The 72,089-nt window shown below is 36.1% G+C and overlaps 2 protein-coding genes and 2 long non-coding RNA genes across 8 annotated transcripts; 2 read left to right on the top strand and 2 right to left on the bottom strand.

Moving 5' to 3' along the window:
• Window positions 1-26,833: 26,833 nt before the first annotated feature.
• Window positions 26,834-29,672, bottom strand: LOC149926270 (uncharacterized). The gene is made up of 6 exons (XM_090161938.1): window positions 29,655-29,672; window positions 29,462-29,598; window positions 28,828-29,062; window positions 28,394-28,735; window positions 27,220-27,324; window positions 26,834-26,845 (listed from the first exon to the last, which is right to left on the bottom strand). The coding sequence occupies exons 1-6, from the start codon at window positions 29,670-29,672 to the stop codon at window positions 26,834-26,836; spliced, it is 849 nt and encodes a 282-aa protein (XP_090018064.1).
• A 6,473-nt stretch (window positions 29,673-36,145) lies between these two features.
• LOC149926269 (uncharacterized) lies at window positions 36,146-39,517 on the bottom strand. Its single transcript, XM_090161937.1, has 3 exons — window positions 39,477-39,517; window positions 36,664-37,586; window positions 36,146-36,603 (listed from the first exon to the last, which is right to left on the bottom strand). The coding sequence occupies exons 1-3, from the start codon at window positions 39,515-39,517 to the stop codon at window positions 36,146-36,148; spliced, it is 1,422 nt and encodes a 473-aa protein (XP_090018063.1).
• A 12,828-nt stretch (window positions 39,518-52,345) lies between these two features.
• Window positions 52,346-59,601, top strand: LOC149926268 (uncharacterized). The gene is made up of 5 exons (XR_016477086.1): window positions 52,346-52,368; window positions 56,622-56,710; window positions 57,248-57,284; window positions 59,127-59,166; window positions 59,540-59,601. It is a non-coding gene; the product is annotated as an uncharacterized LOC149926268 (long non-coding RNA).
• A 329-nt stretch (window positions 59,602-59,930) lies between these two features.
• Window positions 59,931-69,481, top strand: LOC149926267 (uncharacterized). 5 transcript variants are annotated; one of them, XR_016476917.1, is made up of 7 exons: window positions 59,931-59,976; window positions 62,051-62,149; window positions 62,299-62,388; window positions 62,890-63,137; window positions 63,533-63,616; window positions 67,170-67,264; window positions 69,050-69,481. It is a non-coding gene; the product is annotated as an uncharacterized LOC149926267 (long non-coding RNA). The 5 variants fall into 5 exon arrangements; XR_016476916.1 differs by lacking the exon at window positions 69,050-69,481 and having other exon boundaries at window positions 67,170-68,020; XR_016476919.1 differs by lacking the exon at window positions 69,050-69,481 and having other exon boundaries at window positions 62,698-63,137; window positions 67,170-68,020.
• The last annotated feature ends 2,608 nt before the right edge of the window (window positions 69,482-72,089 follow it).

Genomic DNA, 72,089 nt, shown 5'->3' with positions numbered 1-72,089 from the left:
CCAAATAGTTGAGTCAACTCACGTTTATGCATCTATTTGAGTCAAATAGCGGAATCGTCTAGGGTCATCCTAATTTCCTGGACCAATTGACCAGTAAATTTAAAATTTCTAATTCTTTACCTCTCACTTCGTCCCCTAGGAGGGATATTACATTCACCGTGTTTATCGGTGTGTCTGTCTGCGCACGCGTTCGCATTTACGGAGCAAAGTGTAATCGCTGCGTACGCAGTTTCTTAGAATTAGGGAAAAGGTTTTTCCAAAAGCGCCCTATTTTTAATAATAATAATAATAATAATAATAAATAGTTAGGCTTATATACCCAAGGCAACAGCTTAGGCCTAAGTCATTATGCGACTTTTAAAGCCTTTAATTCAGATGGCCGGTTTACATAATGCGTAGGAGTTTTTATTACCGTTAACATCGACAGGGTCAAATCGAAGAGCTCGTGGTAAAACCCCCTAAAACAGTGGGGACAGAACTTGCAAACTCAACGCAATAGGAATTGTTCCGAGTTTCCACCCAATACCACAAGCTAGGTTCGTGCCCGGTTCCTCTTGCTGCGAGGCGAAAGTGCTAACCACTCCTTCACCCCACCTAGCATGTTTTTAAATTTCCTTTTAATTTACGTTAGTTTCGGGCGGGATTCAAACATGAGCCAAGGATACATATAACGATTCACTGAAAATTTAAAACTTCCGAGGAGGTATATTTTGGCTTGGCAGATTGTTATTTTTCTGAAACGATATATAAGGTGTTAAAAGTATTTACGAATAAGACGAAAGTGAAAACACAAGGAACTTTTTAATATCACGTATTTTTACAATTAATACGCTTATTGTTACCTTACAGATTTCTAAGAATGGTAAACTATTACAAATCAAATTTTGAAAAGGACAATTCGAAATTTTGTAAATGAAAAATAATCAAAATCAATTTTAAAGGGTTTTTAATAGTAAAAAAATTTATATTTAACACTTTAAATTTTATTAAAATACTAAACAAAAGTTCTATTTATATTTAACAAAACAATATATTTTACACTTTAAAATATTTTACGCTTTATATGTTTAACACTTTAAAATAGTTTGTTTTTTTAAATACGTTCTACTTAACATAAAATTTCAAAGGAATTAATTAGGTATCCCATTTACGTTTTTTATTTTTCTTTTGGGGAAAGGCTTGGGACATAAATTAAAAATAAATATTTACAGCGATTCTCGTGCAATTCCTGAATAGCCACTTCCAGGATATTTGGATAATGCGCGGTTGATACGAATGATGTTAAAGTAGAGATGGACTAAAACTTAACACTTTTTTCCAAGATGGCCGCCAAAACAACCCCAGTTTTGGACCTTGAAAAGTCAACAAAATATTTTTGTTTTCAATCTCAAATTTGACCTTGAAGATAATCCTTGACCTCGACGCCTGACACCTGACCACCACCCCTAAGCCTCGGTCTATCACCCCAACAAGTTTGGACACGATCGGACAAGGTCGGCCCGAGATATGGGCGGTAATATGTGACCCCACCAAATACTTACGCTTATTCACTTTTGATATCGTTTTTTATTTTTTTCGTTTTTTCGCCGTTTAAAATACTAATTAGTTATTTGCGAGATGGGGAAACGAATTCGCGACCTTCGCTTTGTAGCCTTGGCAACTTTTGGCCCCACCCAAAATACTTTAAACAACTAATAAACGAATCTAAAATGTCGATAAAAACTATTTCTATAAATGATAATTCTTTTCACATTTAAAAACCAAAGGATATGTGTAAGCGTAAGACGTCTCAAAAATCGAGCTCTTTAAAGGTTAAAAAAATTAAGTTATTTATGGGGAAACCAGAAATTAAATGCAAATCGCCTACCGAGAACCCTTGTTATTACGAGGAGCCATGTCGCAAACACGCTTTTAATTTCTTTGATAATTTCAACTTTAGTGTCAAATGCTGGATTTGTCAAGAACAATTTCTTGACAAGACAATTTTTAAACAACACTTAATGCATCACTTATCGAGTAGTTATAAAAATCAAATTAGTATTGTTGTTTGCGATTGTCTTCATGCAAAGAAAAAAGAATATACATCCAAAGAAGAAATATCAGACGATCAAATTATTGATTATTTAAACGAGTTTAACGTAAAACATCGAGAATGGTTAAACGAGTTGGTTAATGATAATAATAATAATAATCAGCTAGGCTAATACCCAGGTCACGTAAAAAAGACAATTGCTATTAAGAGTGAAGAAAGTTTAAATTCAACAATGAAACCAAATCTTGTTTCAAGAATATTGTAAAAATAATCAAATTTTAAGTCTTAATCAAGTTGTAACGCCCATTGAGGTTTTGGAAAATCTTGAAAAAACTTGTCAAATGATTGAAAATATGTGAATAAATCTGTTTTTCTAATAAACATATTGTTCTTATTTTTCCTACGTAAAAATAGATATTTTAACTCATTCGTGTTAAGGTTTAGCGTGGTAGATCGTTAGCGTTGCAGGATGTTAATCAAATAGTTAAAAGTTCAACTCCCAAGCTTTTCGATCTATCACGCTAAATCTTTTATTAATATAAAACGAGATGTCGCCCAACTAAACTGTCATTATAAAGATGTCAAGTTTCGTAGTATTTCTACCTTCGAACGCATCACCCGATATATATCCAGAAAATACCCCTTCTACCTTTAAAGTACAGTTATCAAAACCTTTAAATTTTAACAATGAAAAATGGGCTTGCGCATTAGCAGAGATAATTCTTCCTGAAACTTATTCAAATATAACAAAGGAGTATTCGCATTTCCAAGTAGGGCACGTGTCAGATGTTATTTCACCCGAAGAAAATCAATGGGATTATATTAAAATTGAAATTCCACCCAAACGTTACGAGGGTGATTTAGACCGAAATAAGAATACTATTCCAACATCTCTTCAAAATAATATACTTAACGAGTTTGCTAAAACTATTGAGGCCAATCAAACACTTAAAGGAAAAATACAAATAAATACGGTAAAAGCAGATGAAAACGAAGACAGTTCAAAATTAAAAATACAGTTACAAAAAGATGTACAAGTAAGAATACCTCAAGCATCGCCCCTAGCGTATGTTCTGGAATTTCGAGAAAATGATTTTGTCGACAGTGATTATCTTTCTAATCCACTCTCAAATCACGCCAAAACTATTTCTTTAACTTACGCAACAAATTTTATCGAAGTACGTATAAAAAAAGCGTTATTTGTGAATAAATATCAACAAAAATATTTACCACGACAAAATCCCGTGGAAGAAATCCAATCAAAACCCAGGAGGAAAAACAGAAAATTAACAAGAAACCGAAACTAAATCTAGAAGTGAAACAAGAAACAAAACCAAAACTTGAAGTAAAGCCAAAACTGAAACCAGAAGAAAATCTGAACAACATTTTACCAACAGATCCTTTAATTCCAAATGTTAATGGAGACGTCAACCAACCAGAAGTTTTAAATCCTTCCGAAGAAAATAATTCACCAAGTTCTCTTCGAATAGCAATTAATCTACAGTCTCAACCTGTTATTAAAACAATACAATGGAATAATTACGCGATTGTGTTTGAGGCGAGCAGATATGAGGGAGAAAGACAATATAATAATGAAATTCAACCGTTCACATTACACTTAATTATAAGCGATTTATTAGAACGATGTAAACCGAGACAGTTTGATGGATTAAAAACCGCGATATCGTCCGATGAAGAGAATTTATATTTTAATTTAGAAATTCCGGTAGGGATGGAAATTAAATTTCAAAATCCAATAGCAGATCTTTTTAAAATTCCACCAGACATTTATTTTACGGTTATTCAAAAATTTGGCCCGTTAAATAATTTAAATAATATTACTTTTAGTTCGCACAACAATTTTATCGACATACGTATTGAATCTACAAAAATACAGCAATTTGAGCAAGAAGATTGGGCCTTCTACTCCGTATCAATTATCCAACCTTTTTTATTTGAAGGTCAGAGAGATGATTTTGGAAATATGATTCCATTATCTTTGCATAGTTAATTAAAAAACGAAATTCAACAAGCGACGAACTTCCCCCCTTTAAACCGGTTCGAAATTCATTACGTAATCGAAGAAATAAATCGAGGTCATTACTTAAGAATTTCATTCCCTCGAGACCTACAGGCGGCCTTCACCGGGGCCTTAGCAAATATTTTTAATATAAACGCGCCAGAATTTCAAGATGGGGTGATTAGTAGTCAAAATCCTCTAAAAGTGTTTGAGGAAAAATTTATGTCAGACGAGGACTCGGTTATAGATTTTAGATATAATAAAAATATTCCAATTAAACCGCCTAATTGGGAAAATGACAGTTATACGTTTGAACGTAATTATTACGAGGCTGATAAGGATTCAAGCGGGAATTTTGAACCGTTATCCCTTCATTTTAAATTTTTAAATGAAATTCAAAGATATTTTGATTCGCATGTCTCGCTTAAGGCTAGATTTTTTATTTTCAAAGAAAATGGAAAATATTGTTTTCAAATCGAGTTAATGAGTGGGTTGGAAATTAAAATATTCGGTCCTCTAGCAGACCTCTTGCAAATTGAGTACAAAATAGATTATATCTCCTCAGTTTATAAAAGCAAAGCATTAGACCCTCTTGAAATTAGATTAGAATTAGATAATACGGTTAATTTTATAATTTTTCGAAACGATTTAAACAGAGTTGAGAATAGTCGACGACAAAAACGTGATATTGATTTCCGCAATTACGAACATGGTAAAAATAATAAACTAAATGTTGTAGACAAATTCCATTGTCGAATTCCAAGTGGCGTTTATCACACTATTGAAGATGTTTTAATTGCGATGAAACACTCATTACCTCAACAGAGCTGGGCTAAATTCGAGTTTAATTTTAATTCAGATTCGACAGTTGCAGTTAAAGGATTGGGCGGAAACAGTTTTTTAACCTTTCCAATAGATAACCCCAAACTCGGACAAATGTTAGGATTTGCCCCCAATCAAATTAAAAGACTTCTTTTTAACGAAATCAGTATGTACCCTGCATATCTCAACCACGGAATATCCGGAATTTATGTTTATACAAATATTATACAACCTGTAATTACAGGTCACACCAACACACCCCTGCTGAGAATTATCAAATTAAACGAAAATTAAAATAGCGCCAAGGTTGAAAGATTTCATTTCTTAGACTATTTTCCAGTACTCTACGATCAAATACAAACCATAGAAATCTCTTTAAGGTCGGATTACGGTGATCTTCTCCCATATAAGACAGGAAAGACTATTGTTAAATTAATATTCAAAAGACTGGATTCTTAGTCTAAAGTACACTTAAAACAAGCTAATCATGGAAAGATATTATACCCATTACCTACAAAGAGGCCGCGGCTATAACGTCTTTCGAGGAAGCCAATATCAAGCTGGTCGTGGATTTGGGTCAATTTTTAAAAGTTTAGCAAGATTCGTAACGCCTCTTTTTCGACCCGTAGCTAAATCACTCGGTATCCAAGGGTTGGTTATGGGGGAAAGAATAATGGACGATGTTGTTGCGGGTCAAAATTTTAAGGAGTCGTTAAAAAAATTAGTAAACTTGCTGGAACAAATCTTTTAAATAGTCTCGGTGATACCATATTAAACACAAAGGATCTGGAATTCGGAGAGTAAAGCAGCGCAAAGCAAAATTACGCAATAATCAAAGAAAACGCAAGAGAACAAAAACCGATTTTCTTGACCAAAAATTATGCCTCAATTTGAATCTATGTGTTCGGAGTTGGAGCTTTTTAATGAACCCTTGGTTAATGGAATTATTAAAGGAAATAAATTTGTAGATTATTTTCCTATAGCTCCCTTGTCGAATGCTACACAGATTGATTTTTCTATCCCCGGGGGAGATTATTATATTGACATGTCGAACTTGATGCTTAAAATTCGAATTCGCGTTAAAAAAGAACAGAACGGAACTTTAATCGATATTCCAGCAGCCGAAAAAAAGGTTTCCCTATGTAAACTTAAACTTCATTCTATTTTTAGTCAAATATATGTTTTTATGAATGAAACTTTAGTACAGTCTAGCACCAACTGCTACCCATACTTAGCATATTTAACAACACTTTTAAATTTTGATTAAGGAGCCAAACAATCTTACAAAACAGCCGAAGGCTATTACGAAGACGGGTTTTGTGACCCCGCTCAAGCTTTAGATGGTAATAATAAAACTAAACAAAACAATGGAATTTTAAAAAGAAGTAAAGATATTGCAGGATCGAAAGTTTGTGAATTTATGGGTAGGCTTCATGTAGATTCTTGTAAAATAGAAAAATTTCTTTTAAACAAAGTAAATTTAAGAATTCGGCTCTTGAAAAATTACGATGAATTTACAATTATTTCCCAAGAACATATTAATAATAAATATAAATTGATTATCGAAGATGCGATTCTTATTGGTAAACATATTCTTGTTAATCCCGATCTCCAGCTAGCTCATAATGCGATACTGCAGAAAGAAAGAGCTTTGTATGACCTAACACAAACTGTGGTGGAAACTTTAACAATTTCCGCAGGCTCAAGCGATTTCGTGAAGTCGAATAATTTTTTAGGTAAAATTCCAAATCGCGTAATAATCGGAATGGTAAACAATTCTGCTTACAATGGCTCCAACCAAGAAAACCCCTTTCAATTTAACCATAATAATCTCTCGTTCTTACAACTTTCTTTGGATGACCAGAATATCCCAGAAACTGCTCTAACTCCAAATTTTGGTAAAAACCTTTACACTAGGTCGTATTATTCACTATTCTCGGCAATGGATTTAATTGGAAATAACTCTGGCAATTGTATTGATTACTAAAATTATAAAAACGGAAATACATTATTCGCGTTTGATTTAACGTACGATTCTTCGGCCAATTCTAATAATCTTTCAATTCAACGAAATGGTAGTTTACGAATGGTAATGAAATTTTCTTCACCCTTAACTAATATTAAAACATAATTATTATTGGAGAATACGAAAATCGATTTGTCATTAACCAAGAGCGTCAGGTTACGTATATTACGGAATAAAAAATAATCAACGAGGGAAAAGATTGTTTAGTTGCTTCGTGAAATTGTAGTGTTAAAGATGTCTTGAACTCACAGTCTCTCACCTAAACAAGAAGTATCGGTGATAGGCTATGTCAACCCATCCATCAAAATTTACCGACTAGACACTTGCGCTGAATTTGAACTGAATTTGGAAGCCTGGCAATCCCTTTTTACGTTCGAAAAGGAAATAACGGATTTTTTTGAAGATCAAGTTGCTAGTTTTCATACCTGGCTTCCTCTTGAAGGTTCAAAGATAAAAATTGACTGTTTGAAGGGACAAGAGGAAAAACTCGTGGCTGTACGAGCTTGCGCAAGAGGAAAAAAACATTTGTATCATCTTTTTTATTCAACAAATTATGGTTTTACTCTCAACCAAGCAGCGTGGAAAAGATTGAAACTTTGCAAACATACAATTGATCAGGAGATTAATATAATTTTGTCGGCAAAAATATTATGCGTAACATAATTGTATACGAGCTCACGGATAAATTGTTTGAAATTACCGAAAATTGTGAGAATCCACATTGTAAATCTTCGATTACTCACGATGTTTCTTGTAAACTAGGATTTAGCACAAATTTTGAAGATAGAGTGGAAAATATGATATTATTAGCCATTCCACAATTAAACTACGATCATATCGTTGTAAGATTCCAAAAGAAATTTGGCCTTGACCCCTTAATAGTAGAAAGTCAGTTATATTTTGATATTGTACAAAATGTTTCAAACTTAAAATGTGATTTCATTTATTAAAATAAAAACTTTTACTATAATCTGTTTTTATTATTGCTACACATACATTTAAAGATGGTGGTGTGAAAAAAAATGTCAATCTATGGTTTGTAAAAATTGGTTGTAATACTATAGTGGTACACCTCGAAAATTTCTAACAGCTGGTATTTACACTCTTTTATTGAGTAGCAGATTTCCACCGAAGGTAAAACCACCGTTATAGCTCGTTCGTCAATACTATGGGTCATTTTTCATCATTATTTATCACACAACTTCCGCATAAAGGATAATAAAGTTTCTTATTAAAACGGTAGGGAAGAACGGGTAAGTAGAGGTCTGTGGGGGGGGGAGGATTCGACAACTAATTATTCCAAAATAGGCGTCAGGTGCATAATCAAAGCTGTGTGTGATATTTTTAACACTTTTACAACCATATTCTTTTTTGTAAGCAAAACGCATACAGACTACAGAAGTCAAAATATCGGATTTGTTCTCCAATTGAGGGGTCTATTTCATGGTACAGCTTAATTGTTTCTACACGTCCTCCAACTAAAGAATCTCTAGGGTTAATTTTAGGAATAATTTTAATTGTATTAAAAAAGCTTTAGCTTCAGTATTTTTTCTCAACAAGTCTAATATCGCACATTCAAAAATTTGAATATAGGTGTGGTTTGGCAAATTTTGTTCTATAAATTATTTTCGGTCTAATTCCCGTTCTCGAATTTCTTTGAATGTTTTTCCTATAATTTGATTAAAGCTCGAGCCAGAAAAATGTTTTGGACAACCGTGCCAGGAATCACCCATTACATCAATTACTATGGGTGGATTTTCACAGTAACTATCTACGAAATACGGACCTACGGCCTGTTCCCCCTTGAACTTCTGACCGTTTGCAAAATTAAATTATTTTCCTTCTCGTACCAAGATAAATATTTTAATGCAATCTCACTTTGGTACTGTCTACTTGCCAAACCGATAGCCGGAATAGTACATAGCGTATATGGTTCTAAAAACTTGTCGATAAAAACATTGTTAAGTGCCCCAGAAAGAGAAATACCCCCATAATTACTAATATCAATTTCAATTAGTTCTTTATATAAGATGCATAGCTAAGCAGTGGCGTAGATAAGGCCCCCGCAGACCCCGCAGTGCAGGGGGGCCCTGGAGCTTTAGGGGCCCCCTAATTTCATATCAAAGTATATACTAGATACCGGATAAAATTCCGAATATTGTTTTGCGGGGGGGCCTCGCGGGTCTTAGCTAAGCGTAATAAATTACAATCTAAAAGACAATACGCTCTGGATTCTGATTTAATACAATATACCGGTTCGAGCTGTTTGTGTGAATACCAATTTTTAAATTCTCGGTATTCCAACTCTTTCATTTTATTGGGTTCAAAAAATGTTTCTTCCGGAATTGGTCCTGAATAGTTTAAAGTCTCTTTTGTCCAAAAATATAGGGAAAATGTCCTTTAGGTTTAGGTAAAGAAAACATTTTAGGAAATGCCTTAGTGGTGCACTGATATAATTTAAAGAATCTACCCAACGAATGTCTACCCCTTTAATATAAATAGTAAGAATTTTGGCTCCATCGTAAATAACCTTGGGAATGACATGTTTAATTAATTTAGAAATAATAAACATTCCATCAAAACACCTTAAATTATGAGCCATTACGATGAGGTTGGTAAATTTCGGTCTATTTGTCTTTCTTTTACGTTTCCCATCCGTAAGTAAAATAGTTTCATGTTGAGACAAAAATTTGATAAAATTATTTACACAATATTGTCCTTCAAAAACCGTGGTTTCAACAGGGTGAATTAAGATTTCACTTTGTGCCACTAACAAAATAGGCTTATGAATGTCCTGCTCGATTACACTCTCAATATCGAAATACACATAGGATCGCGGTTTCTTTTTAAAGGTCGACTGTTTAACATAATGTTGATTAGGAGGATGTTCAATTTTACAAGAGTTTCAAGCTGTTTCACATTTGTGAGTTTTTAAAGTTTCAAATTGAACACGGCATTTTTCGCAACTGTGGAAAAGCTTGCAAGTTGCATTTTTAAAATGAAAACTGTAGCATTCACCTTGTTTTAAATATCTATTACAAAGTTTACAAAGAATTAAAGGAATTTCTAAAATTTCGTGAAAATTTTGACTTAAACACCTTTTACATTTAATATTTGTAGTGGCAAAGTAATGGTGTTTGTTCCTACGCTCGGTGGAATAAAAAAAATTTCACAGTCTAAGCACGAAGCTACGCCACCCCAAATAGCATGTAGATTTTTAGCTAAATGAACGTGCGTGCCAATTTTTACAAGTAGAATTTTGTTTTCGGAAGGTGGAATACCTTTGAAATAAATTTGAAAATTTTCCGATGCGTTAAATATTATTATCTGATGTTTTGGGCCAAAACATTTTTGAAATTTAGCTATATCACGAATTCCTACAGCATCTTGCGCAATTCCCACATCATCATGCAATTGTTTAGCGGCTTTAGTTTGTAATTTACTACGAAAGAGTGTTAAGGAGCGATATTCTTTAAGAACAGTTGTTAATGGAAATTTCACCTTTTTGTATTCAGCGATTTGACAAAGTTTTGGTCCAACTACAATGGCTCTCGCTACGCATAAATTATCTTTGTTGTTTATATAGTAGAAGTTGGCTTTAGATTTCAAAAAAGCATCAAGATCGATAATATCTCTGTTTTTTAAGGCTAAAAAGTTTCTTCCCATTTTCTGTGGGGATTTTAAAAGAATTATACTGAATTTAATTTCTCCATCTAGTAAGAAATCTTTTTTCGATTGACCAACGCGTGATATATGGTTAAATATTCGAGAAACAGTTAACTGATCAATTTTAATAAATTTAATATTAATTGGGTGTTCTAAATTTTCCGACTGAATTGCAAATCTGAGGAAATCGAAACCTGGTGCCTCTTTTTTTACGCATTTGATAATTTTGGACAGAATCTTTTCAAATACTGTAAAAAATAAATGTGTGGGGATTTCGTTTAAATCTATTAGTTCTAATTCAATATCAAGTTGTTTACATTTCCACTTTTTTTAATTTCTAGGGCTTAATTTTTTAATTTTATAAAACTTTTTATAATTAAAACTGTTTAAAGATGAAAAGTCTAATTCACTGTCCGAACCGTAATCACTGGAGTCTTCCATATTCTAATTTCTTTTCCAGGTCTAAAATGTTATTCTAATTACTATTACGAATAATTAATCAATGAGTTTAACTCACCTTCGAGGGTGGGCAAACAATTTTTCCTTCTGTCTGGTTAATTATTTTTTCAGCCTGTTTGTTGAGTTTATGATTCGAACAACGTCCAGGGATAGGGTGTTGGCTAAAAATTTCACTCTTTTGTAATCTCCTTTCCAGATCTCATCTTGAGGTGGATGTTTAATGTTTTTTTAAGAATATATCTGAATATCTAGATATATGCCCTTTTCGCTCGCCTTCTTTCTCGGAGTTTTAGTTTCGTAAGAAACTCCACTTTTCTTCACTTTCACTGATTGTTCAATACCGACTTCTTCGATATTTGACATGCGACGTACCTCTTGAATAAAATCTACATCCGATTCGTCCGAATCTAATAGCATCTCCTCTTCAGGCCTATCAAAAACTGAAACTGCTTGACTCGCGGAGATTTGACTATCGCTTGTGGAAGCAATTTTAGGCTGTTATGTTTAATAGTAAAATTTTGCCCTTTTATGCCATAAGTAATTTATTTTTTCATTAATTTTTTTCAAAATATAAAACCTTGAATATTCAAATGTTTAATACTACAAGGATAGAACCTAGTTATAATTTATCGGTATGTAAATGGTATTTAAAATTGCTTGTGAATGCCAATTTAAATATAGACACGGATAAAAATATAAAATTATTAATTATTTTTGAAGGACTTTATATTTAATCAGTTTTATCATTGAATCAAATATTTTCCATGTTAAAAAAGAAAACGCCCTAAGATTATTAAGATTTTTGCTTTAAAAATCGATTATAGATGTAAGAATTTTGTTAATTACAGGGTTAGATGTTTTAAAATTCTATGGGAAGAAATATATTTCTGCGGGTATAAAATTAAAAAAAACGGATAAATTATATTTCTGCAGGGTGTATTTGATAAAAAAATTGTCTTTTGACTTGATTTTAAAGAGGTTAAAACAGGATGTAAAAAAATTAAATATTTCAAAATTTTTCTTATAAAAGAGTGTCTTTACCGTATACGTTTTATAAACCATGGGCTCTCGCGCAATTTTGGGTTTTTCTGGTAAGATTTCTCATCCGCTAGCTGTGAACCCTTTTACTGTTAAATACTTAGCTTTACGCAAATTTAGGAATTAAAATCTTTTTAAAATTAGTGATGTTTCGATTAGACTTGAAAATTACTTTCTTGAGTGTCAAGCATTAGTAGAACCTTTTAAAAAAATTGTTTTTGCGTGCCCCTTAATAAAAAAATCTTTTAAATTATCACCATCTGTGTTTGTTTCAGTTTTTTCTAGAAGAATTAATAACAATTCTTGTCTATTTGACGTTCATTCTATTAATTTTACCTGTCGTCACGCGGGTTTTGAGTTTGACTGTTTGCTTTTCCCCACTAAAGCCACTCTTGAGGGCTGGTTTTCTTACGAAATTTTACGTTTAATTGGAAAACATATGCGATTATATCAAAATTTAAATAAGATCCCATGGTTTCGACAGCATAGAAATCGTAGGAACCTTCAACACGACCTTTTAATTATCTATCAATTACAGCAACTTTCTTTCTTTCGAAAAAAAAAATTTAACTATAAGTTATGACTTTCGCCTAACAAGATATACTATCCGTTTAGAATTAGGAATGATAGTTATCTTTTTTATTAATGATTTGGATCGACAAGAAGTTAAAATAGTTACAACTTTAGAGTAAGGAATACTAATTTTAAAAAATAATTACAATAATTAAGATAAATATTTTTATTTAGTTGCAAATTATCTCCTCCAAATCCCAATTTAAACGATCGTCGGCGAATTTTACAACTACGACTCAAGGTATTTACAATATTTTTTATTTATTTATTTTTTTAAAAATTAAATTTATTTTTTTAAAATAGGACTCAAATCTCATAAAGTTTTAATTTTGTGAATTAGTGCTTAGACATTTTTTATTTAAAAACTTTATTTGTGTTTTTTTATTTTTTTATTGTTTATTTTGTGAAGGTTAAACAATTTAAAAAAATGTTTTATATTTTTTATTTAAAATGTTTTTTTAAAGAGTTTAAGTGTTTATTAAACATGTTTTCTAAAATAACTAGCTTTATTAATTTAATTCAGGCGCTGGAGGTTCTTTTTAATACTTCATATCTTTTTGACATGCATCTAATTTTTTGGTTAAATTAATTGGTTGATATAAATTTCTTTTTTGTTTTTATTAGTATTAGATTTTTTATATTTTCTTTTATTATTATTATTATTTAAAAACTTATTATTTAAAACTGATATAAACGAAGTTCCTCTAGCATACAATCTATTGCTCATTTCAAACTACCCATTGGTCATTAAATATTCTTTTTTTTTTATTTTTTTCCTTTCTTCTATATACTTTTTTCTATACTAATATCGTGTTTAAACTATAGTGTTTGATTTTCTTATATATGGTTATTTTAGTAATTGTTGAGTATATTAACTGAAATTTTATAAGTACATTTTGTACTTGGTCGTTTAAAAGTAAATATAATTGTTTTTTATTAATTTGTTTAAAAAAACTTGTTTGAGAAGGATAGGGATAATTAGTTAACCTTAGTTGTATTACAAAATTAATAATAATTCCCAAAGGCAATATTTTAAAATTTTAAAACATAGGTCAGGCTTAAACTATAAAATCTCAATGTAAAGGATTTTTACCAGGAGAATCTAGAATCAAGATGACTGGTGATTTCTATCTAAAGCCTGTAGTTTCTTTGCCGCGATCGTTAAAATTTCTCTCTCTTCGAGTAGTAAAAATGTATAATCTTTTAAAAAACAAACTATTTGTTTAGCTACGAAATTCTTCAATTATCTAGCAAATATATGCAGATATTTTGTAATGGAATCACAAGAATTTCAAACAGTTTGAGTCTGAATTCACGTGTTAGATCTAATTCAACATGTTGGCACTGTACAACATAACGTTCGATCTGTTTTAATTAATTCGGATATTCTCGAACTAAATACTTCCGAAGCGATTAAGACCAAAAACAGTTTTTTTATTCGTGCGATGGTAGAACAGCAAGGAAAAGTTAAAGAATTCTTGTGGTAAATATTTTTTAGATATAATCGTTTTTTAATAGATTAATTTATTTATATCTATAAATTCTAGCCCAAATTTCCAACCCGACATGTCGTTTTGTACCGAAGAGGAAAAATATCTTCTACGAATTGATGTAATTATAATTATTTTTAATTATATATTTAAAATATTTTTAACATTGTGTTTTTTATATTTTTAAGCCTTCAAATTATTTATACAACCTTTTTAATTCTTTATTATTTATTAATTTAATTTGTTAGATTATATTTTAGTTTTATTTGTAGTGTTTCTTGTGTTGTTAAGTGTTTAAAAAATATATTGTTTGAAATATAATAGTTATTAAATATTATAATAACTAATTGTGTTTTTGATTACTTTTACTAAAACTAACATTGTTTAAAAATAATAAAACTTTTAAAATATTTGCGAAAAAAAGAAAAAAAACTTATTTATATTAATTTAGTTATTTTAAGTATTTTGGGTGGGGCCAAAAATTGTCAAGGTTATAAAGCGAAGGTCGCGAATTCGTTTCCCCATCTCGCAATTAACTAATTATCATTTTAAATGGTTAAAAAACGAAAAAAAAGATATCAAAAGTAAATAAGTTAAATATTTGGTAGGGTCAAATATTACCGCCGATATCTCGGTCCGAGCTTGTCCGATCGTGTCCAAACTTGTTGGGGTGATAGACCCAGGCTTAGGGGTTGTGGTCAGGGGTTAAGCGTCGAGGTCAAGGATTATCTTCAAGGTGAAATTTGAGATTGAAAACAAAAATATTTTGTTAACTTTTTCCAAGGTCAAAAACTGGTTTTTGGAAAGCATTTTGGGGGCCATCTTGGAAAAAAGTGTCAAGTTTAAATCCATCTCTACTTGATGAACCTGGAGTTACGACTCTTGAATTACAGCCCTGCTCGCTGATGATAGCCTCCGCTGGTGTGGTTTCTTGATTTTACCGGTACAGCGGGCTATAAATTCTGACAACATGTCGTTGGAGTTAGGCCCTAAATGGGTTAGAGTGTGCAATAACTGGTGGCTTTACCGGGGAGTCGGGGTCCGGCTCTTATAACCCATAAGGGCGGTGGCGCACTGGGAGATGTTAGCTCTGATCAAATGGTCCTATCTCCACCTCCGACTTCGGTCAGGTTTGGGCTGGATACTGAACTTCGGTTCAGGCTAACGGAGAGGGTCCAGGCAAACCGGCCGACTCGGCGGATTGGGTAGCCTGCTGTGGGGCGGCGAGCCTCCATATGCGGGCACGGCGGTGCTGTTTCCCGGCCTTTTGGGGCCCACCGGGATCTCCGGTGCCAGCTGTGCCGGGTTACTTGGGCTGCTATGTGCTCGTCGTTCCCCTTTAGGAGCTCTCTCCAAAGGGTTTGGCTCCTTACATTCATAGGTAGGGTGTCGGCTGGAGTTGCTATAGCATCCATTCTAAATCCCACTGCTGTGTGCGAAGTGGGGATTGGTCCACCCATTGCTGCACCTTCTGCTGGGTTGAGTGGCTTGCGTCGAAGGTGAGACCATCAGTAGTGGGGTTCTGCTACCCATGCTGGATTTGTCACCTGTCCGGGCTAGGGGGACGCTGGTGTAGGGCACTATGAAGATAGGCCTCCGGTGGTATGGTCTTTGTTACAAGGTACACCGGGCTATAATTTCTGACACACTGTCGTTGGAGTTAAGCCCGATTTCGGCATTACAAGTAGTTTCAGCTTCTTTTTCAGTCGCATTATCTGCTACCACTATTAAGTTTGGGGAAGAATTTCGTAACGCCATAAGTTTTGAAACAGTTTCTGTAAGGCTGGCGGTAGCGATTTCTATCATCGCTTGATTAAGTAGATTTGTGGAGTTAATCAGGTCCTCTTGCTGACCTGAAGTAGTATTAGAAAAAGCTTTTCCTAATCGACGATAACTTTCGTTGGTGTTTTTCAGGTAAACAAGATACCGAACTTTTCTATTTTGGTTTTTGATTTCATCTTTTAGGCTTTCAACGGCGGCCTGGTGTTGCTTTTCAGTTTTTAGAAGCGTCTAGAATTTATATGCGTTATTAATACAGTTCTGAACAGAAAGCTTAAAATTAAAATGGTACTAAAACCGACGTTCGAAATGATAATAACCGCACTTTAAAGCTCCCTGTATAGGTCTAGTTAACATCATTTTACTACCAGCGTTTTCTTTTGAGTTGCTATTTCTGCTCCCGGAATGCTCCGTAATACCTTCCTTCCATCCGTTTGTTGATGGAAGTTATTTCGGAGCAGAGAGAGCGAAAATAACAGCAAGGAGAAAACATTTATACCTACCTCGAGAATTTCTTCCTCCTGTTGAATTTTTCTGGGGAGCCGGGAATATTTACGATCATACTCGTCATCTGCTAATTCTTCCTCCTCAGGTTCCACGTTTGCTATTACCTGGCCGTCTTTAAAAATATATAAATAAATATAAAATTAGATAACCGGGGAAGATTCGCCAAAGGAAGCGAAATGTTGGTAGAAACTTTCGCTCCAGCCACGCGTCCGTTCAGTAGAAGGGCTGAAGGAAACAATCGAGGGTTTGAAGCTAAAAAATGGCGTACCAATACCGAACGTTCATGCGATTGGACGAAAGTTTCTACCAACATTTCGCTTCCGTTATCTAATGTTCCTTGATAAAAGTTAAAAGGAATTGATGCGATGTGTGGAGGTTCGGCAACATCCACGCAATTCGGGAAACCAAACAATTCATCGTTGGGCAGACATAAAATTTTGGTCCACTCCGGCTCCTTCTCAGCCACCTCCAGATATCGACGCCATACTGGAACCGGAAACAGATTTTCTGTTTCATCACCATACTTCCCCTCTAAAAAAAATTATAAGCTAGCTGGCGGAAGAAGCTAGTGACGCTGGCAACCTGGTAACCATCTAGAAGCGAAAAGTGACCGGTAACAGTGTAATATTGTTCACTATTGTACACTTATTTTACGCTTTTACCACTTAACAGATAGCGCCGGCGTCACTGGTTTTTAAATTATTATACTTACGCGCACGTTTGGCGAGGTAAGCCACGACATAACGGACGAAGTCGTTGTTTTTTAGTGACCCGTCAGATTGAATAGCGAATAAATTTTGGATATTTTTTGAATGGTACGATAGACATTTTTGACTTTTTTTCCTGAGAAAATTTAAGGAACTAATTAATTTGTATCTTTACCCTGCCACAAATTGAACATAAAGAATATTTACAAAATCTTTGTATCAAAGTTAAAGATTTGGCAGGAAAGAAACACAAAATAATAAAAATTATAATAGTATATTTTACTCTTGTGTTGTTGAGCCTTTTTTTCCCGATATTGTTATTGCGCTCTTGACAACTGTAAACCATGTGCCTTCATTTTTACGGTGTTATTGGAAAAGGCTTTATCTATTTCGGGGACTGTCAAGAATAGTTGTTTTGGTTGTTGGCCAGGAAGAGCACTAACATAAAAATATAGCGCTTGGATGAGCGACTCTGGCGAAAAATAGGCACTCTTGGGCGTCTTTTTAGAAAGACGAAAAGCGTCGCAAATAAGTTTAACAACTTTATCTTTGGTCAGATAATTGGTCATCTCGATGAAAATCTAGTCTACAAAGGAAAATTATTTAATTTATGTCCAGAACCTCTCTCTACGCTATCCGAACCTTCATGTAGGTGTTGTAACGAAGGAACACACGCGTAACGTTGACACGACCCAACTACGTTAGGGATATTAACATATCATACCTACTTGGAAGATATCTAAATGGTAAATAATAGAAAAAATCGAAAACCCACTTAAATGCCCGTTTGTAAGTCCTATATCCCGAACGTTATAACGACGTGACAACGTTACGCGGGTTATTCCTCGTAACCCGACTAGGTATTATTACGAGGGAACACCCCCATAACGTTAACACATCGTTAATACGTTAGGGATATATACATACCAAACTAACTTCTATAACCGCTTTTAATTCCTATATCCCAAACGTAATAAGTACGTGGCAATGTTACGCGGGTGATCCCTCTTAACCACACTAAGGATTGTTAAGAGGGAACATCCGCGTATCGTTAACACTTTGCTATTACGTTGGGGACTATATATCCTCCGTTATAGATATCGAAATTGAAAATGTATGAAAATATCGAAAACCCACTTAAATACCCGATTGTAAGTCCTATATCCCGAACGTAATAGCGAGGTGACAACGTTACGCGGATGATTCCACGTAACCACACTAAAGGTATTGTTACGAGGGTAGACCCGCGTTACGTTAAAGCGTCGCTATTGATTTGGGGACTTCATACGAACCAAACCTCTATTGAAGATATCCAAATTGCCGAATTTTATCAAAATGTTTTGAACGCCATTCGAAATTTGAGCCAATCGGGTGCCGATTAAAAATTTGTAATTTTTGAAATCTACCATTAAAGACGTTTACGCGCTGTTCGGCAGATACGTCATCGGTGTTTGGTTTGCGTATCCGTTTGCTAATACGTCGAGAGAAATCTGGCTCGTGATGCCGTGTAACGCGTTTCGGCTGCGGCGTTTGGTGATTGGTGAAGTGGTCATTTTTGTTGATTGTTTTGGTGATTCGATCGAATATCCTTTGGTTATCTCCTAAAGGACGCGACGTAAGCGAACGGTTTGGTAATCAATTACGAGATTAACTAAAAGATACGTTGTAAGAGATCGGTTTGGTGATGGATTTTCCGATTTGTTTCGTGATTGGAATCGTTAAACGTTTGCTGATCTGTTTGGTGAACGCCTTAAAGAAACGTTGCTGGAGATACAGTACGCCTTTTGCGGAGCTGGTTGATGATTTGTTTCTGGATCCGTTTGCGGAGCGGTTTCGAAATCGCTCGAAAAATGCGTGGCTGGACATCCAGTTCGCGTGCCGCTTGCCAAGCCGCTTGGTAATCGGTTTCGTGATCTGTTTGGTGATAGCCTAATAAATACGTTGTCGGAGACACCTATCGCGCTTCGTTCGGTGAGCTGGTTGGTGATTGGTTTCGTGATCGGTTTGATAATGTATTTGGTGATCGGCTTAAGGACTCGTACGTTGTTCGCGTAAAAGAAACTTATGTTATAAAGAATACGATATTTTATTACTCTTAACCAAAGCGATCTCTCGCGACGTAGCTTTCGGCCGCTCTCGAAACCGATCAGCAAACCGATCACGAATCGTTTCGAAGATTATCCGCTAGGGTAAACCGGGTATATAAGGCGCGCTATGACGGGTAACGGGTCAAAAACTGTCTTCGCTCTCTTCGTGGTAAGTTGGCGAAGCTTCTCTCGAAGCTTCGGGGTGGGAACTCGATCGTTACATTTTGCGCGGCTAATTCGGTTCTTTTTCTTTGCAGTTTATCACTATCCGTTATCGCGTTCCTTGCCAAGTTCTTATCGTTTTAAAGAAGTGCGTATCTCGTTCGTTTTAACTTATCAAACTTACCTGCGTATAATAATTATTGTTTTTCTTTATACAGCCTCGATGCTTCGAAGCAAAGAAATGCCGTTGGTTGAAGACTTCGAGGAACCCCCGATCCTTTCGCAATTCGGGACCGGAAACGTCGTCGAAGAAAATGTTACCACTCCAGACCAGAAAAAATCCGAGATCGAAGACAAAAAATGTTTAGTGTCGATCGAATTTCACGTCCGCGGGGAAAAAGAAGCCGAAGTTTATCAAAATGTCTTGAACGCCATTCAAAATTCGAGCCAATCGGGCGCCGATTGAAAATTTGTAATTTTTGAAATGTACCATTAAAGGCGTTTACGCGCTGTAAATAATTGTATTTTTTAAACCTATCGTATCTTGTTTTTTTTTAAGCTATTCGCGAGAAACCTTAGTCAGTCTCCTTAAAAACTGATGTGGTTATTGATCCGTTCGGTGATCGTTTGGAAGAGACGTCGCGGGTGATCGTTTTGTATATCAGTTTCCTAATTGATTTGCTGGTGGCCCAAAAGATACGTCGCGAGAGAAACGTTAAGCGATCGGTTCGCTGATCTTCCTAAAAAAATACTTCGCGATAAATCCGGTTCGGGTTCGGCCGTGGCTGGCGTTGTGGTTCATCCCTTTCGGGATCGGTTAAGTCGTCGTTTTGGTGATCGTTTTGGTGAACCGATCGCTTATCCTTTGGTTACGCGATCGCTTTTTCTTCGGTGATCTCCTAAAAAAGCGACGTGAGAGAACGGTTTGGTGATCCGTTTCGAAATCTACTAAAAAGTACGTCGTCCTGAGAGATCGGTTGGGTGGTGTGTTTGGTGATTGGTTTCGGGATCGGCTTCGTGAAACGTTTGCCGTTCAGTTTAGTTAAAGGCTAAAAGATGCCTCGTCGGAGAACAGTTCGTGATCCGTTTGCTGATCGGACCAAAGGTAGCGCGTTGGCGATACGGTTCGCTCTCCGTTTGCGGAGCCGGTTGCTGATTTGATTGTTGATTAGTTTGGTGATTGGGCAAAGATCTATACGTTGTTGGAGGTTATTTATGATACAATCTACCAGGGCTTACCGGGTATATAAGGCGCTTTTAGGGTTTTAACTTCGGCTCAGCCATCCTCGTCGTAAGTTCTTGCTATTTATCGCTCCGTTCCTTTCTACTTTTCGTCTCGTATTAAAAATCATAAGCAATCATTGCCGTGGTCTAATTGGCTTTACCTCCGGCAGACTATCTTTAATCGTGATTGCAACGTCGTAACGTTTTCATCGTTTTTAAAAGGTCTTTGTCGCGTTGGTATTGACGCGCTGACTTTCGCTTTATTTATTAATATATACTTTTTTACAGACACGATGTCGCGACGCCCCGAAACGCCGTTGGATAGTGACTTTAAGTATCCCCCGATCTGTCGTGCGCAGCGAAATAAAAGACGAGAACTTCTCCGACATAAAATCCGTGAAACCTTTTTCCTCTTATTTCAAAACAGAACTGGCCGTTAATTTATTTTTACACGCGCAAAATAACACCTTTTTTAACAGCAACCAAAAACTCACTTTCACGCGCGCGTGCGCTATATAAACATTTGAAAACGAATATAGGTACATGTACTATACAAAATTACGATGTGTACAACCGAACATTCCGCCCGCCTTGAAATAACGAATTTCAAATGAGATAGTAAAAGTCCGAAAAGTTACATTTGCATACATAAATAACCCTTAGTAAACAGTTTGAATACAATTAAAATCAGTCTAGTGGTAACTGGCATAATTTAACTACGGGTCTTTTCAGTGATTTGTCAGAGGTTCTGACAGTTACGACGCGAACTTGATTGTCTTGTCCTGGATGAAGTTCAGTGATTCTTGCCATTCTCCACTTGGTTGGAGGTAAATCTTCATCTTTGAGCAAGACCAAGTCGCCGACTCGTAGATTCGGTTTTGGTGTAGTCCACTTTGGACGTTGTTGAAGGCGAGAGAGGAATTCATTTCGCCAACGGTTCCAAAAGTGCTGCAGTACTTGTTGGCCCAATTGCCAACGTGACAGGCGGTTGACGTTTTCAGAAGTGAGATCGGGTTCGGGTATTGCGGTGAGCGCATCTCCGATTAGGAAATGTCCAGGTGTCAACGCATTGAAGTCGTTTGGATCCGAGCTTAACGCCGTTAAAGGACGTGAATTTAAGCAAGCTTCGATTTGGCAAAGAAGCGTTTGCATTTCTTCAAAGTTTAGAACCCTGGTGCCAAGAACTCGTTTCAGATGATACTTGACGGACTTCACCCCGGCTTCCCAGAGGCCTCCAAAATGTGGCGCTGCAGGCGGGTTGAAGTGCCAATTAATTCCTTCGTCTGCGAGCCATCGTGATACTTGATCGTTGTTGTTTGTAGAGACTATGAATTTGATGAATGTTTTCATCTCTCGATCGGCTCCTGTAAAGTTGGTTCCACAGTCGCTGTAAATGTCGGCGCATTTTCCTCGTCGAGCAACAAAGCGTTTCAATGCTGCCAGAAATGCTTCGGTGGTCATGTCACTGACAAGTTCAAGATGAATTGATCTTGTGGTAAAGCAAGCGAAGACGGCAATGTATCCCTTAAACCTGAAGTGACTTCGTCCCTTCATTAGTTTAAGGGTAAATGGTCCTGCGTAGTCGACTCCACACTTCAAAAATGGCCGAGCAGGATTTACTCTCGCTGGTGGTAAATCGCCCATAAGTTGCTTTACAGTGACTGCCTGCTGTCGTACACATGAAACACATATTCTGATATGGAAACGTATGGCATCACGAAGACCGACGATCCAATAACGTTTCTGTAAGACAGAAGTTAGTAGTTGAGCACCTCCGTGAAAATGTTTCTCGTGCTCGTGTTGTATTAGAAGTTCTGTTAATTTGCTCTGTCTCGGTAACAGTGCCGGATGCCTTTGTTCGTATGGTAAGTTGGAGTGGCAAAGTCTGCCACCAACTCTAAGAATCCCATCTTGATCGATGTACGGACGCATCGAAAGGATTTTACTTTTCCGTGGTAATTCTTTGTTTTGTTTAAGGCAAGCTATCTCTTCGTTAAAACTGTTGCTTTGGACGACCCGAATCCAATGGGATAGCGCCTTTTCGTTCTCTTCCTTCGATAAAGGTCCAGTAATCCTCAATTCTGTCGCTTTTCGCGAATTGAAGACAAAACGTAGAATGTAGGCGGTGATATGAATGAGTTTTTTAAGCGCCGAAAATTTGGAAAGGAGCGTGAAATCCATTTGATGATGTGTTACTAAAGAAATAATTCGTCTTTCCTCGGATAAACATTCATTTGGCTCTGAGAGTTCATGTAGTTCTTGCGTTGTTGCGGCGAAAATAAGGCACTGCGGTCCATGCCACCAGAGACCATGATTTCCCAGTTCGCTAGCGGATATTCCTCGAGAAGCGCAATCTGCAGGGTTGCTGTCTCCTGAAATGTGATGCCATTGCTCTCTCGGTAGTTTCTCGTGGATTTCTGACACTCGATTGGCTACGAACGTTTTCCAACGTTGCGGTGGAGCTTTCAACCAAGCTAAGACGATTGTTGAGTCCGACCAGCAATGAACATCAGCTATATCCAATCTCAATGACTCCCTGATCAGTTGAATCAGAGAAGCCAAACGTAATGCACCAGATAATTCCAGTCTCGGAAGTGTGATTTGTTTGAGCGGAGCGACTCCTGTTTTCGCAGCGATCAGTTGTATTTTGATTTGTCCGTTGTTATTCACCGTCTTCAGGTATACGGCAGCTGCGTACGCTTTCTCCGATGCGTCACAAAATCCATGCAGGCTAATGTCTGTAGCATTAGCTTGCGAAATGTGCCGTTGAACCGTAATGTTTTCAATTTCTGGTAAATCGGTTCGAAACGACCTCCATTTAGCTTCAAGTGGTTGGGGAAGTTGCTCATCCCAATTCAATTTTAGCTGCCACATTTCCTGTAACATCAGTTTCGCTCGAACGGTTACTGGTGCCAACAGTCCCAGAGGATCGAATATCCTTGCTGTATCCGAAAGAATCGTACGTTTAGTGATTGAACTTCTTGACGCTGGAGAAGTAACCATAAACGAGAAATTATCAGCCGAAGGAGTCCAATATAGGCCGAGAGTCTTGACTGATTCGTCGTTCTCGATGCATAGTGGCTTTTGTAAATCCTTCATGTTGGCTGGTAGTGTATCCAATAATGCAGCTTCATTCGACGCCCATTTCCTTATTTCAAATCCTGCTTGAGATGTAGCTTGCATGATTTCTGACTGAAGTCTTAAAACGTTCTCAATCGTTTCGTCTCCTGTCATTAGATCGTCTATGTAGAAGTCATTTTGTAAAGCCGAAGATGCCAACGGAAGTGTCTCTTTCACGTCATGGCCGAGTTGCTTCAAGACTTTAGTTGCTAGGTATGGCGCTGATGCGGTTCCATATGTAACCGTTAGCAAACGGTATTCGAGCAAGGGTTCGTGTGAGTTGTTTCGCCAAACAATTCTTTGAAGATCGGAGTCGTCTGGATGTACTCTAATTTGACGAAACATTTTGGCAAGGTCTGCTTTCATTACAATGCGATGTTGACGAAAGCGAATAAGGAGGTTGACCAAATCATCTTGAAGTTTTGGCCCCACTAGCAGATGATCGTTTAGGGAAACTCCAGTTGTAGATTTGGCAGAGGCGTCGAACACCACACGAACTCTCGTGGTGGTACTGTCTTCTTTGAATACCGCATGATGAGGCACGTAGTAAGATGGATTGGTTTCGATTTTTATTTCATTCGAGGGAATGAGTTCCATATGTCCAAGGGCAATGTATTCCCCCATGAACTTGCGGTACTCCTCATAGAGATTCGGGTTAACACGTAGACGTCGTTCTAAGTGAGAGAATCGACGGATTGCCATTTGTTTAGAATCTCCAAGTTTTGGTGCATCGTTTATCTTTGGTAATCGTACAGTGAATCTTCCTGTAGAGTCACGTGTATGTGATTCTTCAAAGTTCTTTTCACATTGAATTTCTGTTGGAGATAGTATTCTTCGAGGCTGGATGTCTTCTAGCTCCCAAAGATGTTTCAAATCTGCTTCCAATGTACAATGGTGGACCTTTATTTTCGAACTTCTTCCGGCCATCAGCAATGGACCGGAAACTGCCCATCCGAAAAGAGTATTAAAGGCACCTGGAAGACCTTCTTTCCCCTTGCAAATGCCATCTTGTAAGAGCTCTAGATACACGTCAGCACCTAGTAAAATATCCACTTGTCCAGGGCAATGAAAAGTTGGATCAGCAAGTGTTAAGCCTTTCAAGTGTAGACAATTTCCAGGATCGAACGGACTGTTAGGTAAATAATCCGTGACCTTTTTCAGGACGATTGCCTCGACGATGACCTCCGACGTGTTAATGATATTTGACTGAATATTCACCATGACACTGCCTTGAGAGGTGTTCATTCCGGTTGCTCCAATTCCGTCAACTGAGACGTTGAAACGTGTTCGCTTCAATCTTAGTTTCCTCGTGAATTGTTCCGTGATGAAACTGGCTTGAGAACCCGAGTCCAGAAGCGCTCGGGCTGGATAAAGTTGCTCGTCAAGTCGCTTGACTTGGACCATTGCGGTTGCCAAGATAACTTGGGTTGATCCAATTATTTCACGAGATGGGCATGAAACTACACCGGAGGTTGCCTTCGTCTTCGTTAATTCCTTCTCTTGATGTAGAAGTGTGTTATGTCGTGCGTTGCATTTCCTACAATGACCAGATTTGCAGTCATTGCTTTGATGACCGGTTCGTAAGCAATTGAAACACATGGCACTCCTCTTGACCATGTTCCAACGCTCGTCCGAAGATGCATTCAGAAAATTGGTACATTTGTATACAGAGTGTGTTTCGTTGCAAAAGTGACACGTCTCGCTTAGAGCACCATGATGAGCCTTTGTACTCGGTCTCTGATGTAATGGAGGCTTCGACTTGATTGCAGTAGTTGTAGGCGGAGCTGCTGCTAAGGCTCTGGCCCGTTGTTCAAGAAATGTAACGAGATCCTCGAAAGTTGGTCTTTCGGTCCCCCTCAGGGAAAGTTCCCATTGTCGGCGAGATTCTGAATCCAGTTTTTCCTTTACAAGATGAAGTAGTATGGAGTCCCAATGTTGTACTGGTTCTTTGAGAACCTTGAGCGCCCTTATGCATTCGGCGGTGGTATCGATGAGCGTTCGTAAAGCGGATGAAGATTCTTGGATGACGTTAGTTTGACTGAAGAGACGTTTTACGTGTGCATCGATGATTTCCCGGGTATTGTTGAACCGATTGTTTAAGATATCCCAAGCTTCCAGATAATTAGCGTCAGTTACCGGAATAGATTGAACTAGGAGCGCTGCTTCGTTTCGTAATGATGACTTCAAATACTGAAACTTCTGAGCTCCGGTGAGCGATTCGTTGTTGTGTACGGTGGCCGTGAAGAGATCATGAAATGGAAGCCAATCGACGTAACCACCGCTGAATGATGGAAGTTCCAGCTTAGGTAAACGTACATTACTAGCTGGTCTGACTTGTCTCACTGGAATGTTTGCTGCTCTTTCATTTGATTCAGTGACGAGTAGGATTGTCAGATCTTCGAGTCGAGCGACTAGAGGGTTGTATTCATCTTCGTGATCTGCTACCCATGCTGAATTTGTCACCTGTCCGGGCTAGGGGGACGCTGGCATAGGGCACTATGATGATAGGCCTCCGGTGGTATGGTGTCTGTTACTAGGTACACCGGGCTATAAATTCTGACAAACTGTCATCGCGAGAGGAAAACGTAGAGAACAGGTGTCGTCAGTGGTAGATCTGCTAGTGGCGCGAGTCGTATACGCCTCCGATTAAGTTTTTTATCAATTTAATTAATATGGTATGTTTCCAAAAAATTGTATTTCTAAAATATGGTGACTTAAGTGAAAAAAGTTTTTTCGAAATATAAACGTTTCCTTAAAAAAATTGTATTTCCTAATTATTATCGTTTCATTAATAAATATTGTATTAATTAAAATAAAATATTGTTTTTCAATTATTTTTTATTTTCCATGAACGCTTTATTATTACTCGGCGAGTCCATTATTATTGGAATGTGGTATAAAATTAAATTGGTAATAGTCTAGATAACTTGTTTAAGTTAAAAGAAATACCTGTGATAAGTTTTTCTAGTCGAGCCGTAACCTAAACAGTATCATTTCATTTGTTCTATAGTTATATATAGTTTGAATTTTAAATTTTGTTCTTGAATACCAATTGCCACAAGTTGTATCATTGAGAATTAAGATCAAATTAAAAAAATATTTTTCAACATTGATTGCTGAATTACTGATTTTTCTATTATTTAATAAAATATAAAAGTCCTAAAAATTAAAATATATCATACTAATTAATTAGAAACCACTAATAATAAATTTACAAATTTAATGATTATTTAAACAGCGGCAAATAAATTTCAGACGAATTGGCCACGATAACTTAGGACTCGAATTGAACTCGATAAAAATTAGGACTCGAATTGGACTCGTATTGGACTCGTATTGGACTCGAAAGCTTTAAACCTAATTCTTTAGGACTCGAGGACTCGATCAAGTCCTTAATATTTGGACTCGAGGACTCGCGAGTCCTAGTTTCTAAGACTCGAGACTCGACTCGAATTTCAAAAAACAGGACTCGAACACCCTTAGATATAACCAAATAATGTAGCTTACTTCATAAATTTGTTCTTCGAGAATGTGGTAAATTTTGTCAAAATTTATTATAAACAAATCTCTTGAATTCTCACAGCCCAAAATTAGGTTTAACTCTGTTTCAAGCTGAAAAAAATTATAAGGATTAAAGCTGCATAAAATATAAATATATATATATATATATATATATAAATAGTGTTTCATTGTCAGTGTGAAAGCTTTTTGACCAGTTAACTACAAGTTATTGCAACAGCTTTGGTGGGGAGCACAATTTTGATTTGCATGTTATGTAAATTTTTAATAGTCTTATAAATATTATATAATCCTATATTCCATTGTAGTTTCTAAATTTCACATAGTATAAGTTTTCAAAATATTTCATTAGGGGACATAAAAAAATATTATAATATTTCAGTGGCATGTTATCTGTTTGAGGGCATAGTTTTCCTACCCCCAAATACATATTTTATACCCCCTACTAGATTTGGGAGTTAATTTAAGAATAATTACACCTTTAACATATCTTAAAGAGCCACATCAGGTTTAAAAAACATATGGGTGAAAATCTCTTAACAGATCCGGTCAACCATATTCTGGGAATCTTTTAGCCTTATTTCTGGAGCTCGCACAGTTATACAATAGGTCAATTCTGAAAATTTGAGGATGAAATGTTTTATACCCAGGGCTATGAAATGAAAACTCACTTCTCCTATGTCGTAACGAGGAAAGACAACGAAACAGAAAGTCACGACATAGGGTAAGCGAGTCTTCACTTCATGCGGGTGTGAAAAGTTTCATTCACTGTCTTTTGGATTTGACTATATTCAATACAAGGATTTTTTCCTTTTAAGCGTGTTTAATTGGTACTGAGAATAATATCTAAATATCTTTGCATCCTCGTACTGAGCGCAATTAATTCTGAGGTAGGCGCAACACCAACAATTTTTAAAAATTGTCATTTATTTACACAAAAACAGTGTATATATATATATATATATATATATATATATATATATATAATGGCTTTACACTCCAGCAAAGTTTTCCATAAATATTTTCTGGAATTGGCTTAATCTATTTATTTAGGGCAGGGAAAAGCTGGAGGTTATTGGTTTTGAGGTGTTAAATAGTATGGAAAATAATATTTTTGGGGGGCAGGCTGAAGTAGTACTTATATTTGAAAAACTAAACTTACAAATTGGGCATCTGATAATTGTGGAAAGATTTCCAAAATTTCAGTATATGGACGACTGCTTTCCATTATCCATTTTCTTCTTTGTGGGTAAGTGGTTCTGTGAATACGAAGCAATTTTGGAATGTCCCTTGTTTCTTTCTGGAACTCAGTTTTAAGTTCGAGTAGAGCTGCCTCGTGACTAGTGCCTGTTGTTTCCAATTCCACACTATAGGATGTGGAAGCTGAGGTGACTTCTTTCCGTCTACGCTTGTTTTCAATTCCACCATCTGTGTTCGCATTTCTCTTTTTTTCAAGCCACCTGATGTGTCTTCCTTTCTGTGAAAGCTTTTGAATCAAATACCTCTAAAATAATCGACAGAAAACTTAATTTAAGAGTGTTCATACAAACTAGCAAAGGGTTATTGAATTTCAACCATAAATTTGGCCCAACTTACATATGGCACTTTGCTAGTCTTGTCAACATTTATGCATGGATATTTTTTGAACATTAGCTGTCCAACTGTGTCATACACTCCTTTGGTATCCACATTATATTTGGCAAGAAGACCGTATGCCAGCTGTGACACGAGTTCTGAATAAATTGCCATTGGCTTTCCTCCCACTAATCGAGATTCAACGTAATCCGAAAATTTTGGTATTGTAATTAGTTTTTTTTTCATATGATTGTGGCTAAAAAATGAACATTTTTGGATTAGTCTAAATAACGCAATTAATAGCTAGGCTGTCCCAACGCAGAACACATTAATGGCATGTGAAAACTAGAGATACTTGAAGTTTTGTTTTAAATATTTAATTTAATGTTTACAAAAAAAGGGTAAAACCTTTAAATTACTTGGTTTTATCATTAAAATGTTACTTTTTTGAAAATGTCACATTAGCTTCGCTTTATAAAAATTGCCAATGAAATATAATTGCAAATAAAAAGAAATTGCCCACACTACAAAACCGGTATTGATATGCATGTAGTTCCAGAAAAATGTTTTTTTTCTAATGCAGAATTTTGACAAATGAGCTCTTCTAAAAAGGACAGCCGAGTTAAGTCTACATGAAAAAAGTAAGCTTACCAACTCTTGTTGGTCAGAAATTTCAATCGCTGACAAATTGGAAGGATTTAGTGTGGTGTATACATCAATGTCACTGATGATAGAACTATTGTCATGTTCGAGACTAAGATCCGTTATACAAACATCCTGGACAACAGCAGCCTAAATTGAAAAACAATTACATTTTAGGTCCTTATAGAATAATATCACTACATAGCTTTGGCCATGACTGCCATTTTAGGTGAGATAGGGACACTAGCCTTCCACTATTGTGAAAGTGATATCACGAGGATACTCTGTATACAGTACGGATATCGTCCCTAAGTTCTCGTTGAGGAACAGAAAAGGTGGTGTTAACTGGGTGCTGGAGGGGCCTCCAGCCCTGCTTAATTCGTGGAAGGCGAAAAAGAAGCTCAATTTGGGCTACTCTGTGGTTGGAGTCAAAAGTTATGTGTATCTTCCAAGATGCTTTAAGTGCATGAAGATTGGACACATAGAAGGTGGGTGCATTGAAAATAGAAGGATCACAGCTACAAGGATTGTAAGAGTGATCTTAAAACTTGCAGAAACTGTGCCCTGAGTAATAGGGACAAGAATACCAAACACAACACTGCGCATTCAGCCCTGGATGGCCAGTGTCCTGTGTATAAGAAGGAGTTGGAGTTTCTAAAGACTAGAACCAACTATGGAGGTGAGTAGGAAGCTAAGCTGTCTGCAGGTCAACTTAGGCAAGGGCAAAACTGCAACCTCTGCGCTTAGACAGTCTTGCCAGGAAGGCTCTATAGACATTGCCTTACTACAGGAACCATACGCAATTAACGGTCGGGTAATAGGTCTACCCATGGGAACAAGGATCGTCTGTTCCCAGGACAATCCAAAGGGAGCTGTAGCTGTCTTCAACCCTCAGGCACAAGTGATCGTGCTCTACGAAGACTCTCACATGGTTGTGGTGGATGTGCTTTTGGGGAATCTAAGCTTATGCCTGTTCTCCATTTACATACCACCAAATGATGACATTGAATTCCATATCGATAAGATTGCGAATCAATTGGAAGTACAGAGTGGAAAAAAGGTTATCTTGTGTGGTGACTTTAACGCCCATCACGCGCTTTGGGGATCAAAGCATCACGATGAGAGGGGTAGGTTGTTAATCGACTTGTTCAACTCGTTTGATTTGAATGTCGAGAACGATCCGGGTAGTGGCCCGACGTTCTGGACCGTTAATGGTAAGAGCTGGGTGGATCTTACGGTATCCAGTATGGCAATTGCGAGTAGAGTAATTGAATGGCGTGTCAGCAACGAGGAAACATGCAGTGATCACAAATACATTTTCTTCGAAATTGGTGATCTTGTCCTGGAGAATGATTCGAATGCAATTCGTGTCAAGGATATTGATCTTGAAAGGTTACAAGATATTATCGTGCCTGACTTGGAGAGGTTGATGGAGTCTCCACTCAACAATGAGGTTGAGGTCGAGGCATGCGCGGTGGAGATTAATAATCTCATTATTGAGCGTTCGAAAGAATGTTCAAGTTTGCGTAATAATAAGGGGCACAAGTCCACTCCCTGGTGGACGAGCGAACTCAGTGAGAAGAGGAAGGAGTTACGAACGCTCAGGAGGAGGTTCCAAAGAACCAGGGACCATGCAGCCCGGGAGGCGCTAAAGGTCGAGTACCGTCGTGAGTCAAAAAGCTATAAAGCACTTATAGCAGACTCGAAGCTTAAGTCCTGGCAGGATTTCTGCACAAGGGTTTCAAGGGAGGATCCTTTCTCCCTACCCTATAAGTTGGCCACAAAGAAGGTCAAGTGTAAGAATGCATTAAATTGCATCAAGAAACCGAATGGTTCTTTGACCTCAGGTATTGAGGAGACGTGGTCTACTCTGTTGGATACCCTTTTTAAAGAGGACTCCTTGGATGATGATGAGGAGGTTCATACGACAATAAGGGAGTCATTGCACGAAGACTTCATGAGTCAGAATGATGAGCCATTTACGAGGGATGAGGTCTTGGAGACTATCAACTCTTTTAAGAAGGGCAAGGCTCCTGGTGAGGATGGTATCACCATCGAGCTTTTCAAGATATTTTTCTTAGCTTGCCCAGCGTTGTTTGTCAGGCTTTTCAACACGTGCCTCAGTATGGGATACTTCTCAAAACTTTGGAAGGTTGCTAAGTTAGTTTTTCTCTATAAAGAAGGCAGAGACAGGCAGGACGCTAAGGCCTACAGGCCAATCTCGCTTCTTCCGGTGGTAGGGAAGGTGCTTGATAAGCTGTTGTCAAGAAGGTTGTATTACTTTCTCCACAGCAACAAATTGCTTAGCGATAAGCAATTTGGGTTTAGACATAGTCGATCCACGACTCACTGGCTAACCAATATGGTGAACCAAATCAGGGATAACAAAGCAAATAATTGTCACACCAGTCTGATATCTCTAGATATCGAGGGTGCTTTTGACAATGTGTGGATTCCAGGAATCCTACACGGTTTAAGGAACTTTAAGTGTCCGAAGAACATATATGAGACATATGTTAACTATCTGAAGGATAGAGTTGCAGTGGTGAGGGCAGGTAGTACCTCTGTACGGAGAGTACTGACCCGCGGCTGCCCTCAGGGTTCATGCAGTGGACCTTTGCTATTCAATGTGGTTATGGATAGTGCACTGAGGATTGAGTATCCAGAGGATTCTCTAATCCAAGCCTTCGCGGATGACTTGCAGTCATTATTTTGGGGCACGTCCAGGCGTGCTCTCGAAACCACGGGTAAGGTGATCGTGGATAAATTGACTAAGTGGAGCCAAGTCTATAAGCTGAGTTTTTCCATTAAAAAGTCGGCGGCTATCACCTTCGCCGCAAAATCCACAATGAAAAGGCTCCCAATCTATAAGATGGGAGCCGTCAACATTGCAAATGTTGACAAGTTGAAAGTTGTCGGTGTCACCATCGACAGCAAGCTTTCCTTTCTTCCTCATCTCGAGGAAGTAAGTGTCCGGGTGACGAAGCTGGTGCAAAGCATTGCTTGTTTTGCAAAGGTTGAGTGGGGCCTCGACCATAAAGCGTTAAGGACTATCTACAATGGGTGTATTGTGAGAGTAGTGGCTTACGCTTGCGGTGCTTGGTGGAAGAGCACGCAAAATAGTGTGATGGTGAGGAAGTTGAGCTCAATTCAGAGAATTGCGGCCCTTCGTATTACTTGTGCTTACCGGACTGTCTCGAGCGATGCGTTGCGGATCCTTGCTGGTATTCAACCGTTAGACCTGGTGGTGAGTCAGGAAGCTGCTGTGTTCAGGTCCTTTTCTTTTAGAGAAGACAGTAAGCACTGTGGGGTGGAGTTACGTGGTGGTAACTACCTCTACCCAGGCGACCCATGGGAGGACCACCCAGCGGTCAGTAGCAGTATAAACATCACAGAGCAACTACCCAATGGCAATGGGATAGAGGTGTTTACTGACGGTTTGTTGTCCGGTCGGGGTGCCGGAGTGGCATTTGCTGTGTACAGAGATGGTGTGGAAGTGTACAATGAGGTCACTCGCATTAATGGTAAGGTGGATGCGTTTTCTCTTGAGCTGTTAGCAATACATGAGGGTATTTGCTGGTTAAGGACGCATGGTCAACGTCCTGGTGTTGGTGCAACGGTTTTTACAGATTGTCTTTTTGCTATTAACGCATTAAGCAATCATAAAAACAATCATGGTTTATGCCATGATATCCGTAAGGTATTAAAACGGATGGAGACTCAAGTCAACTTTACTTGGGTAAAGTCGCACACTGGGTGTGCAGGGAATGAAAGGGCTGACTTTCTTGCAAAGTCAGCAACCGATCTTCCCGAGGAGAAGGAGATGAAGCCAACTAAGTTGGTGATTAAAAGGTGGCTCAATGAGGTGACGACTCAAAGGTGGCAGGAGTCGTGGGATGAGAGTGAGAAGGGAAAGGTAACTAAGAGGTACTTTCCTAAGGTCAATGGTAGCTTCAACACGAATTACTATTTGACGCAAATCCTAAGTGGACACGGTAAGTTCCCACTCTACCTGTTCAACTTGGGTCATATTGCATCGCCCAAATGCATATGCGGTGCTCTGGAAGCAGACTCAGAGCACTATGTTCGTAATTGTCCTAGAACGAACCATTTGTTAAGGAGACCAATCCGCGAGAATGGACTCCACAATCTGGATAACGAAACGATCAACGATCTTGAACGCGTAATGCGTTATATCGTTGTGAATTTTGACGAACTCACGAGTGAGTCGTGAGTAGGAGATGCAGGTATACGGGTGTATACCGTTATGTGTATGTGATTTAGGAAGCATTTCCTATCTTTGTATACAGGTCGACGGCTCGGCCGGGACAGATGATGAGTAACCCCTGTAATGCTTTGGTGGTGCACGGGGTATATAAATACAACAATCTGATGTATACAGTACCGCCTAGAACAAAGTTCACTTAGCGAGCGCTCGCTTAAAGCGAAGCCGGGGTCTGGCAGCAGCCCTAGCTCATGTTTCCCCCCCATAAGCGCCACTTTAAGCGAGCGCTCGCTTAGTGAACTTTGTATAGGCGGTACTGTAAAACCTCAGGCCCTCAAGGGGTCGGAGTGTGCACTAACTGGTGGCTTTACCGGGGAGTCGGGGTCCGGCTCTTGTAACCCGTAAGGGCGGTGGCGCACTGGGAGATGTTAGCTCCGTCCAAAGGGTCCTATCTCGAACCTCCGACATCGGTCAGGTGTGGGCTTGGACAAAACCAATATAAAACACAACCAAAATAATTAGTACAAAGAAACTAGATTGACCTGCATGAACAACAGTTAGTACGATTTCATAGCTCACTAAATACCAAAGGGTGGTTAGATTTTTTCCAACCACTTTAAGCCTGACGTAAGGCCATGAGCCAATAAATTATAAAAACCTTTAACTGACCCATGGTCAGGCATTAATTTTTTAGTTCTAATTTCTTAGTCTAAAAAACCCTTAGTTCTATGGGCTAATATGTTTCACAAAAATACATTAAAAATAACTGATAATCCAAATTGTTGTTTTCATAATCCTCACTTTCCGTCAATATCATTAGTAATTCACCAGAAAATAGTGATAAAACTTGGAAATCATCAATTTCAGTTCCATCTGATTGTAAAACAACTTATATTCCTAAATTTGCATCAATACTCAATTTTGCACATGCTGAAATATAGGTGAAAAAATTATAACAGGATTGGTTAGCTAATTAATGTATCATTTACCAATAGAATTACCTGTTGTAATAAATTCATGAAAGTTGGACGCCACTATTGCTTTCTTGGTTTTTCCATCTCTAGGTGTTATCTTAAACACTGGCATATTAATATTGATTGTGGGAAAAACCACAATTAAAGCTCAACTAAATTGTATTATTCACAAGAATATATCCAAGTTCACATTTATCTAAATTAAAACTTAGTCTTGCTATGCTCTTTCTATAACTTTTAAATAATTGAAAGTCCCTAATTCTTCTAATAAAGGAATGTTTTTCAAACAGTAAAGAGTACTTTCTTTATAAGGTAGAAAAACCAGCCAATTGTGAAACTCATAGGAACAAGAAATTGTTGGGGGATTCCAAGAAATACTGTGTGTGAAAAAATTTGGAGGAACACCTGCATATTGGGCAATATAGACTATTCCAAACAGAAAATTATTGGGGAATTCCAAGAAATACTGTTTTTGTGAAAACATTCAGAGGAACACCTCCCTGCATATTGGACAAAAAAGGCTATTCCACCAATCCTTTAAGCTCACTGATTAATAAAAAGACTACTGAAAATTTAAATAATTTTAGCTATGTAGTACTGTCTTTTTAAAAATAAATATTAAATGATAATGTAGATAGGTTATATGCTCTATTTAATCTGAACACAGAACTAAAAAGCAGTAGAAAGATAACACACTTCTTAAATTGATACTTCATAGCAAAAATTAGAGTACTTCAACATTATCTACATTGTAGAGCATGATGTAAAATTTGTTTTCCATAATATGAGTAACTTGAGGCCACATGTACTTGAGTTGTTTTATCGGATATAAAATCTTATTTCCATAGTTCGGTTTCGTACAAACATATCGATTCAAATGTTTATCGAAATAGTTGATTTTAGCTGCAATGGCAATTATATATGCCTCAAGATTTATGCAAACGGGATTAACAACAACCATAAAAGTTGGTCCACTTTCTTCCGAGAATTCTTTAACTAAAACGGTATCGCTCTCATAAACATGTCCATATATTGAAATTGCACGGCTGATGTGCATTGATTTCGTATCAGCTGCATTTACATCAAACAAAAATAGTAGAGCCTTTAAATCATCTTCTAAATTTCAGTCATAGCCTTCTTTAATTTGATCAACATTACCAAGAAAATGTGGGTTTTTTCCGCCATAGCCATTTGCTTGTTGTAAACAGAGCCATCGTTGTTGTTTAAAAGCCATTGTTTTCGGTACAGATTTAAAACATCTCCCCTTTTCCCATTTAAAGTAAGAGTGCTTACTCTCAAATCTCATGATATCTTATTGGGCCATAGTTTCTAAGTTGCTCAGGAAAATGTATTAAGTAGTGCATCTTTGGAGTAAAATTGGAGTCGGGATACAAAACTTGAAAATTTTCATTGTGTTCGGCAATTAGGCATTTTAAAGTTACAGCAGTACTGTCATTGGCGACTGAAGAGAGGCATACCTGCGTTATTTGGGTTAAGATCAACGTGGATAACCAATGGGTACATCACTCCCAATGTACAAAGGCATAAGAAATAGTAGTGTTTTCATAGCGGAAGCAGTTTGTTTCAAATCACCATTCTCCATCAAATGTTTTTTTTCTATTAAAGAAGGTTTCACTTCAAGTTCCTGTTTTTTATATTTAAATGACTGAATAGCAAAGTTCAAATACTCGAGGCTAAACAGCTTAAGCTCGTAAATAAAATGATGAAGCATTAATTTGGTTTCTAATTTTACAACTCCCTCAAGTAGTACATGCATAGGGTCTATAAGAAGGTCCATGGTTACATTGAAATTAGGTATTCCTAATAATTCAGATTTTTTATTAATACCATACTTCCTTGACCAATATACTCTAGCTTTTTTGGAGCAATTTTCTAATACTGTCAAACGGTCACTATGTTCAGTTTCGTTACGAAGTTGAAAAGATTCTGACAACACTGAAGAATTTATTTATGGTTTTTCAATTTCACACGTTCGGCATAGTTTAAACGCGTTACCAACTCCTTCCTTGAATCCACCAATTTCTTGTGAAGCAAGGGTATCCCCCAGAACGAAACCCAACTGGCCTTTCACTATTCTTTCTACCCCATTGATTAGACATGTAATACCCATTGCGAAATTTTGCATTTCATGTTTGAACTGTTCTAACACTGCATTTGTTGAAAATTTGTTGATATCTTTTTGCTTTGCAACAGCTAGAAGTTGTATGGAAGTTAACGTTGAACGCCAGTATGGGGGAATATTCAGAAGTTGCCAATATAATACCGTTACTTTATGAATTTTGGCGTGAGCCCCGATAGGATTAGCAATTTCCAAATCATCCAGATATAAGGAAAACATTAAATTTAACACCCCGTTTGCATCTACAATAACTGGGCATTTAAGTTTCATTTCTTCACCATCAAAAACACCCGATATAATGTTACTATTGGGCCGGTTCGATAAAATTGTTTCGTCAACTTCAGGCATAACAAGCAAATTTTTAACGGAAGACACAAATGGTATATATTGCGCAAAAAACGTTCTAACATTATTTGGATGCATGTTGATATCACCTAATTTCAACGCTATTGGTTCGACAAAGTTCATCCTAGTTTTGAAAAAAATATCTCTCTTATAGGGGGTTTCCAAGCCTTCAAACAAATTTCTTCTTCTATCGCCAGTTTTTGCTTGCTTATAATGATCAATGAGTTCAGAGGTACTCGTCATAATATCAGATATTAATTCATCCGATAAACCGTGTTTTTCTTTGAGTTTCAAGAGGTAACCAGCTTCAATATAATGCTGGGCAGATATAAGTGGGTCTGCATTTGTTTCATTTTGATCTTGATTAGTCAACTCTAAGTTAGGAAAATCTATCTCATCAATTCGAAAATTATTTGAATCTTCATCATCGTTTGGATGTTTTCTAAATTTATGACTTCGATAGGAATTATTATTTTTAAAAGTTACACCACATAAATGGCAACGAAATGAAATTTTATCACAGTATTTATGATAACGTAGAGTATGTTGAATTAATTGTTCATCATATTTTGTGAAGAAAGAACAGTACTGACACACTTTCAAATTGTATAAGTATAAATTTAAAAATGACACCTATCGCAGTTGGTTTACATACTATTTATCTGAGAAATCCAATAAATTTGATATCTTTTTAACTGAAAAATTCTAGTTGTGATAGCCTTATCATAGCTTTATTTAAAAACAATCCTCTGAGAAAACCAATAAAATTTTATGTTTTCACTTAAAATGCCCTTTTCCCTCAATATTCTAGATGTGATAGCCTCATCGTAACTTGATTTAAAAAGAATTATCTGAGAAAACCAATAAATTTTAATGTTTTCACTTTAAATGCCCTTTTCCCTCAATATTCTAGTTGTGATAGCCTTATCGTAGCTTGATTTAAAAATAATCCTCTGAGAAAACCAATAAAATTTGATGTTTTCACTTAAAATGCCCTTTTCCCTCAATATTCTAGATGTGATAGCCTTATCGTAGCTTGATTTAAAAATAATTATCTGAGAAAACCAATAAATTTTAATGTTTTCACTTAAAATGCCCTTTTCCCTCAATATTCTAGTTGTGATAGCCTTATCGTAGCTTGATTTGAAAATAATCCTCTGAGAAAACCAATAAAATTTGATGTTTTCACTTAAAATGCCCATTTCCCTCAATATTCTAGTTGTGATAGCCTTATCGTAGCTTGATTTAAAAAGAATTATCTGAGAAAACCAATAAGTTTTCACTTAAAATGCCCATTTCCCTCAATATTCTAGATGTGATAGCCTTATCGTAGCTTGATTTAAAAAGAATTATCTGAGAAAACCAATAAATTTTAATGTTTTCACTTAAAATGCCCATTTCCCTCAATATTCTAGTTGTGATAGCCTTATCGTAGCTTGATTTAAAAATAATCCTCTGAGAAAACCAATAAAATTTGATGTTTTCACTTAAAATGCCCTTTTCCCTCAATATTCTAGTTGTGATAGCCTTATCGTAGCTTGATTTAAAAATAATCCTCTGAGAAAACCAAGTCATTTCAATAATAGTGTATAAAAAGTTTACAAACTTGTAATCTGAAGTCAATAAAATTTAGCATTAGCATAGGCTTAAATTGTTATTCATTTCACGACTCCTAATCACTCTTCTGGCGTTTTGAGCTGACGATATCAATAAAAGGTACCGCGCATATGATAATCCAAAACGTTATTAAAAAAAATAACAGAATAATAATAATTGTAATAATGATAATTGCATAATAACGTACTGCGAACTTATAAGCCTCCAAGAAAGTGGCGCAGATATAATGTCACATGGTTTTTTCCCTGTTTAAAACTTAAACGCGCTAAATACCAATGTTTAGTTTAGTGTTTAGTAAAGAATGCATTTAGGTTGAGCACGTTTTCTATACATAAGCGGGTCAGATAAAACATTTAGCATGGACGTGTTTAGTAGGTTAACGCTATGGCGTTTAAAATAAGAACATAATTATATATAATTATATATATAATTTTTGGTTTATATTTTGAACATGTTTAGCTTCAAAAAAAATGTTAGAAACCTAAACATAGTTTTTTCTGTGTAGAATCAAGTTCGTTAGTAAGTGATGTCCCCGTATTTGCAATGTGCGGCCTCATTTTGGGCAACGTAAATCGAGTGCCTTTACGAAAATCCATTATTTTAAAGTAAGGTCAAAGGTAAGAGAAAACAGAAGACCGTGCGAGAAAACGACTTACCTGAAAATGAACTCTAGGCGAGCTGGTAGTCCACTTATATCACCAAAATGACAAATTGGATATAAGCTAACTTTCTCCCAGAGTTAAGACAGCCATTACTCGGAAGTTTCATTATGTATTTCGCACCAGTTTTCATGAAGCAAATGATATTTCTTTGTTTCCCGAAGCAAATGGTATAAAGTAATATGGAGGTAACGGAGTTACGCGGTGGTTACTTATATTCACTCGATTTCCTCAAGTGAATAGATTTAAGTCTTACTGGGCAAAGAAGTTACGCGGACGTTACGTTTCGTATTTGTCTCTCGGTTTCCCGAAGAGAATGAACTTAAGGGATAACATGTTACGGGAAAGCTACAATTCATATTTTCACTCATTTTACTGAAGCGAAGGTTCTACTGTCGTATTTCATAAAGAGAAATATACTTATGTGTAACAGAAATAAACTTTCGTGTAAAAGAAATATCCATCAGTGTCTTAGCTTCCGCCAAATATAATTCCGTGTAAGCGTTTCGCGAGTCTATATTTAGTCAGTTTTTTAAATTCCGCCAAGTATACTTCCGTGGAATATGCTTCGGTGCAAGCGTTTCACGAAAGCCTTTATCAAGTCAGTTTTTTAAATTCCGCCAAGAATACTTCCGTGGAATATGCTTCCGTGTAAGCGTTTCGCGAAAGCCTTTACCGAGTCAGATTTATAAATTCAGCCAAGTATACTTCCGTGGAATATGCTTCCGTGTAATCGTTTCGCGAAAGCGTTTAACAAGTCTATATTTAGTCAGTTTTATAAATTTCGCCAAATAATCTTCCGTGTAATATACTTCCATGTAAGTGTTTAGCGAGTCTTTTTGTTAGTTTTCTAGCCTACGTGAACCTTTTCCGTCAAATATAATTCGGTGTAAGCTACTTTTGTGTAAGCGTTTTGCGAAAGCCTTCCTATTTTTATTACCGTAAATGAATTGTAAAACTCTATATACAGCTGAATTTTGCTCCTATAAAAGCCCGCAAGTTTTCATTCATTTCTTTAAACAATCTCTTCGTGGTAAGTACATTGGATTCGGGATAATACCTAAACTTCGTGCTGGTAAATATAATATGAGCCTTACGTTATACCTGCGTTGACATTTCAGTAATAAGGGAACTCCCTGGGAAGATTTAATTGCTTTCGCCGGTCCACTAGTAAACTGGCCTGATAATTATATAACGATATTTTGGAACCGCCCGGACGACGGCGACGAAGAGCTTTTCGAGCGACTGTTATCAATTGCCAAATTTGGATTTGCCAACCGAGTTCCAAAGAATTCACTAGCGCATGTCACGTCGGAGGTTGTTGCGAGATGATATTTGGTTTCCTTTATGGTTTCTTGGAAGAGGACGCGCGTTTTCGCAGGCCACCTGGTCTTACGACGTTCGTCGGCAGCAGGTGATAAATTTGGAAAGAGAAAGCGGTAAGAGACAAAACGTCTTTAAAGCGTTGTCCTTTATTCCGTCCAGTAAAATTTTTTATATATTTCTTTAAAATTTATTTTAATTTTCATTTATATAGTTTAAATTATATAAAGGCTATATTAAGTCAAATTTCTAACCTTCTAATACATCATAATTGCAAAATTTGTTAGCAAGTGGAAGCGCTACATAGAGGACAGCCGCAACCCAAAAGGAGAGCTGGGTACATGCACGGATTCCATATTCTTTACAGCAATAAGGAAATTATTCCAAACCACAATTTAATAAGCCTAATAATACTTTCCCATAATATTAACATGAACATAGAAATGCTTACGCGCAAGTGTCTTTCGAGAAATTGTCCTTCACGGAAGATTCTAAAAAATAGCGAATAAGAGCGAATAAGGGCGCAGACGAGCGAAAAAAGGTGAAAAAGGGTGAATTCATAAAGTCCTAACCTAACCTAACCTATGGGCCCTAAAAGGCTCCTAAAGTCCCTTAAAGGCTCTTAGGTTGGGGTCCTAAAATTCATTAAGTACTAACCTAACCTAACCTGTACCTGTACCTGTACGTTGCGTGAGAGTTCGCATTAACGTTGCGTGAGAGTTTGTCTTAACGTTGCGTGAGAGTTCGCTGAGAGTTTGCATTAACGTTGCTTGAGAGTTCGCTGAGAGCTTGTATTAACATTGCGTGAGAGATAAAACTACTTAGCTGGGTGAGAGATGTCTGTGAGATATGTATAGTAAAGGTGAAGGAGAGACGATGTATGTATATGTATATGGAGAGTTAAGGTGAAGGAGCTGACTAGCGTTGCGTGAGAGTTGGCTGAGATTTTGACTTAACGTTGCGTGAGAGGTGGGTGAGAGTTTGAAGTAACGTTGCGTGAGCGGTAAAACTACTTAGCTGGGTGAAAGATGTCTGTGAGATTCAATAATAATACATTGGGCGAAACTGGATGTAAATGGTAAGTAATATACTGAAACGCTATGGAAGAGTTATTTTAGAAGCTTGAACCATCGCTTGGTACGGGCCGTTTTAGTATTTTCTTGGATTTTGAAATATTAATTCTCGATTAGATAAATGGGCTCTATAGAAAGCTTCAGGGTTGTTTAAGGTCTCCTACGAACGACGGCGGTATCATCCTTAACCTTCGCTCGGTACGGGCCGTTTTAATAATTTCTTTGTTTTTGAAATATTAATTCTCGATTAGATAAATGGGCTCTATAGAAAGCTTAAGGGTAGTTTAAGGCCTCCTACGAACGACGGCGGTATCCTCCTTAACCTTCCCTCGGTACGGGCCGTTTTAATAATTTCTTTGTTTTTGAAATCTTAATTCTAGATTAGATAAATGGGCTCTATAGAAAGCTTAAGGTTAGTTTAAGGTCTCCTACGAAGAACGAACTTGTGATGGGTGAGATTGAGTCTTAACATTGCGTGAGAGTTCGGTGAGTTTTATTTATCGTTGGGTGAGAGATTGTTGAGGGACTGAAAATAATACGCTGGTTGAGAGGTGGGACAATTGTCGATTGGCGGGGATTCCTGTGATAGGCATTTGACGCGTGGGCAACAGTTAGGAGAGAGGTTCGTGAGTGCTGTGTGAAAGTTCTACTTAACGTTGGGTGGCAGTTAGCTAAGAGGTCCGTAAGTGTTCGCTGAGATTTCTATTTATCGTTGGGTGAGAGATTGTTAAGGGATTGAAAATAATACGCTGGTTGAGAGGTGGGATAATTGTCGATTGGCGGGGATTCCTGTAATAGACCGTTGTCGCGTGGGTGGCAGTTAGCTGAGAGTTCTAGTTAACGTTGGGTGAGAGATTGTTGAGGGATTGAAATTTATACGTTGGTATTGGAAGGTGGGGAAATGTATTGGCTATTGAAAGTCTGGCAATGCGGGAAATATATTTTATAAAAGATATTCGAGTAAAGTGGGAAATGTAATTTTATAGGAGGTAGTCGGGTAAAGAGGGGAATTTAAATTTATAGAAGGTAGTCGGGTTAATCAGATATAGGGGTGCCTTGCTTCTGTTAAGGTCATTGTATCGTTTTCCTTCATGCGGGTGAGTTCATAATTTCGTGGTCCTCGTTTTGGGAAAGGCCGTGTTGTTTAAGTGAGAGGTCCGTGAGTGTTCGCTGAGATTGGGACTTAACGTTGGGTGAGAGATTGTTGAGGATTGAAACTAATACGCTGGTTGAGAGAATTGGAAGGTGGGGATATGTATTGGCTATTGGAAGTCTGGCAAAGCGGGAAATATATTTTATAAAAGAAACACGAGTAAAGTAGGAAATGTAATTTTATAGAAGGTAGTCGGGTAAAGAGGGGAATTTAAATTTATAGAAGGTAGTCGGGTTAATATGTTATTTGGGTGCCTTGCTTCTATTATGGTCAGTGTATCGTTTTCCTTCGTGCGGGTGAGTTCATAATTTCGCGGTCTTCGTTTTGGCAAAGGGTTTGTTGTTTAAGTGAGAGTCCCTTCAGTGTTCGCTGAGATTGCGACTTAACGTTGGGCGAGAGATTCAGGCGATAGGTTTTAGGCGCGTGGGTGAAAGTTTCTGAAGGGGCTTTTAGGTAATAAGTGTTTTATGTGGGAGATTTTGTCAGTGTTTTTGGTGTAGGTGTTCGGTTGTGTTAGATTATACTAATAATTTTATTTTTGCAGATTCGTTTCGTTCAAACTGAGCTTGAAATAGGTTTTTGGAAATTAAATAAGTTTAATATTATTATTATCCGGCGATCATAAAACAAGAATGATTGGCGCAAAGTGAGATCGGGCGTCACCGATTTAGTGGTCGTTGACGACGTGGCAACCGAAAACTGGGTGCCCCAGGATTTTTTGAATTTTACGATGATAGATAGAGACATTGCCATGGATGTCAAATATGGCAGCGTCAATTTGGAAGCTGGAGTAGGCAGGTTCATCTGCTGTAATTCCGAAAAAGTGTTGTGGCCAAAATCGGTTCAGCCCGAAACAAGGAAGGCGTGCTCATGCCGGATGGACATTCATCGTCTTAAAGAGCCGTGGTTTAAAAAAGAGCCAGACGTGGACGAACCGCTAGCCTCAACTTCAGAACCTTTCAATTTGACCTGGCGAGATTGAGGCAACGTGGAGTATATAGTCCAGAGGGGTCTTACGGATTGGAAACGGGAGCTGCTTCCGCTTCCGTGGACATCGTGATCGCTCTTGTTGCTATCGGCGAAGGAGAAGTATCTTCGGGTAGCGGCTCGTCATCGAGGGTTAAACTCGTGAAATTCAAGAGCGGGTGGTTGCGGGATGGAGATGTGGAAGCGGCCACTGCTCTTCAGAGCATTAATGGCTCTTGCGCCGAGTTAGTGGCGGGAAAGCGTTTGTTAGATGTAAGTTTAGATGAATCCGCGATGCCCCTTTAAAGAAGTTTCTTAACGTCCACGCCCGTCAACACTGGGGAAAACCAGGTAATTGCCGAAAACAGCAACTTGTAGCTGCGGGAAATGTTATATAATAGTTTATTCGAAGTTGAATAATTGTGCAGAATTTAAATTATTATTTTTGTTAATACCCTTTGGTTATATTTTTGATAATTGATTTTTATTTTATGTGTAAAACTGTTTCACTTAATAACGAGCTTTGTATGATTTTGTTCTTGATGACAGTAAAGAGAATTGTTGTATGAAAATGCATTTCAGTGTGTTAGTATTCAGGATTAAGGTAAGTGTCGGATTGTAGAAGAAGGAGCTAAATGGTAAGTGAGTCGTGTTCGGTATTTAGGTTGAAGGTAAGGTATTACTTTTTTGTGTTTCTTTGCAGGAAGACGTGTATTGACGACGGGACGGACGGCGTGAGAAACAGGAGTGAAATGGTAAGTGAGTCGTGTTCGGTATTTAGGTTGAAGGTAAGGTATTACTTTTTTGTGTTTCTTTGCAGGGAGACGTGTATTGACGACGGTACGGAAGTGATTATCGACGGATGGTCTAAATAAAAGGAGAATAAGGAGTTAGTACCTGATGACCCTGTAAAGTGTGGAATTTCTTTAACTATTGGCTACACGGTATGATAGGGCATATACTTAGGAGCTGGTAACGCTGTATAAGGAGGAATGGGTAATTTATTGCTGGTAACCCTATAAAATGGGGAATATACTTAGGAGTTGGTAACGCTGTATAAGGAGGAATGGGTAATTTATTACTGGTAACCCTGCAAAATGGGGAATATACTTAGGAGTTGGTAACGCTGTATAAGGAGGAATGGGTAATTTATTACTGGTAACCCTGAAAAACGGGTATATAAACACGGTTATAGCTGTGTAGAATCAGTTGCTATTTGGATTTCGTAAAGCTCGGACGTTTAACTAAATCGTGATGGAATCTTTTTCGATTGAGTGGTTTACCGCTGTTTATTTAAAAGAACGGAGTTGCGTGCTGATTGGGCCGACCGGCATTGGAAAAACCACTTTTGCGAAATCGCATTTTAAAAATCCCGCGGTGGTCCGATGCCGGGAGGATTGGAACTTGGTGAACGTCGGAGAGATAGATGGTGTCGTGTTTGACAACATGAACACGCGGGTGTGGAGTCCTCTCTAATTTTTGAGGTTGGTAGATGTAGCCGAGCCCTACGTCCAGGAAAGAGTAGGCGGTGTCGTGGTTTTACCGGCTGGTATGCCTCGGATTTTTAGCGCCTTATCGGGGGATTTGTTTTACCCCAGAGAGTTCCCTTCTGTGGTGTTAGCGGCCATTGGACGCCGGGTAAACGTAAAAAACGTGTCCGGTCGGTTGTATAATTTACCGACTCTTGTGCGAGACCTGCCGTTGGATTTTTTCGAAGAATATGAAATCGAGTTTTCTCCGTTCGTGGGCAATGGGCAATCTCCGGAGGTAGTACCGGTAGCGCTTATGGTTATTGGTAAAATGAGATTGAGATTGGGAATTTTCTAATAATATATTGATTTCAGGAAGAGGAAAACGATCAAGAACACGGAAAAGGCGAAGACGAAAATCCTGAGTCCGTTGTTTGGGAATTGTTGGATGAAGTCGTCACGCTGGTTGTAGGAATAGCGGGAAATTCTAATTTTTATGAGCCCCCCAAAAAATATTTGTTTAAAAATTCTTGTTTTATAATAACTATTTTCTTAATTGTTAATTTGTGCTTAAAAATGTTGTAATCGGTTTAATTTTGATTGTGTGCCTTAAGCTACGTGGCCTTAAATATTTATAATTCAATTTTGAAAATATTTAATAAACAAATTTCATAGTTTAAAATTGTTTCGTTATTTTACCTTGCGGGATCGGGAAACTTAATAAAGTAGTTCGTAACTCTGTAAATTAGGGGAATTTAGTTAGTGACTGGTAGCATTGCCAAACTGGAATTTCACTAGTGGTGAAAGTGAGTTAGTGTCTGGTAACCCTGTAAATTGGAGGGAAATTATACTGTGACTGGTAGTATTGCGAAACCGGAGAATGTTAGTTATGGGTTGGTAACATTGCGATCTTGGGTATAAATGAGGTTAGGTTCGTTAGTTACGGTTTAATCTTCCGTTCCTCTCCGTTTGGGTAAGTTATTGATATTTTGTTGCTCGTTTGATAAAGTCTATTATTGTTCAGCTCGGAAAACGGCTTGGAAATGTTAAATATTTTTAAATTTTAAGGTGAATTTTACAGCCGAGGTTTAAAATGATAGTTGCAGAAAATGATAGCAGCGTCTCGTCTAATTCAGAGCTGTGTGCCAGCATAGAGGAGACCTTTTTTTATCATTCGCCTGCCTAAAAGGGCAAAACAGCCGCCAGTGTAAGTTTCGCTTCGTTGATGATCTTTCCTGGGCATTGGTTTGAGTTTGTTTTTAAACTTTTAAGGGTAAAACGAATTCGATATTCAGAAAAAAAACGATGGGGTCCTGCTGAAATTTGTGAAGCGGATCATCGGCGCTTACGATGTTACAGGTATTACGAGAATCGTGGTTTGGCGAACAATAAGCGCAGCCGCGAAGAAAAAGGGCTTCTTTCAAGATCGTACCGTTATGAGCCTGCGTGGGCATTATTTAAAGACAATTCTTCATCCGCTTAGACAAGGGGTAGGTATCCGAATAATTGGTAATACGTATAGAAAATAAGGGTGTTTGTTTGGGAAAATTTGTAGGAGCTTGAGATTATAAGCAGGAGGGAGTTTCAGGCGTTGGCCGCCAAAAAACTAGCGGAAAACGAAGCTAAGGAAAGGAAGAAAAAGGACGCGGAGGAAAAGAAGGAGAAGGAGGCAAAGGAGGCGGGCGAGAAGAAAATGATGGAAAATGAGGCAGAGGAAATGCAGAAAAAAAGGATAAGAAGTGAGAGACGAAGGCGGAAGGAAGTTTGGTGACGGAGGTGATGAAGAAAGTCGTAAGTGTTAAATATTTTGTCGTATTTTAAAGATATGTATTTATGGTTTGGCTTAATACGTTTATTATTGCTTTTCAGGTGGAATGCGAGGAAGATCTGTTTGACATTAATTGTTCCTTTGAAAACGAATTGTCTAACATGCAAATGTAAATGAATTAGGAAGTAAAAGTAAAAAAAATAAAATTTGTTATAATATCTTAAATTGGTTTTCGTTAAGTTAAAAGTCTATATTGTTAAGCTATGTTTTTGAGTATGAGTTCTTGGCGGGTGAACCAACAAAGGAGGGATGTTTAAGATATTGGTGGTTAAATCCGCCTAATGGGGAAGTACCAGTTACGTGTTTTAGGGGCTGATTGTCTTAGAAAGAGAAGCGACGTCCGTAATTTAGTGGTCACCCTGCCAAGCGAGGATATAGATTTTTAGAGGAAGGTTACCCTGCATAGGGGGGAAATTGTTATTTAATAATAATAATAATAATAATAATAATCTGCTAGGCTAATACCCAAGGCAACTACCTAGGCCTAAGTCATCGAGCGACTTTTAAAGCCTTTTAATTCAGGTGGCCGGGTTACAATGCGTAGGAGGGTGGTGGCAAGCCAACATCTCCCTACACTAACTAGTACCGTTAACCTCAACAAGTTTTTATGGAACGGGAAACCGAAGATCCCGGGGGAAAACCCCATAAACCAGTGGGGAGAGAACTTGCAAACTCAGCGCAGTAACCCTGTAGAATTGGGAAATGTAAGTAAGGAGTTGGTTAAATACAAAATATTAGAAAGTTAGTTATTGGTAAATATCCCTGTAGAGTGGGTAAAGGTTTATTTTGCGGTTGGCGACCCTGTAAATAGGCGGAAATAAGAATAGTCATGTAAATTGCGGGAATTTAGATAGTGGTGAATGCAAGTTAGTTATTGGTTGCGGAATCGGGAAACTTAATAAAGTGGGGAAATATAGATAGTGGTTTGTTGTTCTGTAAATCGAGGAAATGTAGATAGAGGACGGAAGTTATTATCCGTCAATGATATAAGGCGTGTAGTGTATTTTAGTGGCTGGCAGTATTGCGATATGAGGGAAGTTAAGCGAGCGACTGGTTACCCTATTAAGCGACGAAATGTATTGTGATTAGCGTGTATTTCTATTAAATTTCTGGGTAGATGGCGCGTTGAATCGTTAATTAAATATAGCGCAACGTCAAGAGAGTGCGCTGTTCTACGACTTTTAAGGGTATATAAACGCGGCACACTGATTGAAAATTTAGTTAGTCTTTGATTTTCGTAACCGAAAGGTAATCTCGCCGTGAAATGGCGAATAACCAGCAATTTCAATCCGAAAGTGATGTTCAATCCGAAAACAGCGATCGGTCGGCCATAAGTGGTATTATGTACTGGTCCGATTTTCCGGAACCCCCGTCAGTCGATTTGCCGCTTTTGGATTCTGCTCTTAGAGCTCCTGGCTTATTAAGGAGGTGAGATGTTTTAATTTAGCGCTCGCACAACTAAATATTACAATTTTTTTATTTTGTATGTGACGCGTTTGAATATGTGATCAAGGTGTAAGTTATCACGAGAAAATGGAAGTATTTTTGGCGACGAGTAGCACATTTTCTTCCGAAAAATTGGATATTCACGGGGGAGTTGACGATTTTATAGCCGGTAGGCTTACGTTGCCAGCGCATATACGAATTCTTTGGAACGGCGGCTCCGCAGGAATCTCTTATTTCTCCGGCTTGGAGGCATATTATGGACGTGTTCTTAGTGGAGGACCCTTCTACGCTTTAACATCGGAGGTTAAAAGCCTTTTTTAATATGATGCCTCTGGCTCCATTCCAAGGCGTATTGGATCAAGCTGTGGACGCTACCGAACTTTCGCGACGGCGAATTGATATGTGGTAAGATACTATGGAACCTTCCGTAGCCGGACTAAGGTAAAGTAGGAGTCGATTTATATTTAATCGTTTAATTGTATAAATTTTGTAGTCGGAGTATTTGGCCTCGGGGCGAGCCAATCCATCAATCGTCGGATGAAGACGAAAATAATAGTCAAGAAAGCGCCGAGTACCAAATTACCCAAGGGCAACTCACGTCTACCAGAAATGCTTTGGCTTCGTCCTCTTCGTCACTCGATAAAGAAACTTATACAATTTTAAAAACCAAATTCACCATGTAAATAATTAAATAATTCAAAATAATTCCTTTTTTTTAATTCAAGTTTTTAATTAATACAATGCGCATTATCATTCTTGAATCTGTGACAACCGTTATTAAAGCCTATATTAGTACAGTGTGTTTGAATTACGCCGATCTTATTGTAAATAAGGGGGATTTAGATAGCGTTCAGTAACTTCGTAGAATTGGGGAAATAATATAGTGTAATTTAGATTGTGTTTGGTAACCCTGCAGAATAGGGATTATTAAGATAGTGGCAGGTAACTCTGTAAATTAGGGGAATTTAAGTAGTGGCTGGTAACCCTGTAGAATTGGGGGCAATAAGATAGTGGCTGGTAGGGATTAATAAATCGGGAAACTATTTTGGGGATTGGGAACCCTGTAAATTGGGAAATTTAGTTTGTGGTTGTGAACGTTGGAAAATTAGGAAATTAATTTGGTGGTTGGTATCTCCGCAAAATTTGGGAATACAAAAGGGGTGTTGCGCTAGTGAAATTATGGGTATAAATAGAGACACGCTAAAGAGTATTTTTCAAATGATTTAAAGTTTCTAAAGAAAAAGGATCTCTATCGTCAAACGTTCTAAATGGAGAGAAATATAACTTTGATTGGCTCCGACGTCGAAGAAAGGCTAGAGGCTGGTTAACCTATTATATGGGGAAATGAAAGTTCGTGGCAGGCAATCCAGTGCAACTGGAAAATTAAATTAGTGGTTGATAACCCTGTAAGACGGGAAACGTTAGTAAGGAGTTGGTTTAATTGGAAAATTATTGGATAGTTAGTTAGTGGTTCATAACCCTGTAAAGCGGGTATAATTTGATTTTGGGGTTGGTGACCCTGTAAAGAGGCTGAAATGTGAGTTAGGGAGGAATGTCAGCCGAAGAAAACTTTCGATAATCAGGATTATGAAAAAGTATAGTTAGTAGCTAGAGCAAGGATGGGTAAGTCAAACTTAGTATACAGGGTCTTTTTTTTGCTCGAAAAAGTGTTTTTTTTTTTCAAAAACTATTTATAGTACCGATTTCAAATTTGGAAGGTCAATTCTCTATACCGGGGGACATCAGTTTGAGAAATTTGAGCGTTTTCGGTAATGTTTTTCACCAATTTTGAAAAATTATTTTTCGACCACTAGGTGCCAGATAAAAAATTTCTATTATAAAGTTGTAGGCCGTCATCGAAAACCCTTAAAAATTGTTCACTCGACGAAAAACAATTTATTTATCAGTGAAAATTCGAGCTTGAAAAATTTACAAGTTGGTGAAGCCAAATTACGATTGTTTGAAACGATAATTTAAACCGAATTACCTAATCCAGTTGAAACTTTGGTTAAAAAAACGACCGGATTTAAAAAACACGAGGCTATAGGTGAATCCTAAACATGCATTGGGTATTTAAAGGAAAACTTTGGGAGATTATTATCAGTGTTTGATAATATTTCGAACAATGCCTCGTTATTCAGTAGCTGAGCGTACCGAGATAGTTGCCATTTACTATGGAGAAGCAGCGCAAAACCTTAGAAGAGTGACTGAAATCTTCGCAGAAAGACATCCAAATGGAGCACCATCTGTAAATACAGTAAGACGAGCAATTCACGATTTCAATCAATTTGGTAACTTGCAACCTAGGTTTCGCGGATTGGGTCAACCGGATTTAGACTTCGAGAACAATGTACTCGCGTACTTTGTGGCATATCCTCGTCACAGTTGCGCTAACGCCGCTGCTGATTTGGGTTGTTCTGCAAATCGTGTGTGGAAAATTCTTCGTAAGAATCGCTATCACCCATACAGAGCTACGCTCCACCAAGGACTAATTGACGGAGACCATCAAAGACGTTATGAATTTAGCAACTCGTTACTAAATGCTGTCCAAGAAGATAGACAATTTTTGCGCCATGTTTTGTTCTCCGACGAAGCGTCATTTTCTAGAGATGGGCCCTTTAATCATCAAAACAGCCATCTTTGGTCTGACATCAACCCACATTGGGGTTTTGAATATCATCACCAGGTTCAATTTGAACGGGTCAATGTTTGGGTTGGACTTGTTGGAAACCGTTTGATTGGTCCCTTTTTCCTGCCGACGAACCTCAACGGCCAAAGGTATTTACATTTTCTACAGAACGAACTGAGTGACGCAATCGACGACTTTCCATTGGCTGAAAGACGTCAGTTGTGGTTTCAGCAAGATGGCGCCCCTCCGCATTTTTCCCGGCAAGTAACTGAGCACCTCAACAACGAGTTTCCTGAAAGGTGGATAGGGAGAAATGGTCCAGTGCATTGGCCAGCAAGGTCACCTGACCTAACACCGCTGGATTATTTTCTCTGGGGATTCGTTAAAGCAAAGGTATACGCCACGCCCATTGAAACTAGGGAGGAACTCATTAGACGAATAATCAGTGCTTGCCGAGACGTCACACCAGAAATGGTAGAGAAAGCGTTTGAGAACTTAATTGTCCGCGCACAAACCTGTGTTGCAGCCAATGGTGATATTATTGAAAATGTTTTGTAAAAATTTATGTGAATAAAATATCTGCATTTAAAAACCAAACGTGTACATTTTTTCAAGTGTGAAAACTCTACTACGTTTGTATTAGACTTGTTCCCTTTTCAATTATCGTTTCAAACAATCGTAATTTGGCTTCACCAACTTGTAAATTTTTCAAGCTCGAATTTTCACTGATAAATAAGTTGTTTTTCGTCGAGTGAACAATTTTTAAGGGTTTTCGATGACGGCCTACAACTTTATAATAGAATTTTTTTATCTCGCACCTTGTGGTCGAAAAATAATTTTTCAAAATTGGTGAAAAACATTACCGAAAACGCTCAAATTTATCAAACTGATGTCCCCCGGTATAGAGAATTGACCTTCCAAATTTGAAATCGGTACTATAAATAGTTTTTGAAAAAAAACACTTTTCCGAGCAAAAAAAAAGACCCTGTATATGTATTCTTTTTAAATGAGTTTTTAGGGAAGCTTTCAAGCGTATGCTTTTACTTCTACACGAGCTTCTACCGTTTACGCAAGTAAGTTATTTTATATTTTAGTTACGTTTTAATTATTATCTTTGATTATAAACTTAATTATAAATTTATACTAATTAATTAATTAAAAAATTAACTTTGAATTAAAATGATTTGTATTAATTATATTTTAATCTCAAACTCGGCCGGGTTGTCGATAGTAAATTAGCAATCGTTCGTGAACCAAGGCTTAAAAGATATAAATTGGTACTAGAACTAGATAAGTAAGTAGTCTGTAAAAATTAGAAACGGTTTTTGATTCTATCTGCAAACCCTATTTTTAAAACATGGTTATTAATCAAGCATATTTCATTAACAGAAATAGATACATCTAGGTTAACAAATTACGGTAGTTTATGCAGCGCATTCTCCAGAGAGGAACACGAAGGAAAAGTGTTTCACCATGGTTTAATATTATAACTTAATTAAGGGATCTTAAAATTCATTTTGCGCGTGGAAATACACCGCCATTTTAGGGTATAAAAGCAGGTAAAAAAACCTGCTATACCTTACAATGTAAAGGTTCTGTCACGTGTAAAAACATAATTTTGAAATCGGTCAATTAGTAGTTTAAACTACGAATTAAGTTATCACATTAATGTGATAACTATTTTATACTTTATTTCGTAAATATTTACAAAGAATAGAGGTAATCCTTTAGGGAAGCCCCTGGAGGAAAGGTGTTTAAAATTGATGCTGCGTTGCCCAGCTGAATCGCGATCGCGATTCGTTGGAGAAGGAACTGAACCGAATGCGGCTCACCGGTGACGTCCTTTCAACGACGGCCAATGGCCTGAGCTAAATCTAAACCTTCTTGACCGAACGATAACTTAATTAGTAGTCTAATGCGATAACTTAATTAGTAGTCTAATTCGATAACTTAATTAGTAGTCTTATGCGATTACTTAATTAGTAGTTTAATGCGATTACTTAATTAGTAGTTTAATGCGATTACTTAATTGGTAGTTTAATGCGATAACTTAATTGGTAGTTTAATGCGATAACTTAATTGGTAGTTTAATGCGATAACCTAATTGGTAGTTTAATGCGATAAATTAATTGGTAGTTTAATGCGATAAATTAATTGGTAGTTTAATGCGATAAATTAATTGGTAGTTTAATGCGATAACTTAATTGGTAGTTTAATGCGATAACTTAATTGGTAGTTTAATGCGATAACCTAATTGGTAGTTTAATGCGATAACCTAATTGGTAGTTTAATGCGATAACTTAATTGGTAGTTTCATGCGATAACTTAATTGGTAGTTTAATGCGATAACTTAATTGGTAGTTTCATGCGATAACTTAATTGGTAGTTTCATGCGATAACTTAATTGGTAGTTTCACGCGATAACTTAATTGGCAGTTTCACGTGATAACTTAATTGGCAGTTTCACGTGATAACTTAATTGGCAGTTTCACGTGATAACTTAATTGGCAGTTTCACGTGATAACTTAATTAGCAGTTTCACGTGATAACTTAATTAGCAGTTCCACGTGATAACTTAATTAGCAGTTTCACGTGATAACTTAATTAGCAGTTTCACGTGATAAATTTATTCATTAGCAGTTTCACGTGATAAATTTATTCATTAGCAGTTTCATGTGATAAATTTATTTATTAGCAGTTTCATGTGATAAATTTATTCATTAGCAGTTTCATGTGATAAATTTATTCATTAGCAGTTTCATGTGATAAATTTATTCATTAGCAGTTTCATGTGATAAATTTATTCATTAGCAGTTTCATATTAAAATTTCTTAATTATTAGTTTCATATTAAAAATTTATTATTTAGTAGTTTCACATGAAAAATTTATTTATTAGTAGGGTCATTCCATACGATTTCGACCAATCATGTCACCATGGGTCAATCGATTTTTTTTAAATTTTAAACACTGATAGATTGCCTAAAAACGGTGATATCCAAGGTTTTAGCTGAAAATATTAAGAAGTTTTAGAATAAACACAGTTTAACCAAAACCCCACATTTTTTGGTATATCGTACCTCGATTTCAGTACCCTTTCGCTTTAAGTTTAATAACTTTTTATAAATATATTTTATTTTAACAAAATAACACAATCTTACACATTTCGACAAGGCCAATTCAATGGTGTGGTTTATATGTTATTGGATGTCAAAATGTACATTTTTATTTTTGGGGGGTCTCAATCGAGAGGGGTTAAAGGGTCATGTGGGCGATTGAAAACAAGAAATATAAATACACTATTAGATAGCTGTAGAAAAGTGCTTTAAAATAAGCTCTTAAAAAAAGGGTTTTTTCCTTGTTTTTATTTAATAAATCAATAACTATTTTCTTGAAATTCAACACTTTTGAAATTTTATATTTTTGATATCATCCAAAAATGGTTTAAATCTTTTAGAAATTATTAATACGTATTTAACGATGTGTGATAAATAATGCTCGAATATTTTCTAAATCATTATCTTTAAGAATAAAGGATCTAGCTCTGGAAGCAGTCGCTGTAGGCGTTGATATCAATCGCAAAATCAAGTTAAGAGGTATATGGCATTTGTCGCCCGTTTAGGCCATGACAGACTGTTAACTTATGTATATATTTTTTAACCCTTAATTTTGAGTAGTAAATTGCTAAAATATTAAATTGAAAATAATTGTGTGTTAAATAGAGGCATTGAACTTTTTAGTGTCGCCTGTAATGTTTGTTGTAACTGAAAACTAAACCTAATCTATAAATAACTAGAATTTTATACTGTTAAGTATTAAAGTTTTGTAATCCACCATTTTGGTTAGCTTGGAAAATACATTAAGAAACACATGGTACAATAAATGCTTCGGAATTTTATTTTTACCTTTTGTAATTCCAAGCTCCCAAAAGTATCAACACTCGCAAAAGATTCATTTTATATCATCTATAATGTGTGGTAGGTTCAATTTAACTTTCTTAGGGAGCAGCCTCGACCAGGTTTTTTCTACATATTTATAGATTAGGTTTAGTTATCAGTTACAACAAACATTACAGGCGACACTAAAAAGTTCAATGCCTCTATTTAACACACAATTATTTTCAATTTAATATTTTAGCAATTTACTACTCAAAATTAAGGGTTGAAAAATATATACATAAGTTAACAGTCTGTCATGGCCTAAACGGGACGACAAATGCCATATACCTCTTAACTTGATTTTGCGACTGATATCAGCGACTACTTCCAGAGCTAGATCCTTTATTCTTAAAGATAATGATTTAGAAAATATTCGAGCATTATTTATCACACATCGTTAAATACGTATTAATAATTTCAAAAAGATTTAAACCATTTTTTGTATGATATAAAAAATATAAAATTTCAAAAGTGTTGAATTTCAAGAAAATAGATATTGATTTATTAAATAAAAACAAGGAAAATACCCGTTTTTTAATAGTTTATTTTAAAGCTCTTTTCTAGAGCTATCTAATAGTGTATTTATATTTCTTGTTTTCAATCGCCCACATGACCCTTTAAACCCTCGATTGAGACCCCCCCAAAAATAAAAATTTACATTTTGACATCCAATAACCTGGTATCAATTCCAGTTAGGGCTATATAAACCACACCATTGAATTGGCCTTGTCGAAATGTGTAAGATTGTGTTATTTTGCTAAAATAAAATATATTTATAAAAAGTTATTAAACTTAAAGCGAAAGGGTACTGAAATCGAGATACGATATACCAAAAAATGTGGGGTTTCGGTTAAACTGTGTTGATTCTAAAACTACCTAATATTTTCAGCTAAAACCTTGGATATCACCTTTTTTTAGGCAAATCTATCAAGTGTTTAATATTTAAAAAAAATCAATTGACCCATGGTGACATGATTGGCCGAAATCGTATGTAATGACCCAGTAGTTCCATATGGAAAATTATTAATTCATATGATAACTTCATTAATTAGTGGTTTCATATGATAACTTCATTAATTAGTGGTTTCATATGATAACTTCATTAATTAGTGGTTTCATATTATAAATTTATTAAGTAGTAGTTTCATATTAAAAATTTATTTATTAGTAGTTTCATATGAAAATTTATTAAGTAGTTTCATATGAAAATTTATTAAGTAGTTTCATATGAAAAATTATTAATTCATATGATAACTTACTTAATTAGTGGTTTCGTATGATAACTTCATTAATTAGTGGTTTCGTATGATAACTTCATTAATTAGTGGTTTCGTATGATAACTTCATTAATTAGTGGTTTCGTATGATAACTTAAACCAACGAATGTCAGAGGTGATCTACGAGACATTTCTGAACACACCTGTAGTCAGTTGACTGTCACTCCTATATACATCGTTAAGGACTATTTACACTTTGCTGGTGAGTGTAGTTTTTGGTTTGAGTTTAGGGAAACTATTTTCCTTTTCCTTCACACACTTGACGAACAGTTGACGAGATTTCGGGCATTAACTGACGAAGAAAATTGCATTAATAATTGTGGGAAAGATTAATATTTCAATTAAGTTTTTTAATAAAAACGATGCGTATGAAAATTATAGCTAAATATATAATCTAATATATAGATTTGAAAGTCTGTTTGTCTGCTCCTTTGCCTTTTATTCAAATAAACACCGTTGATCTTGTCACAAAAAATTTTTGTAGGACCCGTAAGCATATTGCCCCCAGACAAAAAAGTCATATCTAAAAATTTTTAGGACTTTTAAATAATTCCCCTTTTTTCACCATTTTTTCTGTGTTTACTGGTAAAATTGAATTGAAGTGTGCAAATTGGAGTCATACTTTTTTATAACATATTTTGGCTTTATTGTTAAGAAATACGTCTCACTGTAGCTTGTTGCAATGCTATTTTAAATGGATTATTATTTTTTAAAGTAACTAAAGATAATTTTTTTACAGGTTGGAAGTTAATTATATTAACATTTTCACAATCATGGTGAGTTTGTACTTAATGAAATATCGTAAAATCCTTCGCTTGCAAAAATTTCCTTTTTTTATAGAACTCTAGTAGTGTACTGTATTTGAGATTTTTGTTGTTTGAAATAACACATTTAGACATTTTTCCTAGTGTGTCTAGTAGTTTGTGCTTTTGAGAGTCAGCTTATTTCGAGCGAAAAGCACCCAAGATATATGTAGAAATGGCCTTTTTCTTAAGCTAGTAGCCTTGTATTCTGTATTATTACCTAAATCTGTTTTCATTTTGTAAGAAATACATACAATGATGTTTAATTGTTTTTTAAAGTATACTTGAAATACAAAAATCCTCTGTCAATTAACCACCCTGTTTAGGTATTGCCTCAGTGGTTGCCTGCAAAGTTTTTTTTGTGAAATAAATATTATTGTTACTATTATTATTAATTAGAAACTGGTGTTCAGCAATTACATGTCAGTGTCTGGAATATAAACAACTTATATTCCAGACACTGACTTTATACCAAATACAAATTAAAACATGCATGGTCATTTTTTATCAACATAGAAGTAACTGCAATTCATTTTTCTCTGAATTACTATTGCTACAAAAACTATTATTTGACATTTTCACAAATACATTGAAATGATATAGGATTTAAATCATCGTACGTCGAGTGACATTGCCATGGTATTGTTGGTGCCGCTTAAAAACACCTGAAATTTTTTTCAAAGCACCCCCTAAAGCAGCTGCTTATGTAGATATCTGCTTCTTCTCTAAATAGAAAATCTTACATTTCCAAAGTCAAGAGACTTATTTTAACCCTAGATGCAAGTTATGAATCATCTATATAGAAATTTGCAACATTTTATCCATTGGAAAACCCCCATCCTTGTAATCCTAGCAACGCTACTGCATACATCATGTATCAGACTGATGATGTCACCGTCTAAAGGGCCCTTTAAGTAAGTTATAAATACAAAGCTGGAAATGGTCTTGTTCGATAGGTGTGGATGTATACTTTAAAAACATTATCAATCTGACAACCAAAGTGGGCCCAAACGGCGAATTTTTTCTGATTATGTCAGACCCAACCCTCTTATTTCCATTTAACATACAGCTAAATGGAAATTAGTGGATGGGGTCTGACTAAAAAAGGCAGATTGACCATTTGGACCCACTTTGGTTGTCAGAGTTCAGGTCTATCAGTCAAGACCTATTCCAGCTTTGTACTTATAACTCGCTTAAAGTGTCTCTCAGTCGGTGACATCATCAGTTTGATATATGACATGACAGTATGGCCTCATTTTATCCATCTGACACATTTTCCCACCATATGTCCAATGTTTCAGCCATGTACTATTAACTTATTTTATCCTGGGCTCTTAGACTATAAGAGCAAAAGACAAGTAGCCTTAGCTGCTCTTTTAAAGTAGTTCTAGACCAAAAACTTAATTTGAACCTTGTTGAAGGAGAATGACATTAGATAGGAATTTAGATTTATTAATTTATTTCACGTGGCTTAGCTACATTAAGTAGTGACCTAGTCAGTGAATTCCCAAGATGAAATTCATGGGAATATATTTTCGATATTGAATGATTTCATTTTAATCTGCTAAGCAATGGCCCCCCAAACGTGTATGATTAAAATCAGTGCTATTTAAAAGGGCCCAGAGTCGTTTTTTTGGGGGGGGGGGGACCGGAGTTCCTAGTTACGCCACTGCTGCTAAGCCTCAAAATTGGTCAATTTAGGTTTAGGAAGTGCTTTAATAAATCCTCATTGAATATAGGTTGCAAAATTTGTGCTTTAATTCCCACTATAAATTACAAAAATTTTATTTTAATGCAATATTTAAATATTAATAGGACAACATCGTGAAATTTTACAGCACAAAAAGAAAAGAAAGTAAGTTTATTTCATAATTTGCAAAATTCCACAACGAACCAAGGAGTACAATACTGTAGCTTTGACTTTATTTAAGTTATTACGAAACTGATTACAGATTTAGCATTGTCAAAGGCCTGTATTTGATGTACAAATGTTTAAGAAGTGGTTAGTCCCTAGCTCTCAATTGACTAACTATAGCACATAAGTATATTCATATAAAAAGGGGGATGTTAATTCTCCACTAGACTTTATTAAATTACTTGTGTAGGTGCTACTAATTCAATATACGGGGCACCTCTTTGTGGTGCAGTGACATATCTATAGTGAAATGATTAAAAATGAAATAATGTTGTAACTTAAAAGTATTAATAGTTTGTTCAATTGCTTATAGCACATACCCCAGCTGAAATAAAAGCTGAAGGAAGAAGACGGATAAGAACCATGTGTAAGAAAGTAAGTTCTTTGCTACCTATGTCAATTTACCTTCAGTTTTGTATAAAGGTATACTTTACCTCTTGGCTCTCTAATATTATAATTGTATAATTGGGGCATACATTAGCAATTACTTAATTAACATAATAAAATTTTACTTTTATGTCTCAAGTCACAGTAAATAGTTAAGATTTGGCTGTTGTTGGGTTACGTAGGCTTGTTAGTTTGATATGTATGCACATATCATACAGCCTAACAATTTAGTTCTTAAATCTTTAAATATATATTTTTTTTTCTTGGTAATGACCAATTTAATTTTATAGCAGAAGGAACTGTTTCAATATACCAAGACACCAAGCATTTTTGTATACTATGATAAAGAAGTGTGCATGGAAGGTGAGTTTTCTTTTTTATATTTATGGTCAACATGAAAGTTATATTAGTCAAACATAGAGATAAACAATTAAATGCCAAATAAATAATACCTTATTTGGAAACGGGTCAGTCTTATGAATCAACTTTTTTTTCAAGATGTGGTAGAAAATTATCCTTCTTTTCATTAATTGTATATTGAAACATTAAAAACTGTGTCAAACAATAGATTGTGTATTGTTAGAATAAGAAATATGTGATAAAAGTGTTGATAGTCTGTTGCAAACAAATTTTCATTTATTCATTGTTTGATATTCAAAAATATATTGTTTCAATGATTACCATCATAAGTTAGAATTACCAGAGGAGTTAATGTAACTCATTCAGAATGAGATATTAAAAGAAGTAAATGAACCAAAGTTATCAGACTATCCCCATGTTGGAGGCGTTTTCCTTTAGAAGTTACAATTTTGCCTCAAATTTGAAATTTTGTGCGCTCCTAGGCCAAATAATGAAACCATTTTGTATACATAGAAATAGCTATAACAACAATTCCAAGTGCAATTTATCACGTAAAAGGACGGGGATGGAAATTAGCCTTTTTTACTCCATTGTCTCATCATTTTCATAAGGAAAACGCCCTCCGATTCTGAGCGCTATTTCGATAACTTTGGTTCATTTACTTCTGATATTAGAGATTGTTAAAAGCATTGAAGATAGAGGTTTCTTAACTTGCCTCCTATGACTTGAAACACATTGGTTTTCATCTGATTTATCATTTGACATGTCACATATAGTGCAAGATCAATTTTCTAGAACTATTTTAAGTCGCTAACATGCTCCATGGCTACCAATTTGATTAAAAACTTTTGGAAAATTTATTGGGTAATTTTGTTGGTAACAATGTGGGAAAAAATTGTTATATTGCCTTGTCATTATTCTTGTCAACAAGCTTACCTTGAGTTGCAAAATTCATGTCCTTAAATTTCAATTTATCAAAAAACTCTTGAAATGATCTTTCTATGGCTATAAATTTTAAGGACCAGTGTTCCTTTCGGAATATTTTATCTTGGAGGGTGTCCAGTATTTTTCTAATTTGGGTTAGATTAGATTTTCTCGAAGCTCCCCCGTAGAGTTGCCTGAAAGAAACCCTGACCACCATAACAATTAAATGGATTTTATATATCTTTGATCAGTTATAGCAGTCTATTCTAATATTATAAAAATTGTTAAAATTGAATAAGTGATTGGTGATTCATCTACATTTCAGAAGTGGGTGTAGCTAAATTTTACTAAAACAAACGCTTAATCTTTTTCGACGATTTTTTGATTTTTTTCACCATTTTAAGGCACTGGTTAAAGCTAACCTCAGATAACTCTTTTGTTTTGTTTATTCCAAAGTAAGCCTCGACTTTAGATAAATTAGGAAATGGAGGTTTGTTTGGCAAAGCGTTAATGCCCCTTGAAGGCTACATTTGCTCTCCTATATTTTCTTTGGTTATTTCTAGCTTAGCAAATTTTTCCTATAAGAATGAGAATTGTTTTCAGAAATTTCAACTTTTGTGGGTTTTTTAGCTATATATTTTTGTAAAATTAAATGTATTTCCTGGTACCAAAAGTGACATAATTACCAGAAGTGTGCCAATCGAACCTATTTCTTAATGAATTTTTCTAGCGAAATTCAAGTTGGGAGGGGAGAAGGGAAGTATGCCTTAGGGAGGGAAGTGAAAACCAACAAATAACGCCTCGTAGTGAGGAACGGAGGAACTAAGTAGCAATGGTCAAAGTTAGTGTATTTTTGATTTTTCGTCGTTCTGTGGAGACGCTATCACCATCTACCTAGGATATAATACCATAGACTAAAAAAGATCCTGAAGGCGACAATAATTAAGTCTTTTATGTGGTTGGTCTAGAGTCGAGCATTCATTAAACGTTTAACGTATGAAAGTACAGGGATTGTCACACTTTTGGTAACTATGTCACTTTTGCTGGTACTTGGGTTTATCAAATTATAAAAATTCAAAAATAATTTTCTATTAGGGATGGTAGTAATTTCACTAAAAATTGTAATCTAAGATAAATTATAAATTTTTTTCAGTTTATGGATGCACATTGGATAATAACTTTAAGTCTAAAATTTCCGATGGATTTTTAAATGGCATTATTTCTTCTTCATCCGGTGATGTACAAATTTTAGGTAGCAATCATTTTTATGACATAATTGTAACTAGAGTAAATTTTTAATCTTAAATGTATGATACTTAGGATATAATTTATATACGGGTGTTATTATAAAATAGTATATGTTGTAAGAAGGAATCTGCTTCTATCGGATAATTTTTTAAGGTGGAACAAAATTGTCAAACTTACCTGATGGGGAGACGTTATATACTGCTCAACTGCGGGAAGTGATTACATTCATAATGAAACCACTGCGTGAGTATAGTTATACTGAATTTAAAAATCATATTATGGAGGATAAATCAGTAGGAAAATGGTTTAGTGATATTTCTTTTGGAATGGCTTAAATGCAACTCGGGTCTAAAATTCCCATTATGATATTATTATTAGTATTATTATTATTATTATATTATTATAATTAAATTCTTTAAGTGAAAGAGTTGTCTTACCCCAAAATATTTGATCTGACTAGTTTGCCGTACCCACTACTGAAATAAAATACATAGACGAAAAATTAATTAATCATTTTTAATTGAAGCATTGTAATGAACCTTTTTTCCTAAGGCTAAAGGTTCAAACTAACCATTTAAACGTGCGGATATGTGAAAAAGTCAGTTAAGTATACACACTAGTTAATGTCAAATATTAATTTATTAGCATGAATACTAGAGCAATACCTTCTCCAACATATGATCCTACAGTAACTGCTCTTAAGCCAGGCTGTGCCTACTCTTTTATTAGCTTATTGCCCTCTAGGGGTCGCCACCACATTTGGTGTGGGAAGGAGGAGGACATGATTTAATCGGTAATTTTTCTGATGCTACCCGTGTCATCTTACCATAGGTATATGACAGGATAATAATTTCAAGTTACTATTATGGATCCCTGTTTTCATGAATAACCTTTATCACTTTATAACTTACTAATCCATTTACATACTTAAAAACTTAACATCTTTTGTCACTCATCATGTGATGAACTTTATGCCGAACGACCATTTGAAAGTAAGTCTAACTGAAATTTAAACGTGCACGTTTACATTTTGCTTTTATTATTATTTTAATTCTTAAGCAATATTTGATGTTGGCTATATTTCATACAACAAATCCAGTGGTTTGTAAGGTAGCTATTTCCAACCCAACTTCTGTAGGAAGTGGTTATGAAAGCTACTAGACATGTAGACTGGGTATTGCATGATTACGTCATACACTAATTCTTTTAACCAGATTATCTCTTTAATTAAATAAAATCTAAAAAAAACTTAAAACGATTGAACACATTAACTGTATTTCAAGTTTGTCATTAAATAAAGTTGCTTCCTTTTTTGTATACAATGCTATGAAGTTAGTTGCGTAAAGTTATTAGATTGTAGCTTTAATTTTTTTTATATATATTGTAGTTTTAAAACATGGATGTTACAAAGCAATTGAAAAGCCAGAATGGTGGCCGAAAGATATTGCTTTTGCAAGTGTAAATAATGAATGTAAGTATTTTTCAAGTGTTATAAAGGTTGATTATTGGAGCAAAAAGAATACTTGGATTTATTGCCTTCTTGAATTTAACATTTATGACGTAAGTCATAAACTTTTTGAAATGGCTTTAAATATTAAGTACTATACCACTGATGCCCAAATAGTGGGCCGCCTGCTAGTATATGACCCGCGTTGAGTAAAAACTTTAACATTAGCGCTGTGCTTTGGTTGACCTGCGTCATATTCCTGATAATACATTTCAGAGTTATCTTGGTTAAGGTTAGTCCACAATTATGTATCATCACTTCTACTTTTTAAATAATTATACAGAAAGTAATTTTTTATCTGCTTCAGTTGTAACCATCAACAGATAGTGTTATGATTGTCTTTTGAGTTATTTTTTATCAGTAACTAACAAAATTAATTCAAGTTAAGATAATCAAAGGTCAAATGTGACATAATCATCGAGTCACACACTTCTCAGTGTACACTGGCTAATCCCAAAAATACCAAGAAATTGCTTTTTGCAAAAGAACTACCTGGCAAAACCTCCTTGAGCTGCCAATCGGGGTAATGGCGCTTACAACAAACAACTTTGCCAGTAAAACTAGTAAAATATTCAGTTGTGTGTGACTGTGAATCATCATGGCTTTAGAAGTGTAGGCCAGTATGGTTAATTTTCCAGAGAATCCTGATTTAAAAAAATATTTAGGGGCATGATTAGAATCTATAACTATTAAGTTTAGTAAAAAAATATTTTTTTTTATAAAAGGTGATTTTATTATATTATATATTATTATTTAGCCTGCCATTTAAAATATTTCCCCACCACTGTGTTATACAGACTCCAAGTTTAATTGTAAAGTGCTTAAATTTAAAAAAAATTATCTATGTAAAAAATGCTTTTATTAAAAATAGTTCCATGTCAAAAACCACAACAGTTCTATTTGTTTAAACCATTTGATAGTTATATCAGGCTAGTTCCCACATGATGTCAATTCCTTTTTGAAAAATTTCACTGAAAATTGAAGTATAATTAAATAATAATTTGTAATTTACAATTATACATTGTTTTTTGAGAAACAACCCAATATTTTCAAAGTTGTAAACCATTCAATAAGATATTTACAATATAGGGTCAGTCCCCCTGTTATCGGACAACTTATTGAAAATTCATATATAAACTAAGGTAAACAGCAGAGAGCCTTTTTTAAACATCAGAACTATGGAATATGGAAAATTATTGACCATGCTTTCGAAATTGTTTTTTAAAAAAATGTAAATTAGTGCTAAATTGAAAAATTAATTGGCTAGTACGAGTACCTATTATCAGACATTTGGATAATGAATCAAATATCACTGGTCCTTTTATCGGACGATGTACCTTTAGTTCGGACACTAGGAGTTAAGAACCATACACACTAACTTAAGTTTCGGACACCGGTGCCTTTCAACCGGACAAAGGGCCTTTAAAACCAGACATTTTCTACATTTCCACTGGTTCTGACTTCATCGAGCGTGTTGCGGGCCCTGTTAATAATAGAGCTTCGATACTGGTCCTAGACATCACTGGGTTTCATTGCGGGCCCTATTAATAATTGACCTTCTTTAAGACCCTGTACATCATCTGGCTTCTCTGCGGGCCCTATTAATAAAACCGATATCATGGGAACTCGTTACGAGCCCCGGTATCATCAGAACGTTTTATGGGCCCCTGATGTCATCAAACCTCGCTACGGGCCCTAGAAAGCTTTGAGCATCGTTGCAGGCCCCAGATTTCAGCGAACCTTGATTAAACCTCGTTACGGGCCCCAGATAGCATCAAACCTCATTACGGGCCCCAGATAGCATCAAACCTCATTACGGGCCCCAGATAGCATCAAACCTTTTTGCGGGCCCCAGATAGCATCAAACCTCATTACGGGCCCCGGATAGCATCAAACCTTTTTATGGCCCCAGATAGCATCAAACCTTTTTACGGGTCCCAGATAGCATCAAACCTTTTTACGGGCCCCAGATAGCATCAAACCTTGTTACGGGCCCCAGATATCAATAAACCTTCTTACGGGCTCTAGAAAGCATTGGTCCTATATTTTGGCCCCTAGACATCCATCGAGTCTCATTAATTCACCTTGGATTACAGGTATTTCGATGTGAAATGATCTGGTTCACACTTCTCTAATTGTAACTAATCTAAACGTTCTAGTAATAATTTTTTATGACCTTGACTACTTGGTTCAAGGTCATTGTATTTTCGTTATTCAGTGACCCCATAAAAGAGCTATACCACATGAATAGTTAAGGTTTTTCGTGAATTTCAATATCTCTCGTGGTAGTGTCCTAAAGTTAAACAAAGACCAAATATTCTAGAGGGTGGTCATTATCTGGGGGGTTTCACCCCTCTGATTTTGGAAAATGTCCCCCCTCCCCCTTATTTAACTTCATTAAATGAATCGCTTCCTCGTTTATTTTCCCTTGTTCATATTTTTTTTATGTTAAATCCTTATTTCCCTGAACTAATAGGCATGATAGATGTCTAGGGATGCACCGATATATCGGTAACCAATATATCGGCCGATATATCGGCTAATTTTTCAAATATCGGTATCGGCCAATATCGGCTTAAGCGAGGCCGATATTAGCCGATATTTCTGGTATTAGAAAAACATTTTCTAGTGTTTCTTTTTGATCGCTGTTGTAGGAAATAATTATTCGCGTCCAAAACGGTCAGGAATCATAAGTGGTTTTTAGACTCCAAAAGCCTTAGATCATATCATTTTTTAACAGGTGGTTACGAGAGTAAACAAAAAAGCATAATATTGTGATAGGTAACTTTGTTAATATCGGCCGATATATCGGCCACGATTAGCCGATATATCGGCCACGATTAGCCGATATATCGGCTGTACCCATATCGGTGCATCCCTATAGATGTCTGACAGACAATCAGAAAATTGGTATAAGACGTGTCCGATAATAGGGTTTTAATTACAATACGTAATCAAATTGTTTCTTTGCAATAAGTAAATGCAAAACCATTTTTACTTAAAAAATTTATAGCGAAATATTCAGTCTTTTCATTGATACCCAGAATGTATAATTGGCAACTACTAATTAAAGCACTTGAAAATAATATACAAAAACCGGAGGGAAAGTAATTGTCACGTTATTGTAAATTCAAATTATTGTGGCTATTATGCCGTACATCATGTTTGGCGACAATTTTTCTAAGTAGCTTTTCAACGGGTCAATAAATTTTTTAACTTAATTAACTAATTACTTTAAATTATATTTATCAAAAGGAGTTCGTTTATTAATTTCTTATAACCTGATGGTAATTTAGAAAGAATTAGATTGCTGTTTTGAAATATTGTGCAAGTAGAGCTTTAACTGGCGTTTCCTTTATTGCATTAAAAAATGATACAATGTGGCTTAAGAGAGATAAAAAAGTGGATTGTATAAATTATCAAAATTTAAAAAAAAATATTTTTAATATCCATCTCTGTTTTACACATCCAAAATTATTTTTGAAGAGTAACCTAATATTATTTTAAACATATTCAGACAATGTTGATGGAAAAACAGGGAAATGGTCCCATGAAATGCTGCAAGATATTTATGAAAGTGCCAGACGGCACTTCAAGGAAACCGATTCTGAGGTTTTAATTTTTTTCTTTGCTTAAAATAACTTTTATTTAGTCTAACTAAAATAAGCTTGTTTGTTTTTCTACAGAGCTTGAACTAAAATTTTAACTCTTTCATTTTGATAGATTTTAAAACTAAACTTTGAAGCGTAATTCTAGTAGTAGGAGAGGCTACCACAAAGAAACAAGGGACTGTTTTTCCATTTTCCAATTAAATCTAAAACAGTTAAACTGAGAATTCCAGGTTTGGAAATTAAATAACCGGACTGGTGCTACAAAACATTTTGTTGATCACCAATTATATAAGAAAGTTTATCGCCTTCAATGTACTCTCCTTGGCGATTCCTTCAAAGCTCCATACGAATTTTCCATTGTTCAAAGCAGTGCGGGAAATCCGCTTCTGTTAGCTTGTTGGGGACCTCCATCGCTTTTGCTTACACCGCTTCCACACTGTCAAATCTTGTCCCCTTAAGCTCAGATTTAACCTTGGGAAATAAAAAGTCACAGCTAGGGGCCAAGTCGGGTGAGTACTGTGGGTGGTCCAACATGGTGATGCCATATTTTGCAAAGAAGGCCATCACAGACAAGACAGAATGGGCTGGCGCATTGTCTTGAAGCATCCAGTTCATGAAGGAACCTCGACCGACGTAATAATGTTGATTGACAGTCTGACCTTCGGGGACCAAGTGAACGTAGACAATTCCACACTTGCCAAAAAAACCATCATAATGGCTTTGAATTTTGATTTGCTCATTTTCGCTTTTTTGCCGTGGTGATAGTTTGGGCTCTTCCAATGCATTGATCGGTGCTTTGTTTCAGGATCATAGGTAAAAAAACATGAGTAATCACTCTCTAACAATTCTGGATCATTCTCAATGTTGTTTAAAAGGTCAGCACAAATGTTAATTTTCGATTCCTTTGCTCTGGAGTGAAGTTTTGACACCATTTTTGGGCGAACTTTGTGCATGTTGAATGATTCATGCAAAATCTGACTGACACTTTCTTCGTTAATTCCTAAAATCTCAGCAAGAGCTCGGACACTCGGACAACGATTGTCACATACTAATTTACAAATTTTCTGGATGCATGTTGTTGTCTGTTGTTGATGTTGAGGGTCGTCCAGGGCGCGGATCATCTTCGATCATTTCATGTCTCTTTTTAAACCTTTTGAGCCACTCAAAAATTTGTGTGCGCGGTAAACATTCACTTCCATACACTTCATTTAACATGGTATGAGCTTCTGTAGCAGATTTCCCCAGTTTCACAAGAAACTTGAGGTTAACTCATTGCTCGATCTGAACACTGCATTTTTTCGACAAGACATTAGCGCAAGGACTTGAGTGGGCGATTGCTATAGCTAGACTGAGCGATGTACAACCGAGCTCAGGGTGGGAGAAGCATAAACACTCACAGACATGTTCAAACCTGCCGCAGTGCACGCGCTGTTTGCCAGTAGCAGCACCAGTCTGGTTATTTAACTGCCACACCTTGTATAATGGTAACACGGTCATTTCCCGCATCATGCACAATCGAATAGTGCTCACAGTCGTAGGTTTTATCTGCAGGCAGAGAATACTTTTCGAATATAACAAGGGCAGAAGTTGTAGTTGTGTTTGCATATTCCCAGTTAATGTTAATTCATTCTTGGTTAAATCAATGTAATTATATAAAGTAGGCCTATAATCTAATCTTGAATCACTGTGGTACCTTAAAGGTGAATGTTTTAAGTTTTTTTTTGGACTTCCTAGGTTCATACCAAGATGTCAATTAACACTTTAAACTTGTCCAATCTATTTTCAGGTTATTAAAAAAATTATTTAATTATTTTGATGGTATATGGCTTATAAGAACACACCTCACCTTCAAGAAATTTCAGCTTTATTAGCAAACCATCTAAAATTCTAGGAAAGGAGAGTTGTTGGAACCAGTTCACGAACATTTTATCTAATCATGGGCCAATAAAAGCAGGTCGTGACTCTCTAAGTATATAACTCCCATCCTTTGAAACAAAACTGTAACCTATGTGACGGATGTGATGAAATGGAACATTAGGAAATAAGCAGTGGTGTAACGTAGGTCTCCAGGGCCTGCCCATGAAAGTTGTTAGGGGGCCCCCATTATAATCAGTGGATTTGTTATAGGTATTAAATTGCTTGTTAGGTAAAGTATTGGGAATATTAAGGGAGGCCACTGTAATTAAGCTACTGGGGGTATTTTTCCCTCTATGTATGTGTAGATATATATATATATATATATATATATATATATATATATTTAAAGAGGGAGATACATAGAGAGAGAGATATATACATATATAGTTTTCCCCTGAGATCTTCGGTTTCCCCTTCCATATAAACTTGTTGAGGTTGATGGTAATAGTTAGGGTAGGGAGCTGTTGGCTCGAACGCGTGGCATGCAGGGCTTGTCACCACCCTCCTACGCATTGTAACCCGGCCACCTGAATTAATGGCTTCAAAAGTCGCTTGATGACTTAGGCCTAAAGTGGTGCCTTGGGTATTAGCCTAGCTGATTATTATTATTATTATTATTATTATTATTATATATATAGAGAGATATAGATATATATATAGGTATAGAGATAATTATATATATATATATAGGTATAGAGATATTTATATATATATATATATATATATATAGATATCTATATAGATATCAACCTCCTTCTATATCTATCTCTGCCTATATATATATATATAGGCAGAGATAGATATAGGAGGTGCAATTGAAACTCGCAAATTGGTTTTAATCCTCATTTCTAGATGGATGGCAAGAATGAAACACCCTTTTCCCTCATCACAATCAGTAAAAAAAGCGACCCGTCTAAATCTTTTCCCAGGCAAGAGGGAATGATGCAGGGCAGAAGTAATAGTTGAGTTGGCAGCATTCCATTCAAACTAAGTATACTAGCTCAAAATTTAAGGAGCTGCGTAAAATTCTAGAAAGCGGGCGCCAAAGTGATTGCTAGATAGTATTTTAATTGTGATCAATGAGTCATTCCAGGTCAAATCAACCATGTTCATACCACTTAAGTTAACAATTTTTTTAAAATTTGGTCAACAGGTGTAGTTATGCGTAAAACTAACCCATGTAAAGTAAAAGAGCTGAAAAATGTTTTTGTTTATTTTCGTTTTTCCATATATCCCTTGCACCTCAACTAAAAAATGGCTATAGCTTCGGTTCTAATAATGCAAAAAAAAATTTGCCCTCTAACTCCCTTCAAAAAAAATGCAGCACTTTTTCTTCACAGGGGTTAATTTTACGCATAACATGTTCACGAAATTTCACCAAAAAGTTTAACGGCTCCAATATATGCAAAAAGATCTTTTTAAATAATTTTATCCTTTTAATAAGTTTTTTGTTTTTGTTTTAAACCATATTATTTTTTATTAATTGTTAAATAAATGGCATAAATTTCTTAGTTTTTCGTAAGGGAAGAAAGGGCACAAGCTCATATAGGGGGATCCAAATGAAAAACATCCAGGCGCCACCACTGTGATAGTGGAGCCTTAAAGATATCCACCAGGCATGTGAATGTGTTTGTTTAGACTTCCTAAGTTCAAATGCCAATATGGTAATTATTACTTAAACTTGTCAAATTTATTTTTAAAGTAATCTTTAAAAATCAAATTAACTCATTATTTAGATGGGATAACTTATAAGAACACCCTTAATCTACAAGAAATTAGCTTTCTTAGTGCTGGCAACCATCTCTAAAACTAGGAAAGTAAAGCAAGTTTGGAGCTGGGACCCTCACCCTGTTCAAGGAAATTATAATATCATAATTTGTTGTTACTGGTGAAAAAATATGCCCATTCAGAAAAACAAGGGAATTACCCTCATTTCTAGAATGTATTTACATCGATAGCAAGAAGTACACACCCTGTTTCCCTCATCAAAATCAGAAAGTCTTATCTAATTTTTCCCAACTACAGGGGGAGATAGCTAAGAGGGGATGATGCAACTCTCGCACACAATCGCATGATTTCTCTGCAGGCGGAGAATATTGTTCAAACGTGACGAGTGTATATTCTTAGTTATTTTAATTTATTCCTGGTTGACCCAATGTAATTGTACAAAGTAGTCTGGTTTGGTTTGACTGATGAAAAAATATACCCATTCAGAAAAACAATTGGTTTAACGATCATTTCTATAATTTCTTTAGATAGATGGCTAGAAAATGCTTAATAATTGCACAATTTAAATACTTACTATTAATATAATTTTTTAGGAGACCATAAAGTAAAAACCATATAACAAGATGCGCTTAGTAATAAAATATAAACATCTGTAAAAAGAATTGGGCTAACACTCATTTCAAGAATAAATTGTAAAATTTTTAAAAGAGCTAGTAAAACTTTTAAAAGATAGTACAATTTAATGCTTGCCGGGTGAGAGACATGCTTAAGAAATATCGTGGTTTGATTTTAAATACACCACTATTAATGATTTTTTTTTCAGCTGACAATAGAAATGTTAGAAAAATGCAATATGGACAATTTCATGGAATTTCTTGAACATCATCACTAATTTTTTTGTAAATAAAATTGGAATTTTTATTGTAAATGTCTCTTTTTGGAAATAAAAATCGTAGTGATATTAGCTTATTTCAGCTTATATAATGCTCATAAGAATATATCCCCAGATTCTAAGATGCAAGGAGGAATTTAAGATTATGTTATTCATATAATGAATAACATTAAGCGTATAACCCTTTTCAAATAATTATTAAGTCATATTCCCCCTTTAATGGCTGGGAGTAAACTTACAAACTCACCGCCAAAGGAGGGGTTCTCAGATTTCACCCAGTGCCACAAGC

The sequence above is a fragment of the Leiobunum rupestre genome, chromosome 10 (genome assembly GCF_980474605.1).
Source record: "Leiobunum rupestre chromosome 10, qqLeiRupe1.1.hap1, whole genome shotgun sequence".
NCBI lineage: Eukaryota > Metazoa > Arthropoda > Arachnida > Opiliones > Sclerosomatidae > Leiobunum > Leiobunum rupestre.
Note: the sequence above shows the minus strand (reverse complement) of the source record. Positions and strands in the feature narration are given on the sequence as shown.

What these genes read in the sequence shown, in the direction of transcription:
- LOC149926269 (XM_090161937.1), bottom strand. Translation starts at nt 39,517, where the DNA reads ATGAAACTTCCGAGTAATGGCTGTCTTAACTCTGGGAGAAA. An exon ending in TGTCTTAACTCTGGGAGAAA is followed by an intron (nt 37,587 to 39,476) that starts GTTAGCTTATAT and finishes TTCCTATCGAAG; the next exon opens with TCATAAATTTAGAAAACATC. An exon ending in TGGATTCAAGGAAGGAGTTG is followed by an intron (nt 36,604 to 36,663) that starts GTAACGCGTTTA and finishes TAAATTCTTCAG; the next exon opens with TGTTGTCAGAATCTTTTCAA.
- LOC149926270 (XM_090161938.1), bottom strand. An exon ending in GAAATTTCTGACCAACAAGA is followed by an intron (nt 29,063 to 29,461) that starts GTTGGTAAGCTT and finishes TTCATTTTTTAG; the next exon opens with CCACAATCATATGAAAAAAA. An exon ending in AGACTAGCAAAGTGCCATAT is followed by an intron (nt 28,736 to 28,827) that starts GTAAGTTGGGCC and finishes CGATTATTTTAG; the next exon opens with AGGTATTTGATTCAAAAGCT.